At 38.1% G+C, this 72,089-nt stretch overlaps 3 protein-coding genes, 1 long non-coding RNA gene and 1 pseudogene across 4 annotated transcripts; 4 read left to right on the top strand and 1 right to left on the bottom strand.

Moving 5' to 3' along the window:
• Window positions 1-35,074: 35,074 nt before the first annotated feature.
• On the top strand, window positions 35,075-35,627 carry LOC104111130 (anthocyanidin 3-O-glucosyltransferase 5-like). The gene is made up of 2 exons (XM_009620743.2): window positions 35,075-35,260; window positions 35,310-35,627. Exons 1-2 carry the CDS (start codon window positions 35,075-35,077, stop codon window positions 35,625-35,627), a joined length of 504 nt encoding a protein of 167 aa, XP_009619038.2.
• Window positions 35,628-36,957: 1,330 nt separating this feature from the next.
• On the top strand, window positions 36,958-37,616 carry LOC138904480 (UDP-glycosyltransferase 72E1-like; annotated as a pseudogene).
• A 1,636-nt stretch (window positions 37,617-39,252) lies between these two features.
• Window positions 39,253-41,387, top strand: LOC104111131 (anthocyanidin 3-O-glucosyltransferase 5-like). The gene has a single exon (XM_009620744.4). It carries the CDS (start codon window positions 39,774-39,776, stop codon window positions 41,229-41,231), a length of 1,458 nt encoding a protein of 485 aa, XP_009619039.1. The 5' UTR covers window positions 39,253-39,773; the 3' UTR covers window positions 41,232-41,387.
• An 8,409-nt stretch (window positions 41,388-49,796) lies between these two features.
• Window positions 49,797-51,310, top strand: LOC108943626 (uncharacterized). Its single transcript, XR_011413443.1, has 2 exons — window positions 49,797-49,954; window positions 50,058-51,310. It is a non-coding gene; the product is annotated as an uncharacterized lncRNA (long non-coding RNA).
• Window positions 51,311-51,523: 213 nt separating this feature from the next.
• Window positions 51,524-61,920, bottom strand: LOC104087651 (aminopeptidase P1). The gene is given in 18 exon segments (XM_033653826.2): window positions 51,524-52,307; window positions 52,570-52,694; window positions 53,098-53,169; window positions 53,244-53,348; window positions 53,549-53,603; window positions 54,729-54,809; window positions 54,905-55,039; window positions 55,644-55,710; window positions 56,297-56,364; window positions 56,846-56,932; window positions 58,974-59,121; window positions 59,123-59,229; window positions 59,328-59,450; window positions 59,552-59,836; window positions 61,077-61,146; window positions 61,148-61,208; window positions 61,385-61,448; window positions 61,543-61,920. Coding segments are annotated over 18 exon segments (1,908 nt in total). The 5' UTR covers window positions 61,636-61,920; the 3' UTR covers window positions 51,524-52,145.
• Window positions 61,921-72,089: the final 10,169 nt, after the last annotated feature.

Genomic DNA, 72,089 nt, shown 5'->3' with positions numbered 1-72,089 from the left:
GCGAGATGGTATTGACTTCATGTCACAAATATCTGTGTGAATTAAGTCTAAAGGATTTGAATTCCTTTCAACTGACTTATAAGGATGTTTAACATACTTAGATTCCACACATGTTTGACATTTTGATTTTTCGCATTCAAACTTAGGCAGTACTTCCAAGTTAATCATTTTCCGCAAGGTTTTATAATTGACATGACCCAAACGTATATGCCATAAATCATTTGACTCAAGTAAGTAAGAAGAAGCTGAAATATTATTATTGTTTTTCACAACCATTACATTTAGATTGAAAAGGCCATCGGTGAGGTAACCTTTTCCTACAAATATTTCATTCTTACTTATGACAATCTTGTCAGACACAAAAACGCACTTAAAATCGTGCTTAACAAGAAGTCCAGTAGAGACTAAATTCTTTCTCATTTTGGGAACATGAAGGACATTGTTCAAAGTCATGACCTTGCCAGAAGTCATTTTCAGAAATATCTTCCCATATCCTTTTTGCTGTTGAAGCATTTCCCATATAAACTGTCTCTCCGGGTCCAGCAGGAGCATAAGTAGCAAAAGCTTCTCTAACTGCACAAACATGTCGAGTGGCTCCAGAATCAAACCACCACTGTTTAGGATTTTCCACCAAGTTACATTCAGAAAGCATGGCACACAAGTTATCAACATCATCATGCTTTACTACCATGTTTGCTTGACCCCTTTTCTTATTTTTCTTCGGAGCACGACACTCCGTAGATTTGTGTCCGATTTTCCCACAGTTATAGCAGTTTCCACTGAACCGCTTCTTGCTTGGGTTATATTTCGGAACAGAAGCCTTCTTCCTCTTTTTGTTATCTTCAACAATATTTGCTCCCATTATTGTTGAATTTCCACGGCCTCTCCTTTCAGCAGCTTTATTGTCCTCTTCGATTCTCAACCGAACAATGAGATCTTCAAGGGACATTTTCTTTCGTTTGTGTTTCAAATAATTTTTGAAGTCCTTCCACAACGGAGGCAACTTCTCAATCATTGCTGCTACTTGAAATGCTTCATTGATGACAAGACCTTCAGCAAGTAGATCATAAATAATCACTTGCAATTCCTGGACTTGGGTAATAACATACTTGCTATCTACCATTTTGTAGTCCAAAAATTTTGCGGCAACGAATTTCTTCATCCCGGCATCTTCAGTTTTATATTTCTTTTCAAGCGCATTCCATAATTCTTTTGACGTCTCCACGCCACTGTATATATTATAACAGATTATCATCCAATCCGCTAAGAATATAATTCTTGCATAAAAATCAGAATGCTTCCACGCTTCAATTACGATAAAGCGTTCATTCTCTGGAGTTTTTTCTGGCAGATCAGGAATATCTTCCTTGATGAACTTCTGTAGACATAACGTAGTTAAGTAGAAGAACATCTTCTGCTGCCAGCGCTTGAAATCAATCCCGGAAAATTTTTCGGGTTTTTCTGTCGGTGCCAACGCCGGTGTTCGGCTTGTCGATGCATTGGCAGTCACCGTCGGAACAGCTTAGTTTTCGCTTTCAGTCGTCATTTTTTCTGTAAAAGAATGACACAAACAAACGTTTTCAAACTGGAGTAAAAATCACGTAGATTTTAATCTCTAACAAAACGCCACGAAGGCTTTACTCTCCAAAACAGGAGTACACAAAACCACAAAGGTTTTATTATGCAGAATAATAAGAATAACACAAATACATAAATAAATATTAAATTCCTTAAGATTGTTAGTCCCGCCAATATTGCTGTATTTGTAAATAATAATTCTGGAAAATATAAGTTATCGTAATGAAACAGTAATTAATTCGAGCCCACTGAATTCACAGTGTTTCCTTAAGGAATTTAATCCCCTCCTAGTACCCAAGGTTATGGATTATTTCCTCCCAGGATAGAATGAATCACACACTGGTGTAGCTGTACTTCAAACCCCAGTGTTTCAGCGAACACAAAGTTCGGTAGCAAATCACACTTACAGTTGCTTTGTTTGAAGTTAAAACAATGCAGAACAAATGAGTAGAAACTCAAAAAATCGTATGAAAATGCCGAGAGGAAGGAGTGCAATGTATAGCCAAAGTTAAGCGTTTTCAGTTTTGGTGTCTTTCTTCAACAGCTGCTGCTCATATTTATAGCAGTCAGCTTTGAAGATGAACGACCCTCCACCCTCCATGGTGGAGCATGCACTAGCTTGTTTGTGGAGCAAGCACTTGGCCATGGTAGGAAGAGCATTAGGCGGCTGCTATTATAGCTGGTGGTCAATACACAGATTGGAACATATCCGTTACAAATACGGATAATTTTACGTTAATATTTACTATTAACAATCAATTAACCAAATCCGAAGCCGAAGCCGAAGCCGAAGCCGAAGCCGAAGCCGAAGCCGAAGCCGAGCAGAGCGAGCGACGACGACGACGGCGCGAGGCTTGCTTTCTTCTTAACTCTTTAAGAGCTACAAGAAGAGCAATTATATATATACCCACCAAAAATCTTTTTCTCTTCCAATATGGGACAATGTCTCATTGTCAAGAGGGGGAAACTTAAAATTTTACTCAAAAATTTTATTTTCCCTCCATTTCTCATTCACCCTCGTTTTAAGACTATTTTATCTTAAATAACAAAAACCACAACAGTGTCTTCCTCTTCTCACCTAATTTTAGGATGATCGGTTGTAAGTTTTAGAAACTAAACTTTTGGTTTTCTAGACCAGCGCTTCAAAACATATTTTGGCTAAGTTCTTATATTTTAATGGTGGCTATTTGCATTGGTTATTTATTTACAAACTTAAATTTACCTAAATTAGTTTGTTAATATACCTAAAATTTTACTTAGTGAATGAACAACAACTCATAATTTGCCCTATGTGGATATAAGGAGGTGGGGTTTAGGAAACGACAGTCCTTTTATAACGTTGTTGATGCATAGTGATGTAAGTGTGTGTCAAAATAACAAAAACAACAACGACTCAGCGTGTACGCTGACCTTATCCCTACCCCGTGTCAAAATAAAATAAACAAAAACAAGAACTTGGGGTCGCAACTGAAGGGAGAAAAAGGTAAACAATAATGCAAAAGAATTGATAAACCAAAGAAACAAACTAGAAAGCCTCGAGCAAAATCGGATGTGACTTGTGAGATTGACAAGATCACGGCTGCAAAGATCCGATCCCCACCGGAACTCGACCAATCTCTATAGCTGTTGCGACAAAACATCACTTTTCTTCCCCGTCAATCGTGAGTCCGGACTGTCGCCGCGAAGTTGAGTGAACTTAATCGTAAGTCTCTTAGTGCAACTCAACTTTAGATGGCGGATAAACCAGATAATAATCTTACTTGTCCCCAACGCTAAAGTAGATCTTTTCCGAATCATACTTCTCTTTAATAAATAAACATGCAAATATTTTTGTGAATAGTAATATATATAATTTTGACTTCATATATAAAAGTAATGATTTTCATAATTCAATTTAACAATATTTTATTGTAACCAATATATTACCCAAGAGAGCAATGGAATAAAAAGATTAAAAATTATAATCACGAAATGAAATGAAAAATTAAAGTAGTACATTGATCTCTATAAAACATATTAATAAAAGAAAAAAAGGAGTCTTAGGATTACTTTGATAGAGAAAACAAGTTAGAGAACAATCTCTTTCTTATAGAGCCACTAAAAAAGGTTATACGAGTCCGTATGAGAATTGATTTGAGTTGTTAATTAGAAGCGTATAAAACTTCACATAGACACAAAAACTTAGTTGTTTTCAAAATACTAGATAAGTAAATATTTGTGTAAAGTCTTAAATATTGGAGTACAATTTTATCCAACATATAATTATCTTATTTAATAAATTAGTTAACTTTTGAAGGTTATAAGAATCGACAAAAGTTTTAGAATTATTTTTGTGTAAATCATCAAGGAAAAAGACATAATTTATAAGTGCACTCAACATTAACAAAAATCGAATGAAATACAAATAAAATATATTTTCTTGAAAACTATAATAGTAATGAAATTTTGGAGGTTATTCCGGTAGTTCTTTCACAAAACAGACTAAAGATTTAAGTGCGAGACACGTACATAGAGACTAGTGCTATAAAATATAGTTACTTACAGTTATTTTTTAAGTAGCTTAATTGTTTAAATAATTTTGATATCATCAATGCATAGAACTTAGACTCGTTTGTGAAAAGGTTTATTCAGGTTTATATGAATGGTGAGACGACTAAGTGCAGGAAAGAATTAAAGAGTCACGTACCATTGTATTTGTTTTTCGTAATAAGCACAACAAGTTCTCGTCATTTTTGGATTATGTACATTGCACGACAAATTTTTCATTTTCAATGTTTCAAATTTAGTTTGTATCGTCACAAATGGTTATACGTCAATTTTCTTTATAACTGTAGCATTGGTCAGGTAACAAAAATTGGTTGTACGTCAATTTTCTTTATAACTGTAGAGCATTGGTCGGGTAACAAATGTTTGGTTGGCTACGCATAATTAGTCTATACGAACAATACTTCGGCCAAACTTTTGTTCTGCTTATCCCCCCTCGCTCCTACTCGTCCATAAAACTAGATTTAACTCTGGACACTAATCTTAACTTTCCAATTCAATATCTTTATTTGACTTCAAAATGCCTCCAAGGATTGATAAGAGTTTGGGATTAATGTCCATTTTCTTAACAGGCACTAGGCCACACTTATCCCTATTCGAATGTGTGGTTTGCCCAATATTTGATCTCATATTATATTGTTTATGCTCCAAATGTTCATTGCGAATGTACATGAGTGCCAAGGCAGACCTACGTTGAGGGTTGAGGGGTCACGCGACGTTAGCCTCGGCAAAAAGCCTATATATATATATATATATACATTATTTATATGGGACCCCTTAAATATTTTAAGTGTGCCCCCAGAAACAAAGAGTCAGATGGGAGAACTAGTTATTTTGGGCACTTAAATTCCCAACTTTGCTGGTGACTTAGGTTCGAAACCCACGTTCAGCTTTTTTTTTTCCCTCCTTTCTATTTTTATTCTTTGAGTACAATGTAATTTATATTTAATAGCAAATTGCTTTATCTTTTACTTTTATCTCTTTTTTTTGAATTCAATTATAATTTCGTACTAATATATAATAGTCAACTTAATTAATATTTTAGTTCTTTTAATACAATGTAATTTATATTTAATAGCAAATTGCTTTATTTTTTACTTTTAGCTTCTTTTTTTTAAATTTATTTATAGTTTAGTACTAATACACAATAGTCAACTTAATTAATTTTATTCCTTTTCTTCCCATAGCACCCATTTTGCGAAGAAATCTCTCTCTCTCTCTCTCTCTCTCTCTCTCTCTCTCTATATATATATATATATATATATATATATATATTTGTTGGTCCTTTTTTTTCTTTAGAACTTTTTTTTAATAATACTTGGATGATAAGTTATCATAATCGTTAAGTTTTCAAAGAGTTGCACGCTGAATTTTATCGCTAGTGATTAGCATACAGTGGTGACTCCGTCGTGCTCAAATCTTGGGTCCGCCTATGATGAGTGGGGTTGTTAAGTTGTCTTATCTAGATTGAAGGAATGAATCATTTTCTCTTTATTACATGATCTTAATGATTCATAAGCTACCTTTTAAGGTTGAATTAGATCAAGAATCAATTCTCTAGCATTTACATGTAAGCATTGAACTATCTAAACGTGAAACGTCTCCGATATAGGGTGGTTACATAAAATAGTGATGAAAAAATTTGATTAAACTTATTTAAATTTGAAAGCTCAAGAGAAAAGATCAAGAAGGAGTACTACTTGACCACCTTATCGATATAGGGTGGTTACATAAAATAGTGATGAAAAAAAAAGAGTTACATAAAATAGTCACATGCCTAAATTTGAGGAAGATAAAATGGCCCCCTTACCACATGTCGACGTAGTAGTATCCAATATGACAAGTAAAGGGCAAGATATATATGGTTTAAGGCGAACTATTTAGCGCTATATATTTTGGATATTGACTAAAAAAAGGTTTTAGTTAGACACTTAGAATTTATTGGTCAGACTAATTCAGATTCGCGCTAGGTAAGTCTACTAAGAAATAAATCATTCCCTATCCAGAAATTCTTAATTTTCAAGACTTCAACCTGGTTAAAGATGGAGGGATTCTAACCATCCCACTATACTAGTCTTCGATGATATTCAACGTGCTATATATGGACATCTTTTGTTTGTGGAACCATATTTTATTAGGAGTATAATCTAATTATACAACACTTTTCTAAATATGATACATTTAATTAACGCGGACTTTTCCTGCATCTGGGGAGTTATAAAATAGTGCATATGTGGTAATATGAAGAAGATTGATATTATTGTTTGATTCACTAAACGACATAGGGTAGAGTTAAACATCACTGTACCAAAATTATAATTCCCCCAAGTTAACCAATAACCACTACTTAATCTTAGTCTTCAATTACCTTTTTTATCAGGTCGATGAATTGTTCACAATCTGCTGCATTGAAATATATCCTCTGAGTATTTTGGTCTTTAGTCTTCAATTATTTTTGAGCAAGCCAGTGAATTCTTCATTATCTATATCCCCTGACTACTAAGTAGTAATCTTTCATTATTTATAGCAGATAGATGAATTATTCATGTTGGACTGAGATGCTTTTAAATTAAACAATATGAACAATAATTTATATAGTCAACTTTAACTTGTTTAGAATTGAGACTAATTAGTGTTTCTAATGATGAGTTGTTTACGTACTGCATTGGAATATATCCCCTATTCCCCACATCCAGGGGCGAATTTATTGCCCAAAATATGGTGCACGTGAACTCATAATCTCTCGGCTTATTTTTTTTTTTTAAATTGATCTAATATTATATGTTTATCCCCATGCTCCAAAAAAACTGAATGATGCACTTGGTTGAATGCCAAGTTATTTATCTAGAGAAACATGGATCAATTTCAATTAATACTTTTTTTTCTCATTTCATTAGTGGTGTACTATGTTCTAAAAATTCTAGATCCGCCTTTACCAATCTACCGGCAGATGTACACGTTAAGAAGTCACCAATAAACCGGCTCTATGACTATAAATATATCAATCGTTACAATCAACTTTTCTTGTGTTCCCATTTTCATTACCAGTATCTCATAAAAGTCCCACCATATCACCTCTTCCATTTCACAAATCTCAAAGTACTACTGTATACGGTCGAAATAGATTTCAGCCTTGGCATGTCCGATCGAGTTCGAAGGGTGATATATCGAAGTAAGATTCCGAAGGGGGGACGAACTAACCTCGAACCCGGGGAGGCCGGTCCGTGTCGAGATCGATATCATAATCAAACTTGAATAAGAATCGAACCATGATGCAGGGTAGACCTATCATGCTGATAATCCAGAGACCAACCAACATTGACCTGTAATCAATTCGAGGGCTCGAACCAAGATCACAAGTTCGAGCCGAAATCAAGCTCAAACCAAAATCGAGGATTCTAAGCAAGATCGAGCTCGCAGACAAAAGCCGTTGCAATCCCACTAGAGAGAATCTTGGCAGAAATTATGAAAAAGCTGACTTATCATGGGTCTCCCACTGAATATTTATTTTATTATGCTTGGAGCCGAATCCCTCCACTATAAAAGGGCTTGGTTATCATATCTGTAGGATAAGTTTTTTGAGACTTATATTATAATAAAAGTACTATATTCTTCTACAGTAGAGAATTGCACTTTCAGTTTCTTAGATTGATTCTATTTGTCGAATCCTAAGGTTCATTGTTCTTGATAACCTTATCTAGATTGCATTCTCTCCAATCTACATTTACATTTTTATTTATCCTTGCATTTTGTATCAAGTTACGCCACATATCCTCGGAACTGCGTATAAATTCAACTCTATCTATTTTTCGGATAAACAGTTTAGCACCCACCGTGGGGCCGAGGATAACAGTGGTTATTTGATACAAATCTGAAGAAAAAAAATATGCCATTGTGCTTTGCACTTATTTCCGAAAACATCTTGAATTTCGGGTCAGCTACGAATAACCACCGATCGAATGGCTTCACCGATCGATTACGAAGCAGGCCTTCAAGATGAAACCAACAACTTGGCACCCGAGGCTCGAATCGAAGTACCCGAAATTCGAGCCGAAATACCATTGGATGTCAATTCACAAATAGCTTTGGAGGCGAACCAGCGTTCCGAACCGGAAAGAAGCATTCAGGGCGGTACTCGATTCGTAGCCCGAGACACCCAAAACCCTGGGAAAATCGGGGCCAGCTTACGTATGATTTTTGAGATGCTGCAAGCCCAACAAGTAGCGATAGCTCAGCTACAGAGCCAAACCCGTGCACAAAGCAGGCCGGTTTCCAATCCACTTCGAGAAGTCACCCCCAGAACAGAGCCTGCCTAGTGAAATCTAACGAGCAAGAATCGGGGACTACTCCCGGAATTACTAAATTGCTCGAGGAACTCACAAAATGAGTCGAAGCCAATGACAAGAGGGTGGAAACGTACAATGCCAGGGTCGACCAAATCCCAGGGGCTTCACCAATGATAAAGGGGCTTGATTCGAAAAAATTCATACAAAAGCCTTTTCCGTCGAGTGCGGCACCGAAGCCAATCCCCAAAAAATTCTGTATGCCCGAAATTTCCAAATATAAAGGTACGACCGATCCTAACGAACATGTCACCTCTTACACATGTGCCATAAAAGGCAACGATTTGGAAGACGATGAGATCGAATCCGTGCTGTTGAAAAGGTTCGAGGAGACCCTCTCGAAAGGAGCTATGATCTGGTACCACAATTTACCGCCGAATTCCATCGATTCTTTTGCCATGTTAGCAGATTCATTCGTAAAGGCACATGTTGGTGCCATAAAGGTTGCAACGAGAAAATCAGACCTCTTCAAAGTAAAGTAAAGGCAGGGTGAAATGCTGAGGGAATTCGTATCCTGATTTCAAATGGAATGCATGGAATTACCCCCAGTCACAGACGACTGGGCCGTACAAGCCTTCACCTAAGGGTTGAACGAGCTAAGTTCGACAGCATCACATCGGCTGAAACAAAATTTGATCGAGTATCCAGCGGTAACTTGGGCGGATGTGCACAACCGATATCAATCGAAAATTAGGGTCGAGTATGATCAGTCGGGAGCCCCGTACGGACCCGTTCATCAGAACAGGACAGTTATTAATCAAAAGCAGATCGACAGAGAACAAAGGTCGAACATAGACCGATATCGACCATACGTCGCAGATCGGGTGAACAACGGTTCAGCACGTAACGCAGTTCGGAACAATCGAAGGATTGATCGAGGACAAAATTCTCAGGGGATTATGAGTAAGAGCGGCTTCGATAAATATGCCGATCCTATAGAAGCACCTCGATTATCAGAATATAACTTCAGTGTTGGTGCATCCGCTCTTGTGTCGGCCATCGGACGCATCAAAGACACTAAATGGCCTCGACCAATGCAGACCGATCCTGCCCGAAGAAATCCCAATCAAACGTGTGAATATCATGGTACCCATGGCCACATAACGGAAGATTGCAAGCAACTAAGAGAGGAAATAGCTCGCTTATTTAACAAAGGGCACCTTCAGGAGTTTCTGAGTGATAGGGCAAAGAGCCATTTTAAAAGTAGGGATTTCAGCAAGCAAAACGAGCAAGAAGAACCGCAGCACGTCATCCACATGATCATCGGCGGCATCGATACCCCTCAGGGACCAATGCTTAAACGCACTAAAACATCGATGGTGAGGGAAAAACAATCTCGGACTCAGGATTACGCACCCATGGGGACTCTGTCCTTTGATGATGAAGATGCAGAGGGGGTCATCCAACCTCACAACGACGCACTGGTAATATTTGTACTCGTGAATAAAACTAAAATTAAGCGTGTGTTAATCGATCCAGGTAGCTCGGCCAACATCATCTGATTAAAGGTAGTGGAGCATCTCGGCCTACAGGATCAGATCGTACCCGCAACTCTGGTCCTAAACGGGTTCAATATGGCATGCAAAACCACCGAAGGTGAGATAGTCCTACCAATAAACGTGGCCGGAACCATCCAGGAAATAAAGTTTCATGTGATCGAAGGCGATATGAGATATAATGCCTTTTTCAGAAGGCCATGGATCCACAACATGAGAGTTGTGCCGTCGGGAGGCGTCAAAACGGTGTACGGAGAACAACCAGCCACAAAAGAAATGTTCGCCGTCGACGAAGCTAAACCAGTGTCCTCACTTTCGCCGATAAAAGGATCGGGCACGGAAGGAGAACGGGACACCAAATAGCAATCACAGACATCGGCTTCAACCCAGCCAGACAACCAGAAAATCGAAGAGGATTGTGATCAAAGGGTCCCTCGATCTTTCATGATTCCCGTTGACTCCGACGCCACAAAATCGACGATCGAGGAGCTAGAGCAAGTCATATTAATTGAGCACTGGCCCGAGCAAAAGGTATACTTGGGAACGGGGTTGAGCCCTGAACTCAGGAAGAAACTCGTTCAATTTCTTATCGATAACATCGATTGTTTTACCTGGTCCCATTTAGATATAACAGGGATCCTACCGGACATAACGATGCATCAGCTAAGTTTGGACCCCAGGTTCAGACTGGTGAAGCAAAAGAGAAGACCCAGTCCGATAGAAAGTACGCATTCATAAAGGACGAGGTAACCAAGCTTCTCAAAGTAGGGTCCATTCGGGAGGTGAAATATCCCGAATGGTTAGCCAACATGGTTGTAGTCCCTAAAAAAGGGAACAAACTTAGAATGTGCGTGGACTATAAGGATTTGAACAAAGCATGCCCCAAAGATTCTTTTCCGCTGCCCAATATCGATCGCATGATCGATGCCATGGCCGGCCACGAGATCCTCACTTTTCTCGATGCCTATTCCGGGTATAATCAAATCCAGATGAACTCGGAGGACCAGGAAAAGACTTCATTTGTCACAAAGTATGGAACGTATTGTTATAATGTGATGCCTTTCGGGCTAAAAAACGCAGGGGCTACTTACCAACGCCTAGTAAATAAAATGTTCGAAGAACAAATAGGAAAAGCAATGGAAGTTTATATTGATGACATGTTAGTTAAGTCCCTGCGCGTAGAGAACTATTTAACTCATTTGCAGGAAACGTTCGAGATTTTAAGGAAATATAACATGAAGCTCAACCCCGAGAAATGTACTTTTGGAGTCGGTTCGGGCAAGTTCCTCGGTTTCATGGTGTCACATCGGGGAATAGAGATTAACCCCGATAAAATCAAGGCCATCGAAGACATCGTCGTTGTGGACCGCGTGAAGGCCGTACAAAGGCTAACGGGTCGGATTGCCGCCTTAAGCGGGTTCATCTCAAGATCATCTGATCGAAGTCATAAATTTTTCTTCCTACTAAAAAAGAAGAACGATTTTTCTTGGACCCCGGAGTGCCAACAAGCATTAGAAGAACTAAAGCGATATCTATCAAGCCCACCACTGCTTCACACTCCAAAAACAGACGAGAAACTTTATTTGTACTTGGCAGTATCGGAAGTCGCCGTAAGCGGTGTCCTAGTTTGAGAAGAGCAAGGTACGCAATTCCCCGTTTATTATACGAGTCGAACCTTAGGAGAGGCGGAAACTAGATATCTGCTCCTAGAAAAATTGACACTTGCACTGATAAGCGCCTCAAGAAAGTTAAGGCCGTACTTTCAATATCATCCCATATATGTATTGTCCACTTACTCGCTTCATAATATTTTGCACAAACCCGAGTTATCAGGCCGACTGGCCAAATGGGCCGTCGAACTTAGTGGGTACGATATCAAATATCAACCCCGCACGGCCATCAAGTCTCAAATTTTAGTAGACTTCGTGGCTGATTTCACACCAACCCTCGTACCCGAAGTCGAAAAAGAACTGTTGAAATCAGGTATATCATCAGGGGTATGGATCTTTTTTACGGACAGGGCTTCGAACGTTAAAGGGTCCGCACTGGGCATAGTTTTGAAACCACCCACGGGTAGCACTATTAGGAAATCTATTAAAACTATTAGGTTGACTAACAACGAGGCCGAGTATGAAGCCATGATTGCAGGTCTCGATCTAGCTAGAAACTTGGGAGCAGAAGTCATTGAAGCCAATTGTGAATCCTTACTGGTGGTAAGTCAAGTAAACAAAACCTTCGAAGTTCGAGAAAGTAGAATGCAAAGGTATTTAGATAAACTGCTTATCACTTTGCGCCATTTCAAACAATGGACTTTAGGGCATGTACCACGGGAATAGAATAATGAGGCTGATGCACTTGCGAATTTGGGGTCGTCGGTCGAGGTAGATGATATGGGCTCGGGGAATGTTGTTCTACTTTCGAGATCGGTAATCGAAGAAGGTCCCGCCTAAATAAATTCTACAAGCTTAACCTGGGATTGGAGAAACAAGTATATTGAATACTTGAAAAGCGGAAAACTCCCATCGGACCCTAAAATTCCAGAACCCTATGAACCAAAGCTGCTCGATTCACGTTGGATTCGGACGGAACGCTGTACCAAAGAATGTTAGATGGACCGTTGGCGGTATGCTTGGGTTCGGGGGATGTCGATTACGTCCAACGGGAAGTGCATGAGGGTACTTGCGGGAATCACTCTGGAGCCGATACATTAGTCCGAAAAATAATCAGAGCAGGGTATTATTGGATCGATATGGGCAAAGATGCGAAAGAATTTGTTCGTAAATATGACAAATGTCAAAGGTTCGCACCGATGATCCACCAGCCCGGAGAGCAACTCCACTCAGTCCTATCCCCGTGGCCATTCATGAAATGGGGAATGGATATCGTCGGCCCTCTGCCATCGACCCCAGGTAAAGCCAAATTTATTTTGTTTATGACTGGCTATTTTTCTAAATGGGTTGAAGCGCAGGCGTTCGAGAAAATAAGAGAGAAAGAAGTTATAGACTTTATTTGGGATCATATCATATGCCAATTCGGGATACCCGCCAAAATAGTATGTGACAATGGAAAATAATTCGTTGGCGGTAAAGTAACAAGATTCCTCGAAGACCACAAGATAAGAAGGATACTGTCGACGCCATACCACCCTAGTAGGAATGGGCAGGCCGAATCAACAAACAAAACTGTCATTCAAAACTTAAAGAAGAGGTTGAACGACGCTAAAGGGAGATGGAGAGAAATCCTGCCCGAAGTACTTTAGGCATATCGGACAACGTCAAAATTCAGTACGGGGGCTACCCCGTTCTCCTTAGTATATGGGTCCGAAGCATTGATACCAGTCGAAGTTGGTGAACCCAGTGCCAGATTTCGATTCGCGATGGAAGAATCAAATAACGAGGCTCTGAATACAAGCCTCGAACTATTGGACGAAAGACGAGAAGCTGCTCTCGTCCGAATGGCCGCCCAAAAGCAGCGAGTCGAAAGATATTATAATCGAAGAACCAAGCTCCGCCATTTCAAGCCAGGGGACTTAGTGTTGAGAAATATTACCATCAATACCCGAAATCCGAATGAAGGGAAGCTAGGACCGAATTAGGAAGGACCATATCAGGTACTCGAGAACATCGGAAAGGGGTCGTACATGATCGGCGTTATAAACGGCAAACAACTATCAAGCAACTGGAATGTATCATATCTAAAATGGTACTACTACTAAGGTACAACATTTCCATATTCGTTTATATCTCAAAATTGACCCCTGCAGAAGTCCGAACAAGGGACGGACCTCTCGCTAGAAAGCACGCGTTGCACTCTTTTTCCCTTAGACCGGTTTTATCCCAAATGGGATTTTCGACAAGGTTTTTAATGAGGCAACCATTGATCGTGCAGCATTTACGACAATATCCGAGGTCCCGCAAGAAAGTTATTTCACAGCAACAGGGTCCCAATAGGAAAAATTGTAAGAGCCAAATGGTCGAAGCGAACCATGCTCATATAGATTGGCCCGAACCCAGGCGTGTAATAACGTGCGAAGAAAGTTCTCTTCTTTATCGGCATCTTATATCCAATGAAAATTCCTCTATTTTGAGATTTATTGTGCAATCAGAATTAAGATTCACTCGACCAAGCCTACAGGCTATTTTTATTTCGAGTTAGAGAAAACACTCACTCGAGCATTAAGCCTACGGGCTACATTACTTCGAGTTCGATCATTCACTCGACCAAGCCTACGGGCTATTTTTATTTCGAGTTCGAACAAACACTCACTTGACCATTAAGCCTATGGGCTACATTATTTTGAGTTCGAACCATTCACTCGACTAAGCCTATGGGTTACATTACTTCGAGTTCGAATCATTCACTCGACCAAGCCTACGGGCTATTTTTATTTCGAGTTCGAGCAAATACTCACTCGACCATTAAGCCTGCGGGCTACATTATTTCGAGTTCGAACCATTCACTCGACTAAGCCTACGGGCTACATTACTTAAAGTTCGAATCATTCACTCGACCAAGCCTGCGGGCTATTTTTATTTCGAGTTCGAGCAAACACTCACTCGACCATTAAGCCTACGGGCTACATTACTTCGAGTTCGAATCATTCACTCAACCAAGCCTACGGGCTATTTTTATTTCGAGTTCGAGCAAACACTCACTCGACCATTAAGCCTGCGGGCTACATTATTTCGAGTTCGAACCATTCACTCGACTAAGCCTACGGGCTACATTACTTCGAGTTCAAATCATTCACTCGACCAAGCCTGCGGGCTATTTTTATTTCGAGTTCGAGCAAACACTCACTCGACCATTAAGCCTACGGGCTACATTACTTCGAGTTCGAATCATTCACTGGACCAAGCCTACGGGCTATTTTTATTTCGAGTTCGAGCAAACACTCACTCGACCATTAAGCCTGCGGGCTACATTATTTCGAGTTCGAACCATTCACTCGACTAAGCCTACGGGCTACATTACTTAAAGTTCGAATCATTCACTCAACCAAGCCTGCGGGCTATTTTTATTTCGAGTTCGAGCAAACACTCACTCGACCATTAAGCCTACGGGCTACATTACTTCGAGTTCGAATCATTCACTCAACCAAGCCTACGGGCTATTTTTATTTCGAGTTCGAGCAAACACTCACTCGACCATTAAGCTTGCGGGCTACATTATTTCGAGTTCGAACCATTCACTCGACTAAGCCTACGGGCTACATTACTTCGAGTTCAAATCATTCACTCGACCAAGCCTGCGGGCTATTTTTATTTCGAGTTCGAGCAAACACTCACTCGACCATTAAGCCTACGGGCTACATTACTTCGAGTTCGAATCATTCACTCGACCAAGCCTACGGGCTATTTTTATTTCGAGTTCGAGCAAACACTCACTCGACCATTAAGCCTGCGGGCTACATTATTTCGAGTTCGAACCATTCACTCGACTAACCCTACGGGCTACATTACTTAGAGTTTGAATCATTCACTCGACCAAGCCTGCGGGCTATTTTTATTTCGAGTTCGAGCAAACACTCACTCGACCATGCTTTGTATAGTCTTGTATGGCCATAGGTTGGGTTTAACTGCTTGCAAGTTTGGCTAGTGTCCATTTTATAAGGGAAACTCAGCCGGAAATCTCCGTCGGAATCCACGATGAGTTAGACACCCCATAAACCCTTACATTCGAGGACGAATGTTCCTAAGGGGGAGAGGATGTTACAACCCAAATTCGCATATCATAGATCACGCCGTAAGGTAGTCGACGTAAATCCAAGAAGAGATTATCTTTGAGATGATAATAAGTTAATCCTATTGGTCTTAAACGATACAAGGGTGTATAAGAGTGGTTAACAAGTATTTGAAGTTAAGCTAATCAAGGATGTTGTAACCCGTATTTTCGGATAACACTAGAGGTGATTAACTGTCCCAAGAGGTCTTGTTTTAATGTATTTGAATCATATAATATCCGCATCATAAGTCTTGAAGTCAAGCGAGTTATGAAATAAAAGTCGATAAAAGTTGTCGCAACTTAGGTTTATAATTTTACTTAAACTTTAGGTCAAATGTTACTGCATTTTACTCCCAATGTGCTTATAATTATGGGGTGATCTACCTATCAAATTGAAGATCTATGAGTCTAGTTTCCAACGCATTAAACCGTTCATCGATACGATCTCGGAATAGAGAGATATTCGCGTTTTCGCGAGAGTGCGCCAAGCTGCTCTCTATGGGGCCCACAAAGGCGGTTTAAGACATTTGGACATATATAAGATAACTCAACCCCGTTTTAAGTCATTATTTTTCAGTATATTCAGACCTTATAACCCTAAAAACATTCTCTCAAGGTTCTCTCATGATCCAAGACCCAAACAAAGGGCAAACAACACAAATCAAATGTCGGGAATCCCGTGGTGCTAGTAAGTTTCTTGTTCTTCTTGTTGTTGCTGATTTTTGTGTTGTTCCAGCTCGTGTGGGAGGTTGTTTTAAGTGCTTTATGTTCTGTAAATACACCTTCAAGTTTTTAATATCAACCCTAGGTGATTTCAAGTCTTCTAAAGTAATTCTAGTGCCGAAAAACCCGAATTAATTGCTAGTTTCGCTTCCTTGTTCTTGTGGCAGAATTGAAGGGATATTTCATGGAAAATTAAGGTCAAATTGGAGTTGTTCTTTCTGTTTAAAGGTAAGGAACCTCTTACTCTATATATATTTAAGATTATCCAAGTTGCAGCTAAGTCGTTGAAGCTAGAACTTGTGAAATATATATCGAAAAGCTTGGTAGTAATGTTGTTGGTTGGTGGACTGTTTTGGAGGCTCAATATGATTATTAATGATGTTGTTTGGGCTGTTTGGTGATTGTATTGACTTGTGGGAAGTCATATAAATAGGGGAGGTGCTGTCCGTTTCATCGTAAAATAGGTTGTGGTCGATACATAATAGTTACGACGCTTAAACGATAATGATAGTGTCATTTGTCTTATTGTAGACTAAGGAGTCGTGATATTTGCATAGCTTGAGGTTGGGCAGTATATACAAGGTATGTGAGTCTATCCCCTTCATTCTTTTGCACGACTCCAATTGTACATAATGTAATGAACGAGCTCCCAAAGATACTCTACTCTTAGAAGCTAGTAGTACTTACATTGCTGCCCTTCTTATGAAACGATTGATATTGATGTTACTTCTCTTATTCTTATATTATCAATGTTGTTGGTAGTTCCTGATTCTTATAAGTTTCTTGATGAAGAGTTAATCCTAATAACGTGTACGAAGGATACCGACCTTACGTCACTCTGAAAGGTTCAAAATGTGATTCCAATGAGTCCAGCATGCATCATATATATGTATCTATTTTACTCTACCGAGCCGCGCTATAGTTGGCCGGGTATGGCACCTATTGTGCAACCACTGATCAGTTGGGTTTTACCGAGCTCCACGTGGCCGGGTACGATTCTACCGAGCCCTATGATGGCCGGGTACGTTTTACCGAGCCTATTATGGCCGGGTACGATATGATGATGATGATGCCCACAAAGGCATATGTTTTAAACGTTTATGTATATATATATATGTATGTATCATGTATTTCATGTCAGTAGCCCTCAGAGGTACCCAGATGTCACAGGTTGTATATTCCCTATCACTGTTTACATTATTGTTCTTACTTATGCTATTCTGCCTTACATACTCAGTACTTTATTCGTACTGACGTCCTTTTTATTTGTGGACGCTGCATGTCGTGCTGCAGGTCCTGATAGACGGGTAGACGCAGCTCCCCCATCACAGTAGGCTATCCGGTTCAGCGTTATTGGCAAGATCCTTTCTCCGGACTTGCCGTGGTCTTGGTATGCATTTTTGTTATAGACCTTATGGGTATGTCGGGGCCCTGTTCCGGCAATGTTGTAGCACTTATGTTCTTTTAGAGGCTCATAGACAGGTGTCGACTCATGGTAGCTCGTACCTTATATATAGTTTCTTGACAGTCTTGTCGTCCCATGTTATGTATGTTCATGACATTATCTTTCATTGTTGGATGTTCATGATCCATGTCTACCATTTATATTGATCTTGTCGGCCCTTAAAGATAATAAGGAAGGTTAGATAAAATGTACGTTGGTGCTCGGCAAGTATGGCCCGGGTGCTAGTCATGACCCTCCAGTTGGGTCGTGACAAACTTGGTATCAGAGCCAGTCTGTCCTAGGGGTTGTCTATGAGCCGTGTCTAGTAGAGTTTTGATTATGGATGTGTAGCGCGCCACATTTATAATCAGGAGGCTACGTGACATCTAGGGTTGTTACCTTCTTCCTGAATCTAGATCGTGCGTAGAGTTGAGTCGTAAGTGTTCATATCTAATATTCACCTTGTTTTCTTTTAGCGATGCCTTCGACTAGGAAGCAAGCGATTAGTAAACGGCTTGATACAGCTGTAGGAGAGGGTAACATTCAGGTGCCTCCAGCCATAGCAGGCCAAAGTGAGCCTCAGAGTGAGATGCCGTCTCATACCTCTCTGTCTCCTCCAGAGGATATTAGGAGGCACCCAGTACATCCAGTTCCTCCGTCTGGCACTACAGACCACGATATGCGCAGTGCAGTGCAGTTGTTGAGTAGCTTAGTAGCTGCTCAGGCTCAGAGGCAGAATACCGGTGCTGCTGATAAACCGGTTAGTGCAGGAGTTCGTGATTTTATTAATCTAGACCCTCCAGTGTTTACCGGATCAAGCCCCAAGGAGGACCCGCAAACATTTATTGATCAGGTTCATTGTACATTGCGTGTTATGCATGCTAGTGATACAGAGGCAGTAGAGTTGGCTTCTTATCGGTTATGGGATTTAGCGATTTTATGGTATGATAGTTGGGAGAGATCTAGGGGTCCGAACGCTCCTCCAGCCGTGTGGAAGGAATTTTCTGAGGCCTTTCTTCATCACTACTTACCAGCTGAGATACGATGAGCTAGAGCTGATAAGTTCTTGAACCTTCGACAGGGTAATATGAGTGCATGAGAGTATAGTATATAGTTTGATTCTTTATCAAGGTATACTCCCCATATGGTGGCCGAGATGAGTGATAGGGTGACCACATCTGATAAATGAGTGCACAACAGCCTCCTTGGTAGAGGGCATGGATATTTCCCGTATTCAGGCTTATGCCCAGACCCTTCAGGATCATAAGTTATATGCTAAGCTCTCTAAATGTGAATTCTTGCTGAACTCAGTAGCATTCCTTGGCCATGTGATATCTGATGCGGGTATTAGTGTCGACACTCAGAAGATCGATGCAGTGAAGAATTGGCCGAGACCTACAACACCGTCAGAAGTCCGCAGCTTCCTGGGGCTAGCAGGATATTATAGGCGGTTTGTAGAAGGGTTTTCCTCTATATCAGCACCATTGACTAAGTTAACACAGAAAGCCACCAAGTTCCAGTGGTCTGATTCTTGTGAACATAGTTTTCAGGAGCTAAAGAATCGATTGACATCTGCGCCAGTGCTCACTCTCCCAGAAGGAACAGAAGGTTATGTGGTATATTGTGATGCCTCAGGTATAGGTTTGGGGTGCGTATTGATGCAACGTGGGAAGGTGATTGCTTATGCATCACGACAATTGAAGAAGCATGAAAAGAATTACCCGACTCATGATTTGGAATTGGCTGCAGTAATATATGCTTTGAAGATATGGCGGCACTACTTATACGGCGTCCATATTGACATCTACACAGATCACAAAAGTTTACAATACATCTTCAAGCAGAAGGAGTTGAATTTGAGGCAGCGTAGGTGGCTTGAATTACTGAAAGACTATGACGTCGAGATATTGTACCATCCTGGTAAAGCCAATGTTGTGGCAGACGCTCTCAGCCGTAAGTCAATGGGAAGCTTAATACATATTGAGGCAGGTAGACAAGGGTTGACCAAAGAGCTTCACCAGCTGGCCAATATGAGAATCAGATTGTTGGACTCTGATGACGGAGGTGTTACTGTACAGAATACAGCAGAATCATCTTTGGTAGCCGAGGTAAAAGCACGGCAATATGAAGATCCTACCTTAGTAAGATTGAGAGAGGGAATTCAGCAGTGTAAGATTACAGCTTTCAAGATCGGAGGAGATGGGACACTGAGATACCAGGGCCGATTATGTGTGCCTAGTGTGGCAGGGTTGCGAGAGAAGATTATGATTGAGATTCATCAGTCCCGATATTCTATCCATCCTGGCTCGACAAAGATGTATCATGACGTTAAGGAGCAGTATTGGTGGGACAACATGAAGAAGTCTATTGCAGAATTTGTAGCCCAGTGTCCTAATTGTCAACAAGTAAAGATCGAGCATCAGAAACCCAGTGGATTGATTCAGAATATAGAGATTCCGACCTGGAAATGGGAGGTGATTAATATGGACTTCATTATTGGATTACCTCGCTCTTATCATAAGTTTGACTCCATTTGGGTGATAGTTGATCGACTTACAAAATCTGCCCATTTTCTACCAGTTAAGACAACTTACACGGCTGAAGATTATGCGAAGTTGTATATCAAGGAGATTGTTAGGCTTCATGGTGTGCCGGTATCTATTATATCAGACCGAGGAGCTCAATTTACGGCTAACTTTTGGAGGTCTTTTCAGAAGGGTTTAGGCACACAAGTAAATCTCAGCACTGCATTCCATCCGCAGACTGACGGACAGGCTGAACGTACCATCCAGACGCTGGAAGATATGCTACGAGCATGTGTTCTAGATTTTAAGGGGAATTGGGATGACCATCTGGCACTTATAGAATTTGCCTACAATAATAGCTACCATTCCAGTATTAAAATGGCCCCGTATGAGGCACTGTACGGGAGGAGATGTAGATCACCAGTTGGATGGTTCGAAGTCGGTGAGACAGAATTATATGGGCCAGATTTGATTTACCAAGCCATTGAGAAGGTGAAACTGATACAAGAGCGGCTGAGGACGGCACAAAGCAGGCAAAAATCTTATTCCGATGTCCGACGTCGTGATCTGGAATTTGAGGTTGGTGATTGGGTTTTCCTGAAGATCTCGCCGATGAAGGGTGTTATGCGTTTTGGGAAGAAGGGTAAGTTGAGTCCACGGTATATTGGGCCGTACAAAATTCTTCGACGAATTGGACAGGTTGCTTACGAGTTAGAATTGCCATCTGAATTGGAATTTGTCCACCCGGTATTCCATGTATCTATGTTGAGGAAATGTATTGGAGACCCTTCTCGGGTCGTCCCTATCAAAGATGTACAAGTTACAAAGGATCTATCATATGATGAACTGCCAGTGGCTATATTAGATCGACAAGTCCGCAAGCTGAGAACAAAGGATGTAGCTTCCGTGAAAGTATTATGGAGGAACAAGAATATAGAAGAAATGACATGGGAAGCAGAAGAGGAGATGAAGTCTAAATACCCTTACCTATTCCAGAGTGAAAATAACGAGGATACCGGGGGAAAGAAGGACGCATTATAAGGTGAAACGGCTCTATGAGGTAAGCAATAGCTTGTGAATACTCTTTTTTTAATACAAAATGGTGATATGCAGATAATGTACATATCCATAATGCTTTGTATAGTCTTGTATGGCCATAGGTTGGGTTTAACTGCTTGCAAGTTTGGCTAGTGTCCATTTTATAAGGGAAACTCAGCCGGAAATCTCCGTCGGAATCCACGATGAGTTAGACACCCCATAAACCCTTACATTCGAGGACGAATGTTCCTAAGGGGGAGAGGATGTTACAACCCAAATTCGCATATCATAGATCACGCCGTAAGGTAGTCGACGTAAATCCAAGAAGAGATTATCTTTGAGATGATAATAAGTTAATCCTATTGGTCTTAAACGATACAAGGGTGTATAAGAGTGGTTAACAAGTATTTGAAGTTAAGCTAATCAAGGATATTGTAACCCGTATTTTCGGATAACACTAGAGGTGATTAACTGTCCCAAGAGGTCTTGTTTTAATGTATTTGAATCATATAATATCCGCATCATAAGTCTTGAAGTCAAGCGAGTTATGAAATAAAAGTCGATAAAAGTTGTCGCAACTTAGGTTTATAATTTTACTTAAACTTTAGGTCAAATGTTACTACATTTTACTCCCAATGTGCTTGGAATTATGGGGTGATCTACCTATCAAATTGAAGATCTATGAGTCTAGTTTCCAACGCATTAAACCGTTCGTCGATACGATCTCGGAATAGAGAGATATTCGCATTTTCGCGAGAGTGCGCCAAGCTGCTCTCTATGGGGCCCACAAAGGCGGTTTAAGACATTTGGACATATATAAGATAACTCAACCCCGTTTTAAGTCATTATTTTTCAGTATATTCAGACCTTATAACCCTAAAAACATTCTCTCAAGGTTCTCTCATGATCCAAGACCCAAACAAAGGGCAAACAACACAAATCAAATGTCGGGAATCCCGTGGTGCTAGTAAGTTTCTTGTTCTTCTTGTTGTTGCTGATTTTTGTGTTGTTCCAGCTCGTGTGGGAGGTTGTTTTAAGTGCTTTATGTTCTGTAAATACACCTTCAAGTTTTTAATATCAACCCTAGGTGATTTCAAGTCTTCTAAAGTAATTCTAGTGCCGAAAAACCCGAATTAATTGCTAGTTTCGCTTCCTTGTTCTTGTGGCAGAATTGAAGGGATATTTCATGGAAAATTAAGGTCAAATTGGAGTTGTTCTTTCTGTTTAAAGGTAAGGAACCTCTTACTCTATATATATTTAAGATTATCCAAGTTGCAGCTAAGTCGTTGAAGCTAGAACTTGTGAAATATATATCGAAAAGCTTGGTAGTAATGTTGTTGGTTGGTGGACTGTTTTGGAGGCTCAATATGATTATTAATGATGTTGTTTGGGCTGTTTGGTGATTGTATTGACTTGTGGGAAGTCATATAAATAGGGGAGGTGCTGTCCGTTTCATCGTAAAATAGGTTGTGGTCGATACATAATAGTTACGACGCTTAAACGATAATGATAGTGTCATTTGTCTTATTGTAGACTAAGGAGTCGTGATATTTGCATAGCTTGAGGTTGGGCAGTATATACAAGGTATGTGAGTCTATCCCCTTCATTCTTTTGCACGACTCCAATTGTACATAATGTAATGAACGAGCTCCCAAAGATACTCTACTCTTAGAAGCTAGCAGTACTTACATTGCTGCCCTTCTTATGAAACGATTGATATTGATGTTACTTCTCTTATTCTTATATTATCAATGTTGTTGGTAGTTCCTGATTCTTATAAGTTTCTTGATGAAGAGTTAATCCTAATAACGTGTACGAAGGATACCGACCTTACGTCACTCCGAAAGGTTCAAAATGTGATTCCAATGAGTCCAGCATGCATCATATATATGTATCTATTTTACTCTACCGAGCCGCGCTATAGTTGGCCGGGTATGGCACCTATTGTGCAACCACTGATCAGTTGGGTTTTACCGAGCTCCACGTGGCCGGGTACGATTCTACCGAGCCCTATGATGGCCGGGTACGTTTTACCGAGCCTATTATGGCCGGGTACGATATGATGATGATGATGCCCACAAAGGCATATGTTTTAAACGTTTATGTATATATATATGTATGTATCATGTATTTCATGTCAGTAGCCCTCAGAGGTACCCAGATGTCACAGGTTGTATATTCCCTATCACTGTTTACATTATTGTTCTTACTTATGCTATTCTGCCTTACATACTCAGTACTTTATTCGTACTGACGTCCTTTTTATTTGTGGACGCTGCATGTCGTGCTGCAGGTCCTGATAGACGGGTAGACGCAGCTCCCCCATCACAGTAGGCTATCCGGTTCAGCGTTATTGGCAAGATCCTTTCTCCGGACTTGCCGTGGTCTTGGTATGCATTTTTGTTATAGACATTATGGGTATGTCGGGGCCCTGTTCCGGCAATGTTGTAGCACTTATGTTCTTTTAGAGGCTCATAGACAGGTGTCGACTCATGGTAGCTCGTACCTTATATATAGTTTCTTGACAGTCTTGTCGTCCCATGTTATGTATGTTCATGACATTATCTTTCATTGTTGGATGTTCATGATCCATGTCTACCATTTATATTGATCTTGTCGGCCCTTAAAGATAATAAGGAAGGCTAGATAAAATGTACGTTGGTGCTCGGCAAGTATGGCCCGGGTGCTAGTCATGACCCTCCAGTTGGGTCGTGACACACTCACTCGACCATTAAGCCTACGGGCTACATTACTTCGAGTTCGAATCATTCACTCGACCAAGCCTACGGGCTATTTTTATTTCGAGTTCGAGCAAACACTCACTCGACTATTAAGCCTGCGGGCTACATTATTTCGAGTTCGAACCATTCACTCGACTAAGCCTACGGGCTTCATTACTTCGAGTTCGAATCATTCATTCGATTAAGCCTACGGGCTACATTAATTCGAGTTTGAATCATTCATTCGACTAAGCCTACGGGCTACATTAATTCGAGTTCGAATCATTCATTCGACTAAGCCTACGGGCTATATTAATTCGAGTTCGAATCATTCATTCGACTAAGCCTACAGGCTACATTAATTCGAGTTCGAATCATTCACTCGAATAAGCCTACGGGATACATTTTCGAGTTCGAGCAAACACTCGCTCGACCATTACGCCCACGGGCTATATTTCTTCAAGATCGAATCATTGACAACTAATAAGCCTAAAGGGCTACATTGCCCCAAGTTTGAGTAAATGCTCGCTCGGTTGCAGAGGCTACGAAGTCCAAATTTGATTAAGTTATTTAAAATATTGTGGAAACATTCATAAGGCGAATAAAGTCCTCGCGAGACGGGAAACAAAAACATAAGCAAGTCGACAAAAGGGGAGATATGTCTATACACAAATTTATTTGCATGGGTGATTACAACGTAAAAATGAAGAACTAAATTTCTCGACCGGGAGCGGTCTCTTCTTCATCAGGTTCCCCCCCCCCCATTTTCGGATTCGCTCTTGCTCCCGTCGTCGTCATCATCACCATCAGAAACCAGAGCTTCAGCATCAGCTTTGAGTTCTTTTGCCATTTTTATCTCTTCAGTGAGATCGAAGCCACGAGCATGAATCTCCTCGAGATTTTCCCTTCTGGATCGGCATTTAGCAAGTTCGACTACCCAATGCGCTCGACTATCGGTGGACTCGACTGCCTCTCTTGCCTGGACTTGGGCATCTTCAGCATCGGCCCGATAGACGGCCACGAGCGCATCCGCATCGGCCTTTCCTTTTTCAGCATCGGATTCGGCCTTGGCAAGTATAGAGGCCAACCGAGCCTCAAGCTCCTCAATTCTTCTTGCTTGAACCAGGCCTTTTTCCTTCATTTTCTGAAGTTGGGTTTCGGACGATGATAACTGGGCTCGAGTAGTCTCTTTTTCTGCAGCAAAGCGGTCCATACCTTCTTTCCACTGCAAGGACTCCATCCTTATCACGTCGACCTCCTCACGAAGCTTCCCGATCATCTCAATTTTTTGTTGCAGCTGCGAGACCGAAATGTTTGCTATCGTTCTGGTATCAAGCCCATAGGCTTTCAAAAGCATCATTACCTGCTCAGACAAATCATTCTGATCTCGATAATCCTTGGCCAGCTCAACTCAGAGGTCTTTTATTTCCTTCTCTCTCTGCCCTAAGGAAAATCTAAGGGAGTTCCTCTCGTCAGTAGGGCGGTGTAGGTCAGACGCGTATCGATGCAGCTCATTCTGGGAACGAGAACATTGTTCTCGATGGACTGCCGCTGCCTACAAAGAAACAAGAAGCGAAGTTAATGAAAAACGAACATAAAGATAATACCGAAAAAATAATTTTAAAGGCTCACCTGATTCAAAGCCTGCCGCAATCTGTGAAAAAGATCCGACTCATCATTGGCACCGGCAACGTCCTCAATACCAGTAAAAAGGTCACAAAACAGATCTTCTTCATCGTGAGGCATGTCTAGATCGAGGGCTCCTAGAGCTTGAGCTTCCCGAATCACCCCTGCAGAAAAAGCGGGAAAGGTAGGAGAATCCTCGATTGCTGCTGCCCCAAATGACTCGTTTGGAGTGTTCCCCTCGGCTCGGAGGGGTTTGAGGGGCTCTTCGATTGTATCCTCTGCCGGTTAACTCCGATGAGAGGCGTCTTCGACATCCGATAGTTCAGGGACTCTACCTAAATCTTTCTCCGGTATATCTTCAGTTCGAGGCGGAGCCTCATAGAACATCATCGATCCAGCCGGTGATGAGGCATCGGTGGCTCTCTTCGTTCGGACCGCCAGCGCAGACTCATTGTTCTCTTTTTCTTCTTCTTCATCTTCATCCCTTAGACGCAGAACGGATCCCACGGTCAAAGGAATGGCATTCTTGTTCGGCTTACGAGCCGTCCTCTTCTTCCATTTTGGATATTCGGGAACCGAGGCTCTCTTCCTTTTATTTTCCTTCACCGGCTTTGGGACAGAGGTCGAAACATCCTCCTCATTGGACAGGGGCCTCAAGACCGCGTCTTTACCTAAACCTACATATGGGAAACCTTATAAAAAATATTTTGAGAAACGCCTTGTTCGGATCATCAGAGTCCGAGAAATGAGCTTACCGTGATTTTTGGCCTCCCACCGACCCTTTGAAAAATCATGCCATGAGCGCTCGGCGTATGTGGAGGTTGAAACAAGAGCTTGTACCCAGTTCTTGAGATCAGGAACCGCTCCGGGCATCCAGGGAACCGCTACATCACAAAAGGAGGAATGTCGATAAGAGAATAAATGGAAGAACAAAATAGAAGCAACAGCAAGATCACACTTACGTTTCATATTCCACTCCTCGGGAAAGGGCATCTTTTCAGTCGGAATCAGGTCTGAAGTCCTTACTCGAACGAACCTGCCCATCCAACCCCGGTCCATATCCTCGTCAATACTCGAGAACAGAGCCTTGGTAGCCCGACGCTAGAGTTTTATTAACCCTCCTCAAAAAAGTTGGGGACGGTATAGCCGGATAAGATGATCGAGGTTGAACGACATCCCCTCGATTTTTCTCATAAAATATCGGATCAGGATAACGATCCGCCACAAAGAAGGATGGACCTGGCCTAGGGTTACCTGATATTGTTGACAGAAGTCAATAATGACGGAATCGAGGGGACCCAAAGTGAAAGGGTAAGTATATACAGTCAAAAACCCTTTCACGTAAGAAGTGATATCTTCGTCAGGGGTAGGTATTATTATTTCTTTTTCACCCCAATTGCAATCCTTCTTTAATAGATCGAGGTGCTTCTCGATTATCGAACACATGTACCTCGATACCGGCTCATACCGGCCAGGGACCGATGAATCTTTATCAACTTTAAAATCTGAAGTAAGGACACACGCCCCGGGAACACACTCCTCATGCCGTGATTCTGCCGGTGTCTCATCGGCAACACACTGTGAAGATGAAGCCTTCTCTTTCTGAGGAATGATTTGCAATGTTTTCGCCATTTTTGAATTCAAAAGTAAGGAATAGAAGAAAGTGACAGAGATTTGGTAGAATTGAAGAGGGGTTTTTGCGGAAAGAAATCACAGCTTTACTGGTAAGTTGGAGAGTACGAAGAAGAACTTGGGAAATTTTGGAAGATAGAAGATGTAAAAATGGTAAAAGATAAAAAGTAAGGGTTATTTATAGGTTCAAACGATGGCGGTTCAGTATCAGCAGTGGCCGACCACCGCCTGACATGCATTAAATGCCTTGAAAGACTAAACCGACGGGAAAGCTACCAGATGCATCATGGTCGAACCCGATGGAAATGACAAGATATAATCCGATCAAGCTATTGAAAATTATATCGTTTCTCGCCATATTCTTTCTGAGGAGGGGACTATCTATATACGGTCGAAATAGATTTCAGTCTTGGTATATCCGATCGAGTTCGAAGGGTGATGTATCGAAGTAAGATCCCGAAGGGGGGATGAACTAACCTCGAACCCGGGGAGGCCGGTCCGTGTCGAGATCGATATCATAATCAAACTCGAATAAGAATCGAACCATGATGCAGGGTAGACCTATTGTGCTGATAATCCAGAGACCAACCAACATTGACCTGGAATCAATTCGAGGGCTCGAACCAAGATCGGGCTCGAACCAAGATCACAAGTTCGAGCCAAAATCAAGCTCAAACCAAAATCGAGGATTCTAAGCAAGATCGAGCTCGCAGACAAAAGCCGTTGCAATCCCACTAGAGAGAATCTTGGCAGAAATTATGGAAAAGCTGACTTATCATAGGTCTCCCACTGAATGTTTATTTTATTATGCTTGAAGCCGAATCCCTCCACTATAAAAGGGCTTGGTTATCATTTCTGTAGGGCAAGTTTTTTGAGACTTACATTGTAATAAAAGTACTATATTCTTATACAGTAGAGAATCGCTCTTTCAGTTTCTTAGATTGATTCTATTTGTCGAATCCTAAGGTTCATTGTTCTTGATAACCTTATCTAGATTGCATTCTCTCCAATTTACATTTACATTTTTATTTATCCTTGCATTTTGTATCAAGTTACGCCACATATCCTCGAAACTGCGTATAAATTCAACTCTATCTATTTTTCGGATAAACAACTACTTTGTCACTATGGTTAAGGGCCAATTTTTCTCAAATAGTACTGCGAGCATCAACCTGACACTCAAGCCACTCATACTTATTTTCTCTCACAATTTAAGTCTTAGAATATTTTCAGATTTGTAAATGAAAGCGCGCACACACAATTACGGGTAAAACACCTAGGGACGGACGCACCTTGGTGTAAGCGATGTCATCTGACACCGCTTCGCCGAAAAAGTTCACTATATATGTATAAAATATATCTTATTAAATAAGAAGAAATGACACTACTTTACACATACATCTCGCTAGCTCTCCTGGTCAACCTTTTATTACTCTCGCCGAATATACAAAAGACTCACGTTGGAAGGCTCACAATATGCTACTTGCCTTGGCGAACGAAATACACATACATAAAGGGCTGCCAATGTCAGTTACAAGGGGAGCAGTTACAAAGGGCAGTTACATAGGGTGTGCCTGGCACATGCCAAGGCCTACAAATAAGTAAAATACTTAGCCACTATCTGAAGATGATTCTCATGAAATTATCTCACCTTCAGCCTTCAAGCGAACTGACTCATGTGCACTTCATATGGCATAAGTTCCATAGCACATGCACAACACACTTCCTTCCGGTCATGTGTTTTACAGACTTGTTCCAGCTTCACCCACTCTTTGTTCAGTCTGCCTTGCCTTGTCTTTTGGATCATGCCTCGCACATAACAATGCTCTTTTTCATAACCATGTCATCCCACTGATCCACATGCATGCCTTTGTCAAGTGCCATGCGTCTACCTGCCTTCATTTGCCATAGCTGTCACCCACAACCAAAGCTGCCTTGCCATCACTCATGGCGCCTTGTCAAGCTGACCTGCTTAAGTCAGTGCACCAACTTAGGCACACTCCCAACTCTGCATATTTCTTTCCAACATCCACATGAACCCATGTCAAGGGAAAATGTACAAACCATTGACATTGGTTCTGCCCGACATCCATCACGTTCCAATATTAGGGGCTAACAAACCACCCCCACTAGTTGAACTCAACATCCTCGTCTAGGCTGACTTCAAATAGTCCTCTATTTGTTGTTCATGTTGCCACAATGAAGCATCCTTTTCCCAAGTCGTATCGGCCTCAGGTTTTCCTTTCCATTGAATCAAAAATTCTATTTGCATGTTCTTCTTGTGCATCCCAAGAATCCAGTGGTCAAGAATCTTGTCAATTTCTTTCTCAAGTTGAGTGCGCATCTTAGGAGGAGCTCTGTTTATTTTATGTTTGTCCGGATCTTCAGGATCTTCAATGTAAGGCTTTAGAAAACTCACATGAAAAGTTGGATATATCTTCATTCTTTCTGGCAGTTTCAATCGGTAAGCAACTTCACCAACTTTTTCAGCAACTTCAAAATGACCATCGTGCCTTGCAACCAATGCTCTATGCCTCACCTAGACGTCAATCTTTTTCCAGCTCTGTGAAGTAAGATTTAACAACACCTTATCACTTACTTTAAACTCCAAGGGGCACCTGTTCTTGTCAGCATATTTCTTCATTCTTTTATGGGCCTTTGCCAAGCTATATCTCACCTCTTTGAACATAGCTTGTCTATCCCAACTATAGCGGTAAGAAGCTGGATATTTACCCCCAGTCTTTTGTTGTGCAATCTCAGCCGGTTGTGTAGGCTTCTTCCTCAAAATAATATCAAACGGACTCATCTCAGTTGCTAAAGACTTGTGCAAATTATAGAAAAATTATGCACAATCTAGCAAATCTGTCCAGTTGCGTTGACTAGCACTCACAAGTGCCTCAAGTATTCCTCCAACATATGGTTAATTCTCTCAGTTTGGTTATCAGTTTGGGGATGATTCTCCATCGAAAAATTCAAGTTCGTTCATATCAAATTGAACAAATATGTCCAGAACCAGCTAGTAAATCAAGCATCCCTGTCACTAATAACATCCTTTGGTATCCTGAAATATTTTATCACATTCTTGAAGAATAATTCAGCAGCAACCTTTGAAGGACATTTTGTAGGAGCTGCAATAAAAATAATATATTTTAAAAATCTATCAACCACAATCATGATCGACGACAAACCATTGACCTTAGGGAACCCGCTGATAAAGTCCATTGAAATAGATTTTCATAGTTCTTCTGGAATAGGCAGAGGTTGTAGCAATCTTGCCTCTTTCTTCCGTTTAGTTTTATCAAGCTAATACACAAGGCAACTCTTAAGATAAGCTTCCACATCATGCTCTATCTTGGTCCAAAAGTAGTATCGGGACACCAGGGCCATCATCCTTTCAATCCCAGAATGACCAGCCCATAGAGTATCATGCGTCTCCTTCAACAGTTCGCTACAGAACCCATCACCAAGTGGTACTACGATTCTCTCCCCTTTGAAATAGAGGAGCCCTCGATCCAGTACCGGCTTCCGTCCCTTCCCTCACATGATTCACTGTTTTTATATACAATGGATCGTTGGCAGCACACAACTTGATTTTATCAAGAAAATCAGATTCAAGTCGAGTAATAGAATAAACAGTAATAAATACCTCATTTTGACTCAACGCATCGGCTACTTGATTCCAAACAAAATCATATTCTGCCAAGAATTCTTGCCAACGTGCCTGATTCGGACTTAGCTTTTTTTGTGTCTTGAAAAATATATTAGCCACATTATCCATTCTCACGACGAACTTAGTACCTAGCAAGTACACACACCAAATCTGCAAGTAGTGGATTACATCAACCATTTCTTTTTCATGAGTCAAATATCTTTGCTATGCTTTATTCAACTTTCTGCTTTCAAGCGCCACTGGATGTCCTTCTTGTACCAACACATCTCCAACAGCCTTTTCGGAAGCATCTATATAAACTTCAAATGGCAGTTCAAAATTTGGAAGCCGCAAGATAGGTTCTAATTAAGGGAATAGCTTCTTTCAGTATGTCAAATGCACCACTGCATTTTTCAAACCACACCCACCTAATATTCTTCTTTAACAAATCATTTAAATGAGCAACTCTCATTGAATAACAAGCAATGAACTTCCGATAATAGTTAGCTAACTCAAGGAAAGATCTCAACTCTTTCACATAACTAGGCGCCTGCCACTCCACAATGACCTGTACCTTTTTCGGGTCCATACACACCTGGTTTTGCCTCACCAAGTGCCCTAGAAATTTGATTTCCTATTTTGCAAATTCACACTTCTCCATTTTCACATATAGTTAGTACTCCATCAAACGAGACAACATCTTGATTATGTGTAATATATGTTCATCCAAAGTCTGACTATAGATGAAGATGTCGTCCAAATAGACAACGACAAAGTCATCCAAGTATTCATACATTACATCATTCATCAAGTTACAAAGAGTAGCAGGGGAGTTTGTCAACCCAAACGGTATAACAAAGAATTCATATAAGCCATACTCCGTAACACATGTAGTTTTATGCTCATCACTTTCAGCTATCTGTACCTGCCAATAACCATGCTCAATTTGTCCATTAAGTATTGCACCAGCGGAACTGGATATTTGTTCTTCATAGTCACTTTGTTCAACGCTCGATATTCGACCCAAATCTGAAGCGTCCCGTCCTATTTCTTTTGGAATAAAACAGGTGCACCAAATGTAGCTTTTGATGGCTAGATCAGTCCCACATCAAGCAACTTATTCAACTTTTCCGCAACTCAACCAACTCTTCTGACGCCATACGATAAGGAGGTCGAGCAGGGGGCTTAGAACCAAACAACAACTTAATCTTATGATAAATAGCCCTCCGTGGTGGCAAGTTCTTAGGAAATTCAGGTGGCATCACATCAGCAAAGTCACTCAAAATTTGAGCAATACAGTCCTAAACTTCAACCTTCACATCAGGCTTCACCTCAACTATAGCAGCAAGAAAAGTATCATCTCTCATTTTTAGACCTTTTTCGATCATCATGGCAGAGACTAATGAAGCCCTCTGTTGAGTTTCTTCCTTCCCATAAGGATGAACAACTTTCACAAAACTAAGGGCCATTTCATACAGGATCATGACTCCATCCAAGCGAGGCATTGGGACAAAGCGATTTTTTCGCATAAAGTCGTTTCCAAGGATCACCTCGAAGTCCTCTAATGGAATCACCATCAGATTAACTTTTCCCTTTCAGTTCCCAACATGCATAGGAACGTTGTAAGCCATACCCATGATGGCTTACGCTTTTGCATTAATAGTCTTCATGTAAGAGGGATACTTGCTCATATTCAACCCATACTTATGCACCAATCTTACCGAGATAAAGGTGTGAGTAGCTCCAGTATCCATCCAGCATTGCTATCACACTTTTTTCCCCAATTTTCATTTCAATGTGCACCAGTAAATAATGAAGGTTGGTCTCGTCACTTGTAGCATTAAGAAACGATATAACATTTAACAATTGCAAAGGATTCACTAAGGCAACAACTTCATTACCTTCTCCTTCACGATTCTTTTTTGTTGCAAGCAATGCATTCACTCATTTCCTATTTGGGCAGTTCTTGTCAATAGGAGGTCCACCACAAGTCTAACAACCATCACCCTTCTTGTTAGCATTCCCTTTTTTCTAGCAGATCCATCAACAATTGCCATGCCTTTTTCCAAAGTTTCTTTTTCAGATATCTTTCTTCCATTCCCGTTTCTTCTCTGCCTTTTTCTTAGGATTTGAAGAAGAAGGAACATCATAAAGACTTCGTGTAGTGCGATAATCCACCAACGAGTCTACTGCAGCAATAACACTTAAGAGGTCTTTCACGTTCTGCCTCCTAAGCTTATTTTGTGCCTAATCTTGCATGGCAGAAATGAAGTTATGCAACTTATTGTCCTCATACGTGTTCTGAATATCTAACATTAAGGAAGTGATTTCCTTAATTTAATCATGAAAAGTTCCCGTTTGCCTCAAGCATTTCAAATGATCTCTAGCAAGCCAAGCTGTGTTGCTAGACAAGAATTGGTCTTTCATTTCCTTTCGAAGCTTTTCCTATGTATCAATTTTAGGTATGCCCACACTTTCATCATCAACCATACGGGTTCTCCACCATAACTTCGCATCTCCCGTTAGGTACATGCTTGTTAAGGTTACTTTCTCTCCATTAGCAATTTTGGCAGCAACAAAGTATTGTTCTATATCCCAAAGAAACTTTTCCAATTCTTTTGCACTTCGCGTCCCACCAAACGCTTTTGGTTCTGGGATCTTAACCTTGGAACGCTCTAGGTTAAGATTTTTGCTTTTCCTTTTTCAGATCTTCAACCTAAATGTTTGTAGCCTCACATGTTTGTTGAACAGTCTCACGAAACTAGTTCAAATCTTCCTTCAAATGATAGATCTAAGTTATGAGATCCACCAGATCTAAAGAATCGCCTGTCACACCGACTAGTGCTTCCAACTTCTGCACACGTGAATGCAAGTCTGCGTTGGAGTTTCCTCCAGCCATGGGTCCCAAATCACGAGCCACGCTCTGATACCAGTTGTTACATGATTAATTTTTCGCAAATGGCACTGCACGACAGCAACCTGACACTTAATCCACTCAGCCTTACTTGTTTTCTCTCACTGTCTAGGACTTAGATTATTTTCAGACTTGTAAACGAAAGCACTTACACAATTACGAGTAAAACACCCAATCTTTTATTATTCTTGCAGAATATACAAAGGACTCACGTTGGAAGGCTCACAATATGCTACTTCCCTTAGTCAACAAAATACACATACATAAAGGGTCTACCAATGGCAGTTACATGGGGCAGTTACATGGGATGTGTCTGGCACATGCCAAGGCCTACAAACAAGTAAAACATATAACCGCTATCTGAAGATGATTCCCATGAAATTATCCCACCTTTAGCCTTCAAGTCAACTGGCTGATGTGCACTGCACATGGCATAATTTCCACAGCACATGCACAACACACTTCCTTCCAGTCATGTGTTTTGCACACTTGTTCCAGCTTTTCCCATACTTTGTTTAGCCTTACCTGCCTTATATTTTGGACCATGCCTCGTACATAATCAGCTCATGATAATGCTCCTGTCATAGACATGTCGTCCCGCTGATCCACACGCATGCCTTTGTCAAGTTCCATGTGCCTGCCTGCCTTCATTTGCCATAGTCGTCGCCCACAACCAAGGTTGCCTTGCCATCACTCAAGGAAACTTTTCAAGCTGACCTGCCTAAGTCCATGCACCAACTTAGGCACACACGCAGCTCCACACATTACTTTCTTACATCCACACGAACCCATGTCAAGAGGCAATATACAAACCTTTGACATTGGTTCTGCACGACATCTGTCACGTTCCAACATTAGGGGCTAACAGGTAGCTCACAACATCTTCATGTTAGTATGCTCTCAAGTATAGGCTTGGGCCACATCATCCCCTTCCTTATCCTTGCCAACCGCCTCGCCACCCACCACTATGTCTCTGTCACCGTTTTCGTCATCACTTGCGGCATTTCTCTGGCGGAAACAGAGCTTGTCAAATCCACAGTAAATCCAAGCTGATTGATTTACTTGAAATACCAGCAGTAGATGTATTGAACCTTATTGATTCCAACACAAACTTTATTATGAAACTTTTTGTGCTTGTAGGTGAAAGTTTACTTGTTGTTAAGTCTGCAATATTTGCTAAGAAGCATATCCCAGAAGCTCTCATCGTTAATCTTTTCTGCACTGAAGCCTTGCTAGTTGCAAAAGAATTTGGATTACCCAGTTATATATATGTTCCAACAACTGCATGGTATACAACTTTGACTGTATACTGTCAATTTCTTGACAAAGATATGGGTTCAATATTTTGATCAGGACGAACCGCTGAAAATCTTGGGTTGCAAACCGGTTCGATCGGAAGACGTGGTTGATCCAATGCTGAACCGGAATGATTATCAATATAGTGAGTACATTAGACAATGGATGGAGTTCTATTTTTCTGATGGGATCTTGATGAACACATGGGAAGATGCTGAGACCGGTTCACTTAAAGAGATCAGAGAAAATGAAAAACTAAAAGCAATTGTGAAGTCACCGGTTTATCCGGTTGGACCGTTACAAAGACACAAAGAGAAAATAAGAGATGGCAGTAATGATAGGAACTTTCTCCTCAACCGGGGTGACTCGACATAATATGGGGACTAAGGCCAAAATTAAAAAGTGAGGCCTTAAATTCTTTTAATTATTTTCTTTAGGGAAACTACCAGCTATGTCCATTTATAAGTAGTTTATTACAAAAATTGACAAATTCATAAAATATTACTAATATTAGCCAATTAACTATTTATAGCTAAAAAATGTCAATATTTTACTTTCTTTTGAGTGGGTGTTATTAGAATAGATTGGTACATCTTAAGGAGCTTGAATCTTAGTTTTGGGATGATTTGATGGAGTTTTGAGGTGGTTTGAATTGAAAATTTGAAGTAAAAGATGTAACACGAAAACAATAATATAAGTATCACATATGTATCATATTTGTATCAAATGTGTATCACATGTATATCCATGTATACTTGTGTGTGAGATACATGCATAATACATGTTTGATACATATGTCGTAGAAAAATATTTGAACTCGATTTTAACTACGAATTTTAATACAAAATCAGTTCAAATCCCCTCCAATCTTCCTCAAAATTTTTACATTGACTCATCTATATGTTTTCAATGAATTTCAAACATACCTATTGAAAAGGATCCTTTTTTTCTTAGATTTTTAGAATCTTGTATATATATATATATTTTGTATTTCATCACCTTATATGCTACCTCATCCATGAAATTTTTTTTCCGTCTTGCTTCTAACGTTTCTAATAACACTTTAAAATATGGAAAGAGATCTTTGCGTGTGATTCTTGGAGAGAAAGAACCTTATTTATTTGGGTTTTCAAATTTTATATGTGCTTGGCTAGTTTTGGTAAATCTATGATTAATGGCTAGAGGTTGGTAAGTTGGGACTTATTTGGGGCATTTATGTAAGATTCCCAATTTTTACTCTTATAATTTATCAAATCTAAACAAGTTATAATCAATTTTAATTATTGCCAATATCTAACCAATTTGTTTAATCTCTCTTGTGTTATCATGGTGAAATTTATTAATTTATTTTTGAAATTTTTTTTCAACCGAGGCAACTGATATATAAATTATTAACGATAATTGAATTAACACTTTTTACCTGATTGAGTTTGTCCATTAGAATATTCTTCTACTTATACAGTTTCTCTTGGCACTTTTAATTCTAAATATAAGTTGAAACAAATAATATTTTAGTAATTACTATGTTTCAAAGTCATTCAATGTTAAGGACAAAATTTAATAGTTACTTATCAAAGTAGCTTGAAAAATGCCTACAAAGGCACTCAAAGAATTAAAAAATTTTATTCTAAACTAACATTGTAAGATCAATTTAAGTTGGGACAAATTAAAGACAGAAAAATAACTAGTAACTATACAATTTAAGATGTGTAAAGTTTTTAGCTATAACTATTTTAACCAATTGATTTAAAAATTCTATCAATAGTGCATAATTATTAAATATTATATATATTATTTATAGATTTTAGGGGCATAAGACCATTGTCTTAATGGCCTTAGGCTCCAGCCGGCCCTGGTCCTCAAATGGTTGGACAAACAAGCTCTCGAGTCGGTTAACTGAGCTAGCTTTTGGACTTGAGGTTGGTGCGAACAAGTCATTTTTTACGGTGGAGAAAGAGGGTGATGGCACTCCGGAATACTTGCCAGAAGTTTTTTTTAACTCGAACAAAAGATTTTGGGTTAGTAGTTCAAATGTGGACTGATCAAGTGGGAATTTTGAGTCACCCATCAGTAAGGGGATTTTTTTCACAATGAGGATGGAATTCTTGCATTGAGAGTATAACAAATGGTGTACCAATGACATGCTACTATGCTTACGGAGGAACTTGGAGTGGTTGTCAGGCCAAAAGTGTTGCCAATGAAGAAAGTGGTGGAAAGGAAGGGAATATAGAGAAATTGGTGAGAACGTTAATGCAATATAAAAAAGGAAAGGAATTGAGGTAAAATATGAAGAAAATAAAGATGAGTACTGCAGAAAAAGCTCTAAGTATGGGAGGCTCCTCTTACGATGCAATGTGTGAAGTTCTCAAAGACACATGAGAAATACATGTCTGTCTCAAAAGTGTAAGAAAGCATGGTTAAGCTACTTAAATTTATTAATTATGTTTTTTTTTCATTTTCTTTTGAATAGACAGGCAAGAGATGATTGGTGTAATAGCTAGCTAGAATATGCATGATGATCGTTAAGCTTTATATTTGATGTAACTTACTGATAGACTTCGAATAATTCTTGTAATAAACCAATCTCATTGTTTGGATTGATAATTGTCCCCTTTCACCCTTTGCAAGAAATCTTGATAAAATTAATGCACTAATGATCCTGTGACAATAACTTGCATAGCTAAAATCAGAAAAAAGATTAAAGAACTTTGACTGCTGATTACTTAGCATAATTTAGCACATATTCTGCAGCGATTTTATAAATCTTTAAATTAATACTCTAACCGATAAGCCCCAGCTTTATTATGACAATAATTAGATAAAATTGTATTACACTGACTACTTAAGTAATTAAAAGAGTTTAAGTTTTATGTGTTGATAGTATAAAAATAGTTAAACAATCATGTTTATTATAAGATTATATATATATATATATATATATATATATATATATATATATATATATATTTTATTTTAGCTATTTGCTATCCGTAACCCACTAGTCAGACTAATTTTGAACCCAGACTAGACTAACATGAAATTTAGTCATCTGGAAAAGAATATATCGGCAATAGCAAACAATAATCTTCATCGCTATATGTCGACGATGCAAGGCTCTATTTCTGTTAAAGAAAGTGAAGAGTGAAACCCCCAAAATAAATTTAGACAACAAATTAAAAACTAAAGTCTTAGCAGTCCCTAAAGCCAAATGCCCCCAAACCGATACATGCACCCAAATAAGTCTTAGTGGCAGTCCCTAATTTATTTCATCAATTTCTTCCATGAAATAAAAGAGAACAAACACTTCCTTTAAGCGCTAAGAAAGGGGAGAAAAAGAGAGAGTCAGTCTTGCCGTCGTCCGGTCGCCATCGATAGTCGGAAGTCGGAACACAGAGAAGAGACAGAGGATGCGAGCAGCAGTCTCTAAAAATAAACAGTAGTCTCGAAGTCGGAACACAGAGAAGAGACAGAGGATGCGAGCAGCAGTCTCTAAAAATGAATAGTAGTCTCGAAGTCGGAACACAGAGAAGAGAAGAGAAGAGAAAATGAAATAAGTTAATATTTATACTTGCCCTAATAATTTCGGATTTCAAATCGGATCGGGTTAAAATTATACCAATCCGAATCCGATCCGAATATCTTAAATTTTAATAAATAAAATTCGAATCCGATCCAAATATCCGAAATCCGAAATTGAGCGGATCGGTTCGAATTTCGAATATCCGATCCAAATGCACAATCCTAGTACAGAGCTACTGTAAATCTGCTCAGTGTGAGGAGATTTTAGCAAATTATTTATTTCGTACTGCATTCAAATATATCCCACCGTACCAAACTACCAAATCATATGTAGCCAGTCGAGCTCTATAAGAAGTCACCAATAAACGGGCTCTATAACTATAAATATATCAATCGCTACAGTGAACTTTTCTTGTGTTCCCATTTTCATTACCTGTATCTCATATAAGTCCCCAACATGTCACCTCTTTCCTTTCACAAAATCTCAAGTATTACTTAAAATATTTGTGTTCTTTTTATTTTGGTTGATTATCGTATCTCGGCACTATATTATTATTTTATTATTATTACCACGAATATTATTTTCTGTGGAGGTTTATTCCCAATAGTGAACTCATGGTCTCTCCACTTATATATTTTGTAAAATTGATTTAATATTATCTGCTGGTATTCATGCTCCAAAAAAGTTGAATGATGCACTTGATTGAATAACAAGTTATTTATGTAGAGGAATATGGATTAATTCCAATTACAATACTTATTTTTTTCATTATTCGCACCATATTCTAATTAAAAATTCTAGATCCATCTGCCATATCTGGAATCATATCTGGAAGATGTACACGTTAAGAAGTCACCAATAAACAGGCTCTATGACTATAAATATATCAATCGCTACAATCTTCTTTTCTTGTGTTCCCATTTTCATTACCTGTTATCTCGTATAAGTCCCACCATATCACCTCTTTCCTTTCACAAAATCTCAAGTACTACTTTGTAACTATGGGTAGCTCAGAACAACTTCATGTTGGTATTCTCTCAAGTCCAGGCTTAGGCCACATCATCCCCGTAATAGTCCTCGGCAGCCACCTCGCCACCCACCATAACGTCTCAGTCACCGTATTCGTCATCACCTCCGGCAGCTCTCTGGCGGAAAAAGAGCTTCTCAAATCCGCCAATAAATCAAAGCTGATTGATACAGTTGAAATACCAGCTGTAGATATCTCGAACCTTATTGATGCTAATACCAAAATGGTCACCCAACTTTGTGTACTTGTACGTGAAAGTTTACCTGTTGTTAAGTCTGTAATATTTGCTAAGAAGCATATTCTGGACGCTCTCATCGTTGATCTTTTCTGCACTGAAGCCTTGCCAATTGCCAAAGAATTTGGGTTACCAAACTATATTTATATTCCAACTAATGCGTGGTTTACAGCTTCGACTGTATACTGTCAAGTTCTTGACAAAGAAATTGAGGGTCAATATGTTGATCAGGACGAACCGTTGAAAATTCCGGGTTGCAAACCGGTTCGACCGGAAGATGTGGTTGATCCAATGCTGGAACGGAATGATCAGCAGTATAGCGAGTACTTGAGAGTACTAGGGATTGGTTTCTGTTTATCGGATGGGATATTGATGAACACTTGGGAAGATGCTGAACCCGGTTCACTGAAAGCGCTCAGAGAAAATGAAACATTGAAAGCAATCGTGAAGTCAACGGTTTATCCAATTGGACCGTTGAGTAGACAAATCATAGATGGGAATGATGATAGGAATTTTATCCTTAAGTGGTTGGATGAACAAACTCCCGAGTCAGTTTTGTATGTGTCTTTTGGAAGTGGTGGAACCCTTTCATCGAAACAATTAACTGAACTGGCTTTTGGGCTGGAGTTAAGTCAACAGAAATTTGTTTGGATAGTGAGGCCACCATCCGAGGTTGGTGCAGACAAGTCGTTTTTCACAACAGGGAAAGAGGGCGATGACACACCGGAATACTTACCTGAAGGTTTTTTAACACGAACACAAGATTTTGGGTTGGTGGTCCAGATGTGGGCTGATCAAGTTAGAATTTTGAGTCACCCATCAGTCGGTGGATTTTTGTCACATTGTGGATGGAATTCTAGCATTGAGAGTATAACAAATAATGTGCCAATGATTGCATGGCCGCTATACGCTGAACAAAGACAAAACGCCACTATACTTACGGAGGAACTTGGGGTGGCTGTTCGACCAAAGGTGTTACCAACGAAGAAAGTGGTGGAAAGAGAGGAAATAGAGAAACTGGTGAGAACGGTAATGCAATATAAAGAAGGAAAAGAATTGAGGGAAAATGTGAAGAAACTGAAGATGAGTGCTGAAAAAGCACCAAGTGTAGGAGGCTCCTCTTATAATTCAATGTGTGAAGTCCTCAAAGACATTGAGAAGAGAATCCATGCATGGTTACAAGAAAAACATGTGTGAGGAAACTGGCTAAAAAGGGTAAGCAAATGGTAAGGGCCACATATAATATATTACCCTAAAATGGTCTATGTTATGACTTATGCCTTTTATGTACTTACAATATGCTTCGAATACTATTTGTAATAATAACAGATCTCATAGTTAGTTGGATCGATATTTCTACCGTTTAATCCATAGCAAGCGATCTTGACAATTAAAGTTGCTACGTGTGGTGAAACAAAATTATTTAGAAGTATTATATGCACTAGTACAGGCCAAGTCAGATCACGTCAATACAAGTAAAATCATGAAAAGAAAAAAAAAAGGGAAACAATTAGCATGCCGATGATGTTCTTTTGTAAAATATCATTTTCAACTTTAGGTATTCAAGCATTATTTTGGATACCAATGTCACCTGGCTGACTCAGAAACAAGTCGCCAACTCGCGCGCTCTACATCTTGTTTTAAATGCTAAATATGAAAAGGAGAGAGGAATCTCATTATACAACTCCTATACGTTGTATCAATTAATAGGATTGATCAACGTTCACCTCAAGTGCATTATAGTATTAATCTTGTTTAATAGTACCTTTTTCTTGTTCCATTTATGTACAATATTTGACTGTAATGAAAATATGACTTATGAGATATAGTAATAATAATTGTAGAAAATATTTAAATATCCACTACTAAAAATCAGCTAAAAACTGATCAAATATTTCCGACCAACGTTGGTCGGTCAAAAAAAGCTGGAAACTGGACGAAAACTGGAAAATTATTTTTTTACATTTTTTTAAAACTAAATACCGACCAACGCGGTAAATTGGTCAATGAATTGACCCAACTAGTCAGACAAGAAAATTTTGGATTACCGACCAATGTTGGTCGGTAATCTGGACCCAATTTTTTAAATTTTAATAATTATTTTATTATTTAAAATATTTTATAATATTTAAGAATTTATATTTAAAATTACTGACCAACTTTGGTCGGTAATTGTTATTTTCTGCAAAATAACCGACCAAAGTTGGTCGGTTATTACGTCAACATTGGTCAAACTTTCGAATTACTTTTATATTTACTATTTAAATAATATAAATGTAATTCGTTAACACTTTTGTAATATAAATAATGAATACACTAACATATACTATATATAACATGCTATATATGTAGTTAAAGTAGTACAACGAAGTGTGTGTGTGTGTGTGTGTGTGTGTGTGTGTGTGTGTATATATGTATAGCCGTATATATATAAGAACACGAAGTGCTAGGACCACGGGGTCGGGTTCTTTTAGGGATAGACTTGTGAAGATCCTAATTAGTATATATAATTTATCATCAAATATATCTATTTATAAATTTATTCATCGACTTATATATAAGAACACGAAGTGCTAGGACCACAGGGTCGGGTTCTTTTAGGAATAGACTTAGGAAGATACTAATTAGTATATATACTTTATCATCAAATATATCTATTTGTAAATTGATTCATCGACTTATAACTCTTAGATGTATCGATGAATATTAATCGATGATTCATCAAAACGTCTCGACCTATATATCGATTCATCTATGTCATGCATTATTAGTGATGAACGAATGAAAAAAGAAGTTATTAGCATCAATTACAATATAGTGTATGTGTGTGTATGAGAAATTACTCACATACTTAATTATAACTTAGAAAATTTACTTAGATAGATGCTATTATAATTTATTAAAATTAAATAGTTAATATAATTATTTATAAAGATTATACTTATAGTTTATAATTATTTATAATAATTGTATAGTTAAATAAAATAAATTCTTGTAGTTTATAATATTATTTTTATAGTTTATAATATTTTAAGGAAAAAAAAAGAATTTAATTTTTTTTTAAAAAAAAAACCGATCAAAGTTGGTCGGTTTTTGGTCAAACGGTCAACACTTAATGTACCGACCAAAATTACCGACCAACTTTGATCGGTAATTCTGAAATCAGAATTGAAAAACGGGGGAACCCCCATTTCTCTCTTATCTTCCCCTCTCCTTCTCTATTTCCCTCACTCAAAACCTTCCCCTCTCCTTCTCTATTTCTCTATGGTCGTTGTCAAGGCGATGCATTATTTACCTCTTATACCTAGGTTAAAGAGGTTATATGCGTCGATGAGTTCTGCTCCTCATATGAGATGGTACTTTGAAAATAGAAGACCACCTGGTGTTATGTGTCATCCTTCAGATGGAGAAGCTTGGAAGCACTTTGATAGGACATATCCAGATTTTTCTAGTGAACCAAGGAATATTCGGTTAGGTCTGTGTGCGGATGGCTTCACGCCTTTTTCTATATCTGCGACACCATATTCATGTTGGCATGTCTTTCTTACACCTTATAATCTACCACCTGAGTTGTGTATGACTAGTCCATATATATTCTTAAATTGTATTATCCCCGGTCCATGTAATCTGAAAAGTTTGATTGATGTATATTTACAACCTTTGATTGATGAGCTAAAATAATTGTGGTATGATGGTGTTGAAACATATGACATATTAACCAAGCAGAATTTCAATTTGCGTGCTAATTTAATGTGGACTATTAACGATTTTCCTGCGTATGGAATGTTGTCTGGGTGGATGACTGCTGGGAAGCTAGCTTGTCCTTACTGCATGAAAAATAGTAAAGCGTTCACTTTGAAATATGGCCGAAAGCAATCATGGTTTGATTGTCACCGTCAATTCTTGTATGATGATCATGAGTTTAGAAGGATGAAAAATGCATTCAAAAAGTGGAATATGATTCTCCACCTTATAGATTCTCCGGATATGGTGTTAATCATAATTGGATGAAACAGAGTATATTTTGGGAGTTTCCTTATTGGAAGGATAATCTTCTCCGACACAACCTTGATGTCATGCATATTGAGAAAAATTATTTTGACAATTTGTTCAACACAATGATGGATGTTAAAGGTAAGACAAAAGATAACCCGAAAGCTAGAATGGACTTACAAGAATATTGCAGGCGGCATGAATTATACTTGCAGAGAGCAAATAATGGTAAGGTGTTCAAGCCCAAAGCAAGTTACACATTCACTTTGGAGGAAAGACGACAAATTTGTGATTGGGTTACGAAATTGAAGATGCCTGAGGGTTATGCGTTGAATCTTGGAAAAAAGTAGATATGGACGTAGGGAAGTTGAGCCATTTGAAAAGTCATGACTGCCATGTTTTCATGGAGACCTTAGTGCCTATTACATTTTGTGGTTTGCCTGAAAGAATCTGAAAACCCATCACAGAGATTAGTTTGTTTTTCAAAGACTTATGTTCTACCACATTAAGGGAAGAAAACCTACTTCGGATGGACCAGAATATTCGTGTAATTTCTATTAAGATGGAAAATATATTCCCATGTGGTTTCTTTGATGTGATGGAATACCTTCCAATATACCTTGTACACGAGGCACGACTTGGAGAGCCTGTTCAATGCAGATGGATGTATCCCTTTGAGAGGTAATATTATAAGTTTGATGTAATATTATTTGAATGTTCTTGGCTAATATGACATTATGTAGGACAATTGGCAAATGCAAATAATTTGTTAAGCAGAGGAATATGATTGAAGGATCTATATGCGAAACCTATCTTGCAAAGGAAACTGCACATTTTTGTTCTTATTATTTTGAGAGTAACGTGCCATGTTCTAGGAATAGGCCCAATAGGCACACGGTCGAATGTGTGAATGATCCATTATATCCACCAATGTCCATATTCAATCAACCAGGCCGATGTTCTAAGGATGTTAGAAAGAGAAGTTTGAGTGATATGGAGTACAAGTCAGCTACACTTCATGTGTTGCTAAATTGTTCCGAAGTTATACCATTTCTCAAGTAAGTATTGATTTATTAGTTATCAAAATGTAAAATTTACTGTGACTACATATTGATGCAACTACTAAAAATATTTGATATGTCACAGTCACTTTGTAGGTCAATTTGGCCATGATGCTGTATATACGAGATTTGATATGTGGTTCAAATAGTTTGTAAGTGTATATATATATATATATAGATTTTAAAGCACTCTTGTTTTATAGCTAGTTTCTTATATGTTTCAATCTAAATATGTATTATATTATGTAGATGGCAGGCAAGGGTCAAGGTAACAATGACCCTACTAGTTCTCGGGGTCGAGAAAAGGGTAGGAAGGGAAAGAGGAGGGTAGAAAATAATAGTCCCTCTTGTCCACCCTTTTCAGAGATGCCTATGTCTTATCCTCCACCACATGGCTATACTCAACTGCCACAGCATCACGAGCCGTACACCTTCATTCAGACACCAGGTCTTCCATCACAGGGCCATAGGACTATACATCCGACATACAGTCCAGCTGCCTCACAGCCATCTACATCGCATCCACATGGATCACATCCCTACATATCACAGCCACATGGATCGCATCCATCCATGTCACAGCCACTCGGGTCACAGCCATCTGCATCACAGCCATCTACATCACATCCACATGGATCACATCCACTTGGGTCGCATCCAGCTATGTCGCAGTCATAGGGATCGCAACCATCTTCATCATTGACTCCATCTATTGCAGGCCTTCGCCTGCGAGGCAGTAGCTCTGACCCGCCTACACCGTCTTCACATGCCTCTGATACACATGCTTCGGATGGTGATGACGAGGTAGTGCATTATGATCGATATGGCAGAATCATCATAGTCCCTAAGGGTGATGGGTAAGTGTTATTCATTATTTTTGCGTCTATTAATTTGTAATATTTTTACTAAGATATTAATGTGTTTTTATTGTTAAATTGCAGGTTCAGGCTGGGTAATAAGACTACGAAGATAATCACCAATGCCATCAGAAAGCTTTATGATGGCCCTTATGCGACTTGGACTGATTGCCCATTCTGACTTAAGGAGCAAATTTTCAATCAATTTAAGGTATAAATGTTCTTTTAAACAGTTTAATAATTTATTTATGATATTTCCATCTAATATTTAACTTTTAAAATACAGAGCAAGTGTATATGGGAAGACCGCTATAGCGCGGAAGTGGCTGTAAATTTTTATCATAAAGCTCGCAAGAGATTGGCAGATACTTTCTCGGATGCTAGAAAGAAGAACAAGAGGCCTGGCTGGTTACTTGAGAATTTGTGGAATGATTTGCAAAGGCAATGGCTTACCGCAGAGTTCTTAAAGAGGAGCGAAAAAGGAAAGAAAGCTCGCGCATCCGAGAAGGGAGGCTCCTTGCACACTGGAGGTGCGATCAGCCTAGGGACAATAAAAAGAAGATTGGTACGTAATTGCTTAAATTATTTTACTTTTCTAAGTATATCTATTATGTTTATTAACTAAATTAATTTATTTTCAGGAAAAGAAGTATGGGCGTCCAATGAGTCATGATGAGCTATTCAAGGAGACGCATATTGTGAAGAAGAAGAAAGAGGGGGATCAAGATAGGTGGGTCGAGAACCGGGCCTCGACTGCATATGTAAGCTTTCAATTTTCTTTAAGTATTATAATTTACTTTTATAAAAATTTTGAAATACTGATTTAATTTAAAATAATATAGGGTCGCTACCAAAGTAACGTGGAGGAATTCATCTGTAGTCATCCAGCTAGTAAATCGGGTGAGCCAACCCAACCTTCGGACGAGGATGCTGAAAGAATATGGTTGGAGTCTGTTGGCGGTCCAAAATGGGGGAAGGTATACGGGCTTCCTACTAAAAACTCACATCGCTATAAGTGTGGAATGCGAGGAATAGGGACTTCCTCGCAAGGCGAGCAACTTAATAGGGAGAGCCTCTCTGCTATGCGGGAGACAGTGACAAAGCTCACATCCGAGCTAGAAGCGGCCAAGGAAAGAGAAAGGCTTAGAGATGCTCAATTCCTTGGCATGCAAGCTCAGATCAGAACTCTCATATCTAGTGGAGCTTTTCTGTTGCCCCGATCTCGTGAGTCATCTCCAGAGGGTCGACCTCCACGTGATCGTTCCTCCCGTCCTGATCGTGATCGTTCCTCCCGTCCTCCCCGTGATCGTTCTTTCCGTCCTCCATAAGACCGTTCTCTATACCGTCTTGTAAATGAAAGTTCATCAGACGGTGATGATGATGTTGTAGAAAATACCCCTTGACTTTTATATACTTTGAACTAGACAAATAGAATCAGTTTTGAACTAGTTGTAATTAGTTTTAACTTGGATTTGGATTTTTATGTTCAATTGAACTTTAATTTGTTAGTTTTAAAGTATTTATTGAATGTTTTGGTTGTTGTTGTGTTGTTGTTGTTGTTGTTGTTATTGTTGTGTTGTTGTTGTTGTTATTAGGTGTATTGGTATGCTGGCAGGTGGTGTAGTTGCCAAAACAGGCATTTTATGCCAAAATTAAACCCAGAAAAACCGACCAAAGTTGGTCGGTTTTTAATTAAAAAAATTATTCCAAAATACCGACCAAAGTTGGTCGATTAATGAACATTGAATTCCCAGAATTCAACATTACCGGCCAACTTTGGTCGGTATTTTGCCTGCACTGTTGAAGTTACCGACCATAGTTGGTCGGTAATATTTAATTTTAATTATTTTTTTAAAAAAAAATATTTTTAATTACCGACCAAAGTTGGTCGTTTTTTTTAAATTTTAATAATTAATAAAAAAATATAATTTAGTTAAACCGACCAAATTTGATCGGTAAAATTAAATTAATAAAATATGTTTCCGACCAAAGTTGGTCGGTAAGTACTTAAACTTGTCAGATGGTCGTTTTAAGCTACTGACCATCAAAACACCGTCCACACCCTAATGATCGCGTTTTGATCGGTAATTGGCCATAACCGACCAACTTTGGTCGGTTTTTAGCAAATTTCTAGTAATGATCATATAAAAAGTTAATATGATCAGGAAAACAGAACTCTAAACTAATCTGATCGAGTTTTAATGAATCTGAATTCTTAAAACCTGTGAAAGATGGAAAGAAATGCAGTGGTTGAAACATTTTGAACTACTCAAAAGTAGAAAGAAAATCATATAAGTTTGAGTAAGTGTGTTCGTCACCTGCATGCGAAAGAGTAAAGTATGTGAAGTAACGAATGAGCATTGTTGATTTCCTTGTATGAGCTATATGGTATTAGTCGGTGATAAAAAGAGCATACCTTGATTGTATAATATTGTCCTAAAGTTATGATGCATGTCTCGAGGGGGTCTTCTCATCATTTTTGAACAAATAAATTAAGGAACAATACAATGAGACATAGAGGTTAATAAAATTGAAATGGATCATAAGAGTTTAGAATTTAAATTTCAGTAAAGCAAAAAAGGAAACATTAATTAGGGATTCGTTTGGTTTACAATTTAGTTATGTGGGAATTATCATGCGGAATTTAATACAGAAGTCAAACGAGATTATATTAATTAAGCGAAATTTTATATTGTATATGTAATAAAAAATCTTATGCAGAAATTAAAAGTTATACTTCAAAAGGGACGATTACCTATTGATACATGTACTGATGAGTGATGAGAAGATATCTTATGGAAAGAAAAAGTGAATGAAGGAACACTTGCATTGTTTTTAGTACATCAACTAATACAGATCTACTTCCTTGAGTTTGCCCTTTTTTTTAAGTAGTTCTTCATTTGGATTGTGGCGAGACTAATAATATAGATAGAACCAGCTCCAAATAATATTTAAATAAAAAATTTATTGTAACACCCACTTCGAATTAAATAATAAATTTTCAAGTTAAAATTTCAAATTCAAGAGTTTCAACTTCAACAAATGGTGGATCTTCAAAAATTGTGTCTCAAACGCCTCAAATAAGCTCCAAATGAGTCCCAAATTTAGCATTAACTTCTCAACGATAATATAACACATTGTATACAATTTAGGTATAGATTATATTATTTTAGTATACAGTATATTATTTTGGTGTATAATATATAATTTGCCCTATTTCCTAGTTCAACTCAATTTCTGCCTAAATGCCAAAGTTCTTCTCCAAATGCATTTTTTTGTGTCACCTAGGATTAATTATAGGAGTAGCATTTTCTCAACACAGCCTTGTTACTTTTTTCGTTTTAACATAGGATTTCTTGCTTATGTCCCAGAAAAGACCATATGCATCCAGTTGCTAATTACGATTCATCTCAGCTTTTCTTTTTCTTTTTCTTTTTCCTTTCAAATTTTTAAACTCTATTTATCTTATTGATGTCTATTGATTCTCCTACATGGGTATACATGTAACACTCCTCACGTCTGTAAATATTTCAACACACGCTAAATATAGAATTTAATTTTTTTTCTTTTAATCTTAAATTATACTTCTATTACGGATTTAAACCTTTGTGATTGACTTTTGAGTTACTTCTCTATTTATAAATAATTAGATATACAATTAGAGGAATATTAATAATTTTAATATTATTAATTTTTAATAATGGGTATAATTAAATACTAATTAAGTCAAAAAAAATAAATAAATAAAGAAAGCAATAAAACAAAAAAGGAGTCACGTGACGAAACCTCATAAAGTGGGTATTGGAAGGGGGAAAAAAAGGCTTAATGCCTTAAAAGAAAACAGAAAGCATTCTGTTTCTCACACAGACAAAAGGCATAAAGCCTTATACGAAACGGAGGCGTCAGAAATTGCTCGCGCACGAAAATTCTAGGATTCTTTACAACTTACTTATTCTTGAACTCACATATATAAAATTTTCTATTATCAATTATCCTACAGTGGTAATAGGTAAGAATTGAATAGTTAATTCCCTTCTTCCTCTGTATCAACAGTAAATTTCATGTTTAGGTGTGAAACTTTACAATTAATTAAAATACACTGGTTATTGTAGAATCAATTATTTGACGGGTATAAATTGGACTGAGGGCTCAAGGAATTTTGAGGTAAGTTAGATATAACTCTTTACTAAAGTGGTGTAACTCACAAAAGCACGCATATAAGGTGTTTGATGAATTGCTTGAAAGAGTTTATATATACTTAATTGGCGCAAGTGAGTACCTGTTAACTTAGAATTGTTCTAGCAAAAGTTTAGATGATTTATTATGATATATGTGCATAAATTTTCAGATTTTTGTGTTATTCTTATATGCCATTTTCATGTTGAAAATTTATGAAGAAGCAAGAATATTTAGAAATACTTTTGAATGTTTCTTTCATTCTTATGCCATGCTTTACATTTAAGGATAACAGTATGAGTATGTATAGGATGTTCCAGAAAGGATTTAGACTTGAAAAGTCAAAAGAAGAAGTTTTAGAAAGAAAAGATTTTTGGGAGTATCCTCTATTCTGAGAAGGGGTCATCGTCCAGGCCGAGGGTCCTGACCAAGACGTTGACTTCCTGAAACTACTTGTGCCAAAGTAGGGAGCACACGAGCCGAGGGTCTCGTTGCTGAGAATTTACTTAGCCAGGCTAAGGTATGATACATGAGCGCTCAGAACCATGAAGCGAGTGGCACCTCGTGGATTGGGCCTATTCGATCAGGTTGGGATCGAACCCGTGCCGATCACACGTTGACTAAGACATAAATAAGTCAGGATAGTTGGAACTCCCGAAGTATAACGTGAAGTAATTTTTCTTATAAGAAAGAAAAAGAAAAGAATTTCCTTTAGAATATTCATAAACTGCTATTATGCAATTATTTTAGAATTGTTCTTACAAGCTTTATGTTTTACATGCATTTAGAATCTTTGCTCGTAATGTATATTTTATTAAAGTTTCGTCCCCTGTCATTGAGACTCACTGAGTACAATGGATGGTACTGACGTTCTCTTTTGGGAACCTACGTTGATCTGCGGTACAATATATGAACCGGTTTTGTAGGCGAGCAGGCTACGGGTTAGGACTTCCCTCTCTTCCAGTGCTATTGGTGAGCTCCGCTTTTGTTCGTGGAGTATTCCTTGGAGTCATCTTAGTTTAGTTATTTCTTTGTTTACTTGGAGAACTAGCCAGGCAATCTCATTTCTTGAGCAGTGCGTCAGTAGAGGCTTCATAGACAAAACCGTTGGGTTAAGATTCAGATATTTTTTATAATAACTTAGCAGTATTTCAGTGGTTACTACGAATAAAATTTTAGAGTTGGTTTATTTTAGATATTTAAGTTAATTAAAAGTATTTGGTTAAAATATTACTTGATTGCATATAAAGTTTGAAGTTATAATAGATTTGAAAAGCGCAGATGGTTCGTTCGGTCATGTTTAGTGATCGGGTGCTGGTCACGGCTTATTAAGAAAATGGGTCGTGACAGTACATGTCTTACCTCAGCTGTTTCTGTTGGAAATCAGAAGGAAAGCTGTGAATGGGACACAAATCTCTTGCTTAACATTACCCCGTTAATTGTTATTTTTGTTCAATCGTAACTCATTTAGATACTAGTACACTCGAATAAGACTACGGTAAAAGCAAAGGACTTTGGACCAGTTCCAACGACACTGCTGAAAACGATATGTGCCCATTTTTTGTTGCTTGGGCTTTTATTACAGGTGGTGGTACCTATTAATGCAAGAAACTAATTATGGATTTGAAAGATATGGGAGCTGGAGGGAATATTACAATAATACAAAGCGAGGGGACGGAGAAGAGAGACAACAAAACGAGCCAGCAAAAATGAATTCTATTTATAATTAAGTCTGTTCCTGGTTATGGTACCAAACTGCGCAACCCTCGAAAGACTTGTGGCATCTCCTCAAGAGCACAACAGATCTGTCAATGTGCTGACCCCTTTGTGAAATCATCAGAAGCTAAATCTTTCATCTCCAAAAGGCGACAACAAATATGCGAAAAAAACCTGCAGATTTGTTGCTGCATTAGTGCAATGGTATTTGGAATTAACACCTACATATTATCAAGGGCATGAAGCTGGAAACAAGGAACAGTAGCCTTTGATTAACCGTAACTCCAATCCCATAAGAAAGGGGCGTGTCAAGCTGCAATGGGTTCGGTAGCCTTCTTCAGCCATTCCATCTCACATGTATTCATGTAAGGACCAAGAATTTCTCTACATTTAGCATGGTATTCGTTCAACCATTCAATCTCTTCACGCACCAGAATGCTCACATCAATTAGTTTCCTCTGATATGGTGCCTAGATTAAACAAAGAGAATTGTTACCTTCACGACACAAACATTTCCAGTCTGCGGAATTAGAAAATAAAATAGCATATCAATGGCAAGTGCAACTGAATATCAACGTTTAAAAAAAAAAACTAGAGAACGAAAACCCAAAAAATCTCACTTTCTCTTGGATTGCAAAAGTAAAATAGCACCACACACATTCATCTAGAACCATCCATATAGAAGCATTTCAGAATGTGTACAGAAATAAAACAGAGTGTTTACAAACTCACCCAAGTTATGTGCTCGAATGATAAGTAACCCTTATCGCCGAAGTTGAACTTCGTATTGCCCTCTTTGACAATTAGCACATTCTCTATTCTTATACCAAACTTCCCATCTTCATAATATCCAGGTTCTGGAAAATAACATACGAATACTAGGTTCTAAGAAGTTGAAACAAGAAAACCATAATGATGTGTGCAAAAAAGGTGATGTCAATTAGATTATTCAGGAAGCTGGCACAACTTGGCTTGACGTGGTTTACCCCAATTTTATTGGCAGGCCTTTTTACCAGTACAACTAAAAAAACATTTCCCCTGATCATATCAGTTCTCTAATTGTAGAATTCAAATAAGCAACTTCAGGACCGACTAAGTTAGGATAAGACATATTAATGACCGTCCTTCATAAAGTAGCATTCCAATTTCCAAACCTACTACTTCATGTTAAGAGTGAAAATTCGTCCAAGTATGCAGAGGCATAAATCATGACAAGGAAAACATTACTTTTAAGTCGTAATGTAGTAAGATGCTACTGACCATCTGTTACAGCCATTGAAACTTGTAGTGGCACATTCCTTGCAGATGGCCTGAAACTAATTTGATGAGGTCCTGCCAAAGGTAAATGAAAATGTAAATATAAATTGCTCCTTACAAGTACCTCTTCAGTCATAAGGGCGGCTTACCTTCATGGACATTTAAGTAAGACCCGATCCCATGTCCAGTACCATGCCTATAGTCAAGACCATCCTTCCACAAAGGAATTCGAACAAGAATGTCAAGAGCATGCCCTATAAAGAGTAGTCAAGCACACAATGATCTGATAAGCCAACTATCTTGAGGGCCATATCAGTTAAATGAAATGGAAGTGGTAAGCATACACCTTCCAAAAATAGCCTGTGGATTTAGGCATTAGTGCATCCAACCACTAAAGAAACTTTAGTAAATTATAGACATCGAGCATACTAAGAATGATTGTACATAATCATACCATTGGTTCCATTGGGAAACATGGCATTGCCCAAAGATATATGTCCTTTAAGCACCTACATAAAATAAAGTAATTTTTTAGCCATTAAAGCAGTATTTCGGTAAAACAAACAACAAGACTTTCCAGTATAAGATTCTACCGAATCAATCTCACAGTGAAAAACCAGCATATATAGAAGTAGTATAAGAAGTAAAACTAAAAGGAAAAGACAAAACCTGCATACATATATATTAACAGAAATTGGTTCAAAGTGTTGCAAGCATTATCCCTTCTCTCTCACTAACCCCTCAAGAAATAAACCAGAAAATAACTCATAAGAATAAAGACGAAAGCATTTCACAGAAAAGTATCGACTTACTGTTGCTTCTTACTTCATGCCTAGAGGAGGGGAAACTTTAAAAAGAAAAGGGGGAAGAGAGAGAGAGAGAGAGAGAGAGAGAGAGAGGGAGAGAGAGAGAGAGAGAGAGAGAGAGAGAGAGAGAGATTACAAGATACAAGCACAGGAATGATAGAGCTAGAGATCTCTAGGGTGATAATGCCTCCAATGGTTTCTCTGATCAAGGCTTAAAACGGATTAATGCTTCTAGGATGGTCTTAAGTAGGGTTGGCAAAAAGGCGGTCGGGTCCGGTATGGGCGGGTCGAAAACGGATAATGCAAAAACGGATTAATTATCCGACCCGACCCATATTCAATACGGATAAAAAAACAGGTTAACTGACGGATAATATGGATATCCATATAATCCATGGCTTCTTGAATATGATCGCTTTTGGAAGAATTCCTAGTCTCCCAAACTTGAGGAACCCCCAATTTGAGACTTTACAAATGTAAAAGTTAAACCCATTAGTTATCCATTGGTTATCCATTTTCTAAGCGGATAATAAAGTTTTTATCCATATTTGACCCGTTTTTAAAAAGTTCATTATCCAAACTATTTTTTAATGGATAATATGGGTGGATAACTGTTTTCTTTTAACCATTTTGCCACCACTAGTCTTAAGGTACTGTTGGCTAACCAAGTATGAAGGAGACTGAACATACATTAGATCAGCAACAGTAATGTGATTTTCAATCTGAAATCAGAATTCAAATTAAGAAATTTCACTCCATTGTGCATGGTCAGATTCAACAAGATTTGGCATCATATCAATGCAAAAAGAGATAATAGAATTTACATACCGCAGTGTAACAAGATTTCTCATGTGGAGTAGGTTTTCCAAAATGAACAGTCCGTGTAATATCAGTTGTTCCATCCAGATACTTCAGCAACACCACCATATATATGGGAAGATGACATGTTAAATATATAAGTATGTAAAGCAACTAGCCAATCCCGAATATATGTTCTCACATACCTGAGCTCCAGAATCAAATAGGTAAATGCAATCTGGATCGAGTTCAGCACATTTTTCTGCCTCAGGTTTATAGTGGATAATGGCCGCATTTGAACCAACAGAAGAGGTAGTTGGAAAACTCAGTCCTCTAAAGTGCTGCAGATGGGTAGGAACAACATTGTCCCAGTACATTAAGATAATGGAGATACTATGTTGAAACACAAGATTCTTAATAATTTGGCAAACTTCAAGCAAGATCACACCCATCAGAAAAGGAACCAAACTGCATTTGTTGGAAGAGCTCAAGGCAAAGGCTTCTTGTTGATTGAAGCAACTAAACATCAACCCAAAATTATCTTAAGTCCTCCTTATACATGTTATTAGCATTTTGATAATACATATTCGTACTTTCTACCTCCTTTTGTTTCGGCAACCCCCTTACTTTTCTACTTCTAAATTTAACTACACTCACTTGCAATGGGAACCCATTAGAAAAATGCTATAATTGCTCCAGTACGTTTTAAAGAATAAAGAAAGAGAAAATGTGCCAGTGTCTAACTGGACAGAGTTTGAGTCAAAATCAGAATGTCATGTGGTCCTGAATACAACAGCATTGCAGTAAAACAAAAGCAACAAACTGGAAAAAAACTCTAGAGTCGTCAGCTCAACTACCTAGATGATGATAACTTAATCATAGATAGAGACTAGAGAAACGAGACAACAATTTCAATAAATCTTTCATCAGAATACAATGATTTACCTCCTTTGATGAACGGAACTCCTCCAGCTTATCACTCGCAGAGACTTCTGTCAGCCTTTTAGTACCCCTAACATATTAATTAGTGGTAAGGTAAGGTAAAAACCATTGAACCACCACAAAGGGAAAAAAAATCATGCATCCCATGCTTCATGATAAGTTCCTCAATGAATCGCTTGACATATTGGCTGAAGCTCAGTTACTTGCAGAAGCTTCCTTCAGCAAATGGAAGTCAGCTAAGATTCTTAGCACTATCATCAACAAAGAAATCAAATGCTTACATGTTACAAGCTTTTCAAATACACACAAAAGCACACAAGATTCAAGAATAAACTTCTATACAGACAATAAACCAAGAAACCACTTTCTTGGATAATGTATCTCTCCGATCACCACAAGATGCTGACTCTAACAGATTATTCCCAGTTAAAAATGCTACCAATACTCCCTATATTGTTTTCTTGGATCCTGACTAGTGGACTTTCCTTCTTCTTCTTCTTCTTCTTCTTCTTCTTCTTCTTCTTCTTCTTCTTCTTCTTCTTTTTTTTTTTTTGGATAAGTCCTGAACTAGAAGACCATAACAGATCAATTCCAGGCAAAACATGTACCTACTCACCAAAACCATGAAGTAGTACAGGAAACAATAAAAAACTTACAGTTGTTTCTTCTGTTTGGTACTCTCAGCCTCCTTGAAATAACCGGATTCCCCATAAGTTTCCTGCATCTGGAAAATTGAAAATATTGATTTCATCAACAGCGCAACCACACGACAAGGTTAAAACTCATTCTGCCAAACTACTGAAACCAGGGATAACTTGTATCAAGTATGTCTGCACCTAAAAACAAAGAAGCCCCTGTTAAAATACAAAACCCAGACTATTTGCAAAAAGGCATTGCAAGTAGATCTAACGTCTTTTCCTGAGAGATACACTATCCTTCTACTCTTCTAGTTTAGGCTTTAGCAGAGACTGGAACTTCTAACCTCAAAATATTTGGCTTTTCCAGAATATAACAACAAAGACTAGTTTACATTCTTTACTCGTGTAAAGATTAAAAAGAACAGGTATACACACACACACACACACACACACACACACACACACATGCATGCCTACATATATATAAAATCAAAGGAAGATGCAAAAGCAGTAGGCGGCACTAACTCACAATATTACGAGAACAGCAAGACTAAGAATCTGACATACCTGCTTATCAAGCCAGACAAGATATTGCACAACAGCTGCCCCATCCCGAACATGGGCCTTCTTCAATCCTTCCATCTCAACGGGCTTCTAGAAATTAGTAATTTAGCAACCAAATGTAAGTTTGAGAGTAAAAGTAAGATTACAAACACAGATGACATTTTGAAAGCCTAATAACCTTGGAAAGTTGTAAAAAGTCACTGCTAAATCTTTGGTAATTTTGTTCCTCTCATTAATGTTTTATACTGAGTAACATTTTCCAGTTTAACTTTCACTTTTTTGATACCAACAAGAAAGAAATTATATGGAGGAAAAGCCATATTGCAGTGAACAGATCATAACCAATGCGGAAAAGACATAAGAAGACAAAGAGAGATTTGGTTTAATCACATAAACATGAAGAGAATAGTATGTTAGGAAGCCTGATAACTTCAGAAATAACTATAGTTGGGAGCAAATTTGGAACTGGAAGTAACTGTAAAGATGAAAGACCATCACAGAAGTTGGTGCATAGCGGAAAAAAAAATTCAAAGATGTCAAATTAGTCGATTAGAACTACCTCATACCAAAATCATTTTTCATAAAAAAAATAGTTCGACACCAATAAGACAAATATAACAATTATTGACAAGGAAAATTGAACTGCAATTCAAGCTTTGGCTAATCATACAAGTGCAAAAAATGGATGGTTATTATTGTCAAAATTATAATAGTTGATTAGTCTACAAAGCGGCGGTTAGACCGACTATGCTGTATGAGGCTGAGTGCTCCCATGTCCAGAAGAAAACGTAGCTGAAATGAGGATGTTGAGATGGATGTGCAAGCACACTAGGTTGGATAAAGTTAGGAATGAGTATATTCAGTCGAAGGTGGGCGTGGCCTCCATGGAGGACAAGATGCGAGAAGCGAGGCTTAAATGGTTCGGGAATGTGAAAAGGAGAAGCCTAGATGCCCCTGTTAGGAGGTTTGAACGGTTGACTTTGGCAGGTACGAGAAGAGGTAGAGGGCGGCCTAAAAAGTATTGGAGAGGGGTGATCAGGCAAGGCATGGCGCGAGTTCAGCTCACCGAGGACATGGCCCTTTATAGGAGGTCGAGAATTAGGGTGGAAGGGTAGCTTGTAGTCGGGCATTTTTCTAATCCTTACCGGGTTGTTTGGGGCTAGTCTGGTAGTATCTTGTCGTTGTTCCTAGATTGCTAGTATTACGGCTATTTCTTACTATCTTCCACTTCAGTTTTCTAGTATCCTGTCGTGGTTACTGCTTGTTGCTATTGCTAGTGCTATTGTTTTCCTCCATCTATTTTTTTTCTAGTTCTTACACTGTTGTTATCATTTTCTGGCTATGGTTGTTGATATTTGATTGTTTTTACTCATCCTCTCGAGCCGAGGGTCTTTCGAAAACAACCTCTCTACCTCTCAGGGTAGGGGTAAGGTTTGCGTACACACTACCCCTCCAGACCCCACTTGTGGGATTTCACTGGGTTTGTTGTTGTTGTTGTTGTTGTTGTTGTTGTTGTTGTTGATTAGCCATTTTACTCAAGAAATCTTAGAGGAGGTAAGGAGGGAAAAGATCACCAAGTCCATGTCATACTTCAGAAAATAAAAAACATGATGATTTGAATTACCACTAAATATAACAGGGAAATTAGAAATGTTAATCCTGGGAAAAATATAACGTCATGAGGTATACAATCCTAAACATCCATGCTTCCAAAGATAGATTCAGTTCAAAATGTAGAAAAGCATATGAAGGTCATGCATAATAATGGAACAAACAGTGGTCATCAAGCTCGCAGCCATCAATTGTCACAGCGACCTACTTTTAGCTCACAAAAATTGGAGTCATAGCAGATTGTGTACACATCAAACAAGCAACTTCAAGTACTTCTTTGCTATTATTTTGCTTCTGATGGGACAATTGATCTACTTGACCTCTAACCAACCAACCAAAAAAAGGCTGTGTGAATACCTACGAGACTTTCAACCAACCAAAAAAAGGCTGTGTGAATACCTACGAGACTTTCAACCAACCAAAAAAAGGTTGTGTGAATACCAACGAGACTTTCAACCACCTAAAATGCTCAGACAACAAACTTTACGGGCTAAGTATGTTCAGAGGTAGTATTAATCACCTTCAGAGCTTTTGCAAGAGCCAAAGGTGATTGCTGAAGGAGAACCCTATCAGCACTCAGTTTTGAATACAAAGCAAAGCAACATGCTCCTGGATCAACCCAAATGAGGTCATTTGCAAACTCAACAGCATGAGTTCCTAGGAAATTCCTTAGTGGAGGAAGGAGTGAGGTGATGAGATGCAAGAAGGACCACATCTGAGCTAACATCACCATAATCCCGCACTATAGTTCCATTTTCCTCCATGTAAGAGTTTGCCTGCATGGTATATACATGCTTACTTCAGAGTAGAAAAAGCTAAACAAAATGCAATTGTATTTAGTTAAAATGAACATGTTATGCAGTGTAAACGCAACCTCAGGAGACAATTTTCGTCTATCCACATAGAAGAAGGCAGAGTCTATTGTCACAATTGCAAATGCATGAACAACCGGGCAATATGATACATCACTACCACGGACATTATATAACCATGCAACCTGTAAATTGGCAATCATATTGGAGAAATGAATAATATCCAAGACCAGATTAGCCAAAGCTACAAGATGGAAAACATTTGGATCTAGGGTTACAGATTTACTTCATCAAGTGTTGTTATTATCATAGCACGAGCCTTTTCCTGTACAAGCTTCTCCCTCAAACCTTTCAACTTATCTGCAACAGACTGACCAGCATATTGCAATGGATGCACAATTACAGGATTTGTTTGGGCAGGTGGACGATATTTCCAAACTTCATCAACCAAGTTCCTACTCGTTTGGACCAACTTTTGTTGTTTCTGAGCAAAAGCACGCTCCCATTTCTGTGCAGTATCTACTGATACACACCACGTATCAACACCAATGGCTGCATCCTTTGGTAGATTCTGGTAAAGCACATCATAAAAATCAATTAACATATCAGCTGAACTTCAGGGTCACAATGTTTACACTCCTCTTAACATGCAATTTCAGATTAAAAAATTTACAACACTTTGTTGCATAGGATACAGTGACTAGAAGAAAAGGTCTGGACATGGGAGGGCAAATATTGAAATGGTACAGCACATCATAGTCACCAGGAGGTTAGACAAAAATCACAATAGATGGCATTATAATATTCTCATCCTGCTAAGTTCAGTTTGACATACTAACATCCTATATTATCATTCGGTTATGGGCTTATTGCTGACAAAGTTTTCAAACAAATTATATATCTACTGAAATAAATAAAGAGAAGAAAAAGTAAGACTGAAGTAAATAAAGATCTAAGAAATACAGTAGAAGCAAGCTGAAATACGATCCATGAGAACTGAGAAACAAAAATGGACTCAAACTCCTTTGCCTATTCTATATGACTTTGTGTGCTGGAATATACATGACCAGTCCACTGTAAAAGACTGAGATGTTGGCTTCAAAGCATTCACAGTTTAAAAAGTCAAAAGTGAGAAGATCTGAGATTTTTTTAAGACGGTAAGCTTATATTATGGCAAGACTAAATGTAGGATACTACATGCTCGTTCAACTTGCCGGCCAGTGGGAGATATATGAAGCTCTCTTCAGGAATACCAGTTACATGAATGAACTGAAGGACTGTCATTCCAAAAGGAGGTAGATGGAAAGACCACTTCCACATGGAAGTTTTAATGCACATATTGACAAGAGCAGAATCTTCAAGGAGATTAATATATCAACATTGAGATCAATAGACATTCTTTTGTTTACATACGTTAAAGATTATTAGACAACTTTACAGACAGGATTGGGAATTTGAATCAATTTCAAATTTTCCTATTTCCTTTTCATTTCCATAAAACTCACCTTAATTGGCTGGATCAATTGAGAGGTTTCCATCACAGTCGAGATACAAATGACAAAACATAATTACTGTAGGAGCTCTATCGAACTTGTGTCCTGATACATATACTGATTTCCTAATAGCCAAAACCAACTAGGCACCAATGACTGTATGCAATAACTGTTTTGATGCAGATTAAGCAACAAGTAAGACAGGAAAAGGTATATTCTTTGCAGTCAAGAATCGGCTAATGATTAACATAAATCTACAAAAAGCACAAACTAATGCAGGTAAACTGAATTTATAAGAAACAAGGAAGGAGTAGTCGCATCGGCCATCCAGATATCAATAGCAGGGTCTTCTCCCATACGCATGAGCTTCCACTGATCGCTGAGCTGCCTGTAAGAAATACCAGTCATCGGTCCACAGAAGTGCTTCATTCATTGTTATAAGCGCCAAGCCTATTCAAATAGGAACAATATTCTGCTTAATTTCACCAATTTCATACCAACCAATGCAAGCTAATATCCGCATACTAGATGCTTCTATAAACGTTATTAGCAGCAATCAGAAACTAAAAACTGATAAATACAACTAAATAAACATCAAGTGATTGAGAAAATAAAATAAAACTAACCAGAACTTCCGGTGAATCCAGACACAAATGCGCGCCTTTTGTCCCGGGCCGATACATATTCGCTCTGTCACATCATCCAATAACGTATAGAATCGTAAAACAGTTGCATATATCTAAGTCCTATGAAATTACATACACACACAAAAAAGAATGGGAACCTGATGATAATCTTCGGAAGGAACAATCAAAGCGTGAAAAGGAGGAGAGTGAGAGGACATTAAAGACCTCAGAGCAGCGAGTGTGTCCGCCATCGTCTCTTTCGATTTCCAAAATACCAAATTGGAGATGAGAGCAACTGAGCAAATTAAACAATGGATTTTTGGAAGAATGAAACTCTTTTTTGGGTAGTATTATTGCTCCAAACTCAAACTAAAGGTTTAATAAAAAGATTTAGCTTAATTTGTTGTAACGAAGGTGCTTGATATATTTTTAAGATAAGATAATCAGTTTCACTAATGAAAAATTTCTTTCTTATTGTCAATTTTGAAATTACATAGGCAGCCTTTTAAATTTGCCGGAAATTTTCATTTAAATAATTGAACTAATAATGTACGTAACATATTGATATTCTCACCCTACCTAACGGCTTAACAGTCGAGCAAAATATGAAATATACTACTCCGAACAGACTACAGTTGTGTCTTTCTTTGATTTTATTTTCCTGATTCTCCTCATTCCCTTTGGCTATTCATTAACTTCCAGATGGTAAATCTATTATAGATTAGCATATACATAATCAGGACTTAATTCTATAGTTAGCGCTACAGGAGACTTGAGATGGAACTAAAGCCTATTGGGATTTTGGGCCTTGTCTAAATAGTTCAAGTGATCTCGTAGATGGAGCCCAAATTCTATTGAAGTGCCTCGTCAAAGCATGTGATCCAAACAAGACTATTCTTACTAATATCGTATATGGAAAATAATAAGAAGAAGAGAGAAAGGACAGCATTCTATATAGTCTTGTAATGTGTCGGTTTTGTGTAAAAAGTGTATCACAGATTCAAAATTTAAATCATGTTATTGTTACATAAATTTTCCTTGACATATTGGACCTATTTCGATTTATGAGACTATATGCATGCAAAGATATATTATCAGTTAAGCAAAGAAAATAGAAATAGTCGTATAATTCATAGCATGGGGCTTTCTCAAATTGTTTTAATTTTTCTCCTTCTGTTTTCTTACAATTGAAAGTGCGAATTCCATGCTTACATCATCTAGAATTTCAAATTCGAACCGATTAAGGTGTACTTGCCCATGATTGAGCCCAACAATTGCTGTAAGAGGGCCCAAAATTTAAATCTTTCAACTTGTGATGAGCCCTCTTTAGTGATTTCGGCTTTACTACAAGCCTCGTAATTTCCAAAATTCTTTTTAGTCATTGAAATTAATTTTAAGCTATTAATAATGACTTAAAAAAGCATACCAAAAATTAGTAGTGTATACGGGTAAAACCGAACCCACTAAGCACCCCGGTTTCTCGGAGAGGCAAACAGAGCAAGGACTTGACTGTAAGGAATCAGAGTCAGAGCGAGGAGCCCCTCGTATTGGGGCTCGAGCAAAACACCAGCCCTCAGAGGCATCGGGACCACGTCCTCTAGGTCCGGTTCGAACCCCAAGACTTCGGAGAGCATTACCAAACAACCGCACACAACTAACAAAGGGTCATGATGTCCGTGCCTGAGCGGATATCATGGTGTGAATCTCGGCCCGTATCGACAGAAAATCAGTGATTAGCAAAACATGAGATTTTTACCTTTCTTAGTATTGTACTTAGTATAAAATCCCCCCACTATATAAAGGGAAAGCTTATTATTCATTAGACACATTGTAACTCGCATATCAAGGCAATTTACTTCTATTCTCTCTAAAAGTTATTCAAAGTTCTTATTTTTGTTTATAAGTTCTTCATAAGTGCAAGCTTGTATCCGAAGGCATGGTCCTCGTTAAGCCATTAACCGAGCTCGGGATCACTTTTATCATTAGTTTGGCTATTTATTACGTCTTTTATTTGCTTAATCTAATGTCATTGATCACTTGTATTGAATTAATCCACATATTTTTAAAATCGCATATAAATTCAACTATTATCCATTTTAAGGGTAAACAGGTAGAAGAAAGCATATAAACAGAACTAGAAGATACTTGATTTATCTCAATATTAAGTTTGAACATCTCATCACATGCATACCCTTTTCCCGTAAAAATATCCTCTTTTGCAGTATTACATTTTTTAAAAAGGAAAAATCTAACATGATCTGGATGAACCGCCCGAATATGCTAAAATCAGTAAATTATTATATTGTTTACATTTTTCTTAATTAAATGCAGTAGCAAAAAACAGATCAATGAACTCTTAGTTAGGACCACTAAGCCATTTCAAGAAAGATGCATTAGCTTTCCCCACACCATTTTCTTCGGATCTAGGACAACCTGAGACACTCATACACAACCCCTTTTTAATCTTAATCTGGAAATAAAACATAGATTATTATAGATATGTCCACGGTCATACATCAACATTCGACACCTATACAAATATTCAAAATGGGGTTGTGATTAAGAACAAAATTAGTAAGTGGAAGTGGGTGACCATGTGCTCAAATCTAGCATATTTGCTTAAAAGAAGACTGCAAGATTTGAAAGGACACGTAACTCATTTCTCAACCATGTATGTATCTCTTTTACTAAGTCGGATTAGTACTCTTAAATTACCTAGTATATAATTGATTATAGGCATTTTCTTAAGCATAGATTCCTTTGAGCTAACCATACACGTACGCAATTAGTTGTTTTGGAATAGATAAATCAGGGCTTACCATCCAATAGCAAAGAGCAGAGCATCAATTCTTTATCTTTTTCCTTTAAGATTTTAGGAGTCTTAGACTTTATCTAATACTATATAAATTTTTCTTCTTTTTATTTTGCTCGTTAATTAATATAGATCAAGTTCATCTGCCAAATAACCATACGCTTCATACATGTAACTAACCGAGTTTAACTTTTGTAAAGTTACGGTGTAGTATATTACACACTATCAGGCTAAATTATATACAATAACTTAGAAAATAAAGTAAATAACTTACTGTAGTTGATTAAGCCTTTGACCTAGTGAAATGGTTCGTCGCCACGTGGAATGTGAGGCCATTAATTAATAGCATGGACTGGTGGAGCTTAGGGCACTCAATAGTTAAAACCTTCCTATATTATGGCTTACTTTAAGGCGTAAATTAGGGAGTATGAATTCGAATGGCCTAATTTATAAGTAGAATATTAAATAGAGGATGCTCAATCCATAGGCGGATAAGAATTTGCAGAATGAAGCAAAACAGGCTCAAACTCAGAGGACAAAAGGCAAAAGACAAACTAAAAGCCAATAGTGGGAGGAATTAGCAAATAATAAATTATTAAGAGTTACAATGTGTTATTAATATGGTGTACATTCCGAACCGAAAAATCGTACCAAACCGAAAAATTAAATCAAATCGATTAAAAAACTCGACTAGGTTTGGTTTGATATTGATTAAAAAAATTCGAACCAAACCGATATATAAATATATAATTTTAGGACTTTATAGAGAATTTTATTTAAAAGATGTCTAGAAATATTTGAGATCCTCTCGTGAGATATAATATTTAATAGAACTATAAAGTGCATTCATTTTTATTTAATTTAAATAATGGATTGTATCACTTTCTTATTATGTGTTATTGAAATGCATCAATCATTTCTTTTTCTTTCATATTCATATGTCAAGATTTATTATATGTTTTGAAATGGTATTTCGATAATCTAAAATTACATAGCTAGAACATATCATTATTTAGGTATCATATTAATTTTTATGTTTAATTATTAAATTTGGTTAACCCTAAAAACGTACATCAACCAAAAATTATTGGTAGACGACCAAGAAAATAAACTATTATGCGTTACTAAAACAACTTCCCCAGTAATATCACTTTAATAGATCATCTGTTTGTTATTTTTTTTAAAATTTTTAGTAAACATATATACACTTATCAAAATTTTATAGATAACTTTAATAATGCAAAATTGAAATAATATTCATGTAACATTGGTTTGATAAAATTCAAACAAACCCGGTCCATGCACACCACTATTTATTAGGCCTAAGGGAAACATGGAAGGAGAGTGTGGGTGCCTGGGTGTCATATTTAAAAATACGAATTACAGCTTGTCTAGGTCATATCCTAATTAATTACTACGTACTACTATGCGATTTGGACATATGAGAAAGGGACAAGAATGATTAGCTGGTGTCAGCAAATAAAAAATGATCCCATGCACTATGAATGATTTTTGGATAATTGCATTCGAGCTTTAATTTTGGGAATTTAAACAATTCATCATCTTGTATAACTATAGAGGACAGTCAAATACCTATTCAACTTGATAAATTACGAGTTAGAAAAAATTTATTGTACAAAATAATTTACTTTGTTTAAACCACCATATATGCCTCTAAAATTTATTTCGAAGCGTTCGTTTAGATGGTTTCCACCCTATGTAATTAATTAGCTAGGAAGTGAAGAAAGTTAATTATATCGACAGAAGCACATCTCGAAATAGTACTTTTAAAGATTTGTTTAGCATCCCTTGGTTTTGGAAATGCTAAACGAACACTGTACAAGCATGTGTGTTGTAGTGGCGTAGTAGTTGTCATTTGTCAATACGACAAGACAATAAACGTGACAAAATGTACGGACTAATAAGATTAAACTATAACTTGATAAAATATCGTTGTGTTCTTGTTTATATTATGTTGCCTAAATCAAATTTCTGCCTAAAAATATTCTAAGTTCAAAGTTGTAGAATTTTGGTTAAGTATTGTTCGGAATGCTAGTTTTGGCGGACAAAAATCAGGCCGTGACAATATATATGAGATCTCTCTACCCTTCAATGTCTTAGGTTCGAAAGTCTTCGGAATGAAGAAACCTTTGTAAGGAGTATTTCACTTTTTAGTGGGTGTAACACAACGCGAATTTGCGCTAATTGAGCCAGTAAATTCCGAATACAAAATGGTTATACCAAAATTTCAAAGTTAGGACCACCAAAACATAATATTTGAATTAACAAAAAAGGAAGGGTAATATAAAGTTGGCCAGTTAAGATGATGCCCGCCACACATAATAATGCTACTTTTGAGGTCAATGTAATACTAACCTAAACATTAAACCGATGTTAACTGAAGATCATAATGAAGGGGGATGATTGTGATTAGACTTAAGGTAGGTGTACTTCAAATTCAATATAGTGTACAACAGTATAATTAATGTCAAGTTGAAAATGAGAAACATGAGCTAGACTTGTCGGGAACAACATGACACCAATTATAAGTTTATGCAAATTGAAACCGTATTTATACTAATAAAAGATTCATAAAAGCTTAAGAAAGGGAATCCTCCTCACGCCATGCGTATCTTTTCCAAAGCTCACTCTTTTGAATTTCTTTCCTTATTTTAAATTAAAGTTTAATTCTATGCATAAAATATATACAATCATGCTACTTAACTTATAAATTAATTACGAATAAATTTTTAAGTTAAGCATTGATTAGTAATTAACCTGATAAAAGTAGTACTAACTGACTTGCTATTACGTGTTAAATTATACTACACACTTTTAAAAACTATAATATCAATTTATATTAGTGAAAGCCTTTTAATATACTACCCCTAGTTAGAAGGAGTACTGAATCCCTAAGCTGCCAATTTATAGTAGTAAACTCCTATACATAACCTCTCTCTTAGCTTTCTCCCTCTCACTTTCGGCCTTGTCCTTATCCATTTGTACCATCTTCAAATTTAATTTAATCCTTGGTAATCTTAGCAGTAGGAATGGGAAAAGTAATACACTATCTTAACCCCAAGTGTAATATAGGAGTAATACTTCATGCTTAAGATAACACTAATAATTATTCTTGAATTCTTAATGAACTGCCATTTTATGGGATTGTCATGATTTTATAGGATGGTACTCGAGTCTTGAATTCGTTATAGACTTTAAAGATCTTAGTGGACAGTGCTACACTGTCAAGACGTTTGTCACAAAAAGCAAACGGAAAAGTATCTCAAATCACTTCATCGGATAGCCTCCGAATTTTGACACACACATCTCACAATCTGCATATAACCAACAACTTTCTACTGTCATGCTTTATACTTCAATGTCGCACGAGAGATGCATTGTGTGGTGTCCGATTTTCACGTGCAATAATTATAGAAGAATTTGATTCTTCTAAATATTCCTTATACGACTGTTAAGGAAATAGTAAATACAGAAAGTAAAGAACACAAGTATTTTACGTTAAAAACACTCGGCTCAAAAGGTGAAAAAACTACGATCTACTACTTAATAGAATTTTTTCCAACACTTCACTAAATCAATGAGCCAAAATAACATTTACAAAACTCTTTGTAAACCTAAGAATTAACTCTAATCCCGTTGTGGCAACCAGCCTCTAACTGTTGCGACAACTTCAAGTTAACTCAAACTTGAATACTCAGACTACCTAATATAATTGTTTCTAGATAAAGCTGAAAGGTACAATTTTAAAACACCTACTACAATTGAACTAGAATAAAAGACAGACTCTTGGAACTGGTTCTTCTATATGGTTCATGTAGCTTCAGGTTCGCACACTTGAATCACACACAAATTGTTTGCAAAATGCCTTGCTATTTTGTTCTCAACTCACGTTTAACTTCAGCTTTTGTTCGTACCTGTAGAATGAGAACTTCGTGCAATTTATAGAGTTAGTAGAATAAGAAATAACTAGAGTTCTAATGCTACTCTTCCTTGGTGGAAGAGTTCTAGTTATCCTCAACTTAAAACTCCTCCCTCATCTTGGATAGTGTTCTCTTTGAGTAAGAAGTCCTTTTCCTTATCAATTATGCAACCTTTTCGATCAAGAGATATAAGATATAACAAGTTAAGCTTATCTCCTTCACGTGCATCCCTTATGCTCGATTCTGCCCGTGTCTGTGTACACAGGAGATGGACCTAGTTCATGCCTGAGTTCCTTTGTCATTCTTCAAAACAAACTTCACTTGGGCCAAAAGATTTCCCTTTTTTTATGATGACAAACTCTGTGCTTTTCATAAGCGTAGGCCATTTTCGACTCAACTCAACATCAATACAGTGTTAGAACATTTTACCTTTTTAAAGTCACTTATCATCAAGGACCAGGTTCATTAGGTTATAAACATCACAGTCCAAAATAAAAGCATAACCTAATTCCCTCTTTTGGCATCATCGAAAAGTTGCATAATAATGTTAGATAACCAAATTTTAATAGAAATTACTCATGGCCACCGGGGCTGCTGCAAATGCAATCATGGAGTCAAATATCATCGATCAATCTAAGGATATTATCCATCTAAGAAATAACAACAAACAGTTAGAGCAAAAGAAGTGAATTTCATTGATTGCTAAGATCCTACTACAAAGCATAAAAAGAAATAAAGACACTGGATCATGAGCAAAAGAAGCAAAATAAAATCCCAAACTGGGTCACTCGTTGATCTACACTAGGCTAGGAAGGCTTAAGGCTGGGAAGGACCAGGTTCTTGATTTTTGGCTTGAAGCAGTTTCAACATATCCTAAAGAATGCCATCATTCTTCTCCTTTTCTTTTGCCAGCTCGGCTCTGAGTACATCTTTCTCAGTCTCCACTTCTACCAACCTCTTCTTTAGCCTATCAATTTCAGTATCCTTAGGCCCACTTTCTTGCACCAAGGCTCGCACTTTGCTATTCACAGGAACGTTTTTGAATGAACCAGGTTCTTTGGGAGTGGTTTGGAATTCATAGTCACAAGCAGTTAGAGTGTTTGCCCCAAAATGATCCTTGCTTGTACCAACTTCCCATTTCTTGATAGGTACCTTGAAGTGTGCAAGTACAGCCGTGAGAATAAATCCATAGGGTATGTCGTGAGTTTTGGTGCCATTCAGAACCCTATCAAGAAGTTGGATGATGAATTCAGGCCAATTGATTTGCCTCCCACTGTCCAAACATTTCATAAGGACCAGGTCCATGAATGTGGCAATGTTCCTCATTTCCTGCCTTGGCAACACACATTTGTTAACAAATTCGAACAACACTTTGTGGGGTGGCTTCATCTCACTTTTGTAAATAGCCGTGGGCTCAAGTTCTTCATCATTGTCACCAAACTTCCTAGTAATGGCAAGGGCAGTAGGGAGATTCTCTAGACTTGGCCATTTGAGCTTCTTATAATCATTATACCCTTTAGCAGGTACACCTAAGATCTCTTCCAGTTCTTTACCATCAAAAGTCACTGTCACCCCCTTTACCACACCGGTGACCCTACCATCTTTTATCTCACAGTTTACCATGAACTCCACAATCTCACTTCTGGCCAGCCTTCCATCTATCTGAAGGACCATGTCCTTCCAACCTTGCAATTGTAACTTCTCCAGCAGCAGTAACATACCATACTCCTCCAAGTCCCTGAGGAGTCTGCCTTTCAGGATGGTTCTCTTCCCAAACTTGACCATCTTGTCCTTCTCAGCATTAGATTCTTCTTCTTCTTCTTCTCCATTCCATTCCTCTTCCTCCATTATTTTCACGTTTCTTGGTTTCAATACAGACCTGGTTCTTTTAGCCAAAGTAGATGGCTCCGCAGACTTTATTTTTGAAACATACCTCTTTGAGGAAGTCTTGGATTTCTTTGCCTTTGGAGTCACAACCTCCATTTTCTCTATCTCCTCTTCATCCCGGAGGATCATGTCCATCTCATCAATTTCCATAGCCTCAACATTCTCAACCACCTTTTTTTTTTCCTTGAGCAGCAGTTTTTCTTTTACTTTCTTCTGATTCCTTGTAGCTCTTTCTCTTGTAGGAGGAATCTTTACAGGGATAGAAGAGGCAACATATCTCTTTTTGTTTGCCCTAGCAGTGCCAGGAACTTTGACTCCTGAACTCCTTTTCTTTTTGGGATTATAATTGCCAGTCACCCTTTTCAATAGGTCTGCGAAGGTTTCTTGCTTATATGGAACATGTTCTTGCGCTTCCTTCCCTAATCGAACCAACCCCTCAGCAGCTTTTCCAAACCCACTTCCCCCTTTTCTTTTACACTATATTCTTCTCCTGCAGATTCCTCACTCCACACTACCATTTTTCCTATTTTCTCAGTCAGACTAGCAGGAGTGGGTGAAACTTCAGTCACTCCTTTTCCCATACCCCTCACAACACCTTGAACACCCTCACTCTCCTTTTCTTTTCCCTTTTTATCTTTACCACCTATTCTCCTAGACTCAGTAGTCTCAACCCCATCCACAGTTCCCACCAGAATGAACCTATTCTCCAATTTAACAACAACATCAGAGATGATTTCAGTAGTAGTATTTGGGCCAGATATTACCTGTTCTGTATCAGATGAAATAGTTTCTTCCCCCCAGTAGCAGATTTAAATGATTCATCAGATTTCTGGGATTTTTCCTCTCGACTTACTTCCAATATTTCTGGGAATGGTTGAAGGTGTGATAGATAGTGTAGGTATGATTTCTTTGGATGGTGATGAGGGAATCCTCAGAACAGTTTTCCATTTCTGTGTTCGGGAATGTGTTTGAAAAGTAGGGTTGTGTGTGTTTTGGAAGATGAGAGAAGAGAGAAATTCTTGACGGCTTGAGAATTGAGAAGTGAGGAAGCAACTGAGGCCTAATAAATTTAAAGTGGAAGTGTTTGATTGGGCAACAACGGTCTTTGCAGAAGTCTAATCAAACTAGAATTCAGTATGAAAGGACGCTGAAGAGTGTCCCTAGAATCTAGGCACTTATTGTGGTTTGGACTCTGTTGAATGAAACCGGTTCATTTCGTAACTGATAAGACCGAAGGGTTTAGGATTGAATGAGACTCTCTTCTTGATCTTAATCCAAATATAATTATTTCAAAATATATAGAGTGGAGAGTACGTACAAAGTAATCTTGATGAACCATGTTCTTCAATAAGAAATCTCTTGTTTAAGTCTGAATTTTTAAAAAAAATAGAGATAATATCATTAGAGATTAATGAGTTATTTTAGCACATGGCACATGAGTATACTGATAAAAGTATGAGACTGATCAAAATCTAATCTAATTATATACAAAAATTTGCAATTTTCTAACCAATTTTTGAGTTAGAACTGGTTTCGTTTAGGTGATCTTAATCATCCCTAATTCTAACTTGTTCCTTTCAAAGTGATCTCTACTTAGAGCTTTTGTGAATATGTTAGCTATTTACTTGTCAGTAACACAAAATTCCATAGTGATCAAACCCTTCACATAGTTGTCCCTCAAATAATGATGCCTAACTTCTATGTGCTTAGTTCTGTTATGATGAACCGGGTTCTTGGTCATACTAATTGGACTAGTGTTATCATAGAATATGGGGATACAACCTACATCAATTCTAAAATCCATTAATTGTTGTTTGATCCACAACAATTGAGCACAACATGAGGCAACAACAACATACTCAGCTTTATGAGTAGATAAGACCACATAATTTTGCTTTTTGGTGGCCCAAAACACAAGACATGAGCCAAGAAAGTGTGCCATACCTGAAGTGCTCTTTTTATCCACAAAACAACCTGCATAATCAGTATCAACATATCCCACTAGATTGAAATTACTACCTTTTGGATACCATAGATAAAGGTCAGTAGTGCCTTTTAGGTATCT

The sequence above is a fragment of the Nicotiana tomentosiformis genome, chromosome 2, assembly GCF_000390325.3.
Source record: "Nicotiana tomentosiformis chromosome 2, ASM39032v3, whole genome shotgun sequence".
Classification (NCBI taxonomy): Eukaryota; Viridiplantae; Streptophyta; class Magnoliopsida; order Solanales; family Solanaceae; genus Nicotiana; species Nicotiana tomentosiformis.
The sequence above is the reverse complement of the archived record's forward strand: the minus strand, read 5'-3'. Positions and strand labels throughout refer to the sequence as shown.

Coding starts and splice junctions, on each gene's coding strand:
- LOC104111131 (XM_009620744.4), top strand. CDS start 39,774: ATGGGTAGCTCAGAACAACTTCATGTTGGTATTCTCTCAAGTCCAGGC.
- LOC104111130 (XM_009620743.2), top strand. CDS start 35,075: ATGAAACTTTTTGTGCTTGTAGGTGAAAGTTTACTTGTTGTTAAGTCT. Junction 35,261..35,309: donor CATGGTATACAACTTTGACT/GTATACTGTCAA, acceptor TATTTTGATCAG/GACGAACCGCTGAAAATCTT.